General features: G+C 36.1%; 1 protein-coding gene and 1 pseudogene across 1 annotated transcript; one reads left to right on the top strand and one right to left on the bottom strand.

Annotated features, from left to right (window-relative positions):
• Window positions 1-20,677: 20,677 nt before the first annotated feature.
• LOC142639322 (putative disease resistance protein RGA1) lies at window positions 20,678-28,478 on the bottom strand (annotated as a pseudogene).
• Window positions 28,479-55,926: 27,448 nt separating this feature from the next.
• LOC142639320 (uncharacterized) lies at window positions 55,927-56,499 on the top strand. Its single transcript, XM_075813523.1, has one exon. The coding sequence runs from the start codon at window positions 55,927-55,929 to the stop codon at window positions 56,497-56,499; it is 573 nt and encodes a 190-aa protein (XP_075669638.1).
• Window positions 56,500-57,360: the final 861 nt, after the last annotated feature.

Here is a 57,360-nt window from a genome sequence, read left to right as displayed (position 1 = left end):
TTTTTTTTATACAGGATAGAAACTTTATTTTAGTCTAATATAAGTGTATATGTATGTGAAACTTCTTCTTAGAAACTTGAACATCAGCCTTTACCCCCACACCCCACACCCCGCAAGCACTCATACTTGTAGGGTGATCATCGCACTAAGGGTGTGTAGTGGTATGTTAACATTTTTAAGGTGGTGGATCATGGACCATGTTTAAAAATATCTACATAGATAAGAAGGTATTATATTTTGGACTTTGGATTTTTTAGTAAAAAAAAAAGTAGTTCAGATTTTGTACCAATAAGATGGATTTGGTGGTAGATTATGTCATTAAATAGGTTTTTTAAAAAAAAAGTAGATAGAAGTCATAGAACCGTTAAGATAAGATTTAGTGATAAAAATAAAATTGGCATCTTCTGACATTCTTAGAGCATTCACAATCTGCCTTGTATATCTTATATGTTGATATATTTTACCATCAAACCATTAAAATGATGCTCCAGCCCGACTTGCAAATTGTGCCAATTGTAAAAAATTTTACAATGTTGCTAAAGTACCATCATATTTCTAGGATGGTACTGTATAGGATGGTACTATAGCAAGATTGTATAATTAAAAATTATTATTATATTATCTCTGATTCTTCTCTCTCTTCCTTTCTCATTCTTTCATTTCCCTTTCTTGTCTTCTTCTCTCTTGTTTGCTCTCTCCTCTTCGGACCCAAAACCATGGTCGACATGAACACCATCACCAAGCCACCATGGGCAGACCCACTATCACAGGCCCCACCACAAGCCACCACCACAAGCCACCATCACAGGCCACCACAAGCCAGGCCAAGCCTCTCTCTTCTCTCTCACCCCTCTCTCTCTCGCCATCGCTGCCAATGCCAAGCTTCTCGTCTTCTCTGTGGATCATGGCTCTGTCACGGTTCATGGGTGCATCAAGTCTGGCATAAGTCATAGGTCGTGGCTCTCTCAAGTTTGGTGTAGGTCGTGGGTTATGGGTCTCTCAAGTCCGACGTGGGTTTGATGAGTTTGTGGATCTCTCAAGTCCGGTTACATTGGTTGGGTTTTGAATCGGTGTGGATTGTGGCGGGTCGTGGTGGGTTGTGGTGGCTCTAGGGCTAAGGATCGTGGTGGATCAGTGAGTTTAGAGTTCTGGGTTCTATGGTTTTTTTTTTTTTTTTGGCTACAATCGATGCTTAAAGGAAGAGATGGGTATGACTGAATTAAGTATGACATTTTTCTATTGGTTTGAACTGATTTTGGAATGGATTTTTTTTTTTTGTGGATTCATGGTGGTGGAGTTGGGGGTTGCCGTGGTTTGGTTTGATTTTGATTTTGTGGGTTGCCGTGGTTGCCGGAGTTGGGGGTTGCTATTGCTATTAGTTTGATTTGATTTTGAATTGATTTTGTTTTCTCTATAGGTTTTTGGGTTTTGTAATATATGGGTCTTTGGGTTTCGATGGCCATGAGTTTGTGGCTGGGGTTTCAAGAAAACAACAGTTTGGGTATGTTCTTCGTGGTGGTGGTGGTTGCAAGTGGTTGCAGAGGTGATTTGGGCTTTGGGTTTTGGGATATATTATTTTATTATGATATATTATTTTATTATGTAGAAATATTATTTTCATGTGTTGTATTATAAAATAAAAGTTAGGATACTGAAGTATTGTAAAATGGTATTGTATAATTGATAAAGTAATTTTTTGGAATGATAAAGTAGGATATGATGGCATTTTGGGCTATGGATACTCTTATGGGATTAAATGCACTTTTTCACTTACAATTATTTTTTTTATACAAAATAAAAATTCTACTCTAAGCCCTCTCTTATAGGCTTACAATTATTAGTAGGTAGTTTTATTTTTATTTTTTGGGAAACTAATTATTACTAGGTAGTTGAATGGATTGTATTCACGTTATACTTCCATGAAATTGTTCTGGTAAAGACATTAATGTTTGTCAATGTTTATCCAGAAAAAAGAAAAATGTCGGTCAATACCAGGAACAAACAGTGCAATTACTCTTTTTCATCTTTTTTTTTAATTTTAATTCCATTAAATGTTTTAAAGTCAAAAGAGAAAAGGACAATTTTTTTTTTTTTTATTAAGAGAAAAAGACAATTAATAGTAATAATTTGGGGGCCATTTGCCTTGGCGTTCACGCAGAGAATATAAAATAGTGCATGGCACAAGTTACACGATAAATTTAAAAAAGGAAAGGGTAAATATTAAAGGGTGTGGCATGTGTTCAGTATAAGTTTTCATTGAATACGTTAGATGGTGGACACATGTTCATTCTTAGATACGTTTTTAGATGGTGGACACATGTTCACTCTTAGATACGTTTTTAAATTCGGACGTGTCCAGTGAAAATTTTCACTGGACAGAAGACTTGAAAAGATTGGATCATTTATAGACGAAGATAATTGAAGATTACGGATTGGAGATTGTAAGGATTAAACACGTTTCACGACTAGGGACCACGAACGATTGATACGTATACGCAATTCACGTTGTTGACTTTCTTCCCTTAACGAGGAGGTGCCTAATATTCCTCCTAATCTAATAGATAAGATAAAATAAAATAGGAATTTTTAAAAAATATTGTTATATTTATAATATTTTTATAATATTTTTTTGATAAATTTTAAAATAGTAGATTGCTACTTGTTATTATTTGTGGGTAAAAAAGTAATTTTAATAATTAATTTAAATTAAAATGATTAATAACTTAACACCTGGAATTAGAATAAGTGGTAAAAATATATTCTTTCTTATTTCGTTTGGTTTGCACGTCTAAGTTCTCCGCGTTTGTGTTTTAAAACCAATGCTTATTACACTGTTTATGTACTGTTCGTGCAATCAAGCTTATAAACAGTGCCAATGTATAAACACTAATTTTTTTATTATTTTTAATTTTTAATTTTTAATAAAATAAGTGGTATCCAAGCATACTAAGAGGGCGTTTGGATAGCACAGTTGCGTCCATGTCTGGCCGTTTTTTTTTTCTACGCGCATGTGTCACTGTTCATTGGCCATGAACAGTGATTTTAGGCCAATGAACAGTACTTTTTGGGATGAACAGTAATTTTTACACATTAAAAATTTATTTTTGTACAGTGTTTTCAGTTTTCGGTTTTCAGCAATAAGTTATATCCAAACGGACTCTAAATGTCCGTTTGGATAGAACTTATTGCTGATTGCTGAAAACTGAAAACTGAAAACACTGTAGCAAAATAATTTTAAAATGTGTGAATAGTATCGCAGGACCCATTTTTAATGAAAAAGTTGCTGAAAAGTGAAATTTGTGAGTCCGTGAACAGTGCACGAATGCACTGTTCACAGAAAATTGGGTCAACACTTGCGGCTGGAGGAAAAAAAAACAAAAAACAAAAAACAAAAAACAAAACGCGGACACAGAAAACGCGCTATCCAAACTCCACCTAAGTATTTGTTACTATTGACTTTTGGTGGCTTATTTCTCCTCGTGCCTTGTGGCTTATTTCTCCTCGTGCCTTGTTTCACTTTTAGCTCTTGTAAAACATAGTAAACTTCGCTTTTGTTTCTTGGAAAAACCAAAACAAAAGAAAACAAAAACTTTCGTTTGTTTCCAGGATCCAAACGTGCGTTAAAAAATGTAACCACGAGGTGGTGGCTAGTGGGGTTTATTGGATTTTTTTTTTTGTTGGTACTGTCGGATGTAGAGTATGGCCGCTGATGACAGTCCGCGAAATCTTTCCAGTGACACCGCAGAGGCCGTTGGTGGTGGACTGGAGGTGAGGGTGGTTTGAATTTTTATTTTTTATTAGTTATTTTAGGAACCAAAAAAAAACTAAAAATAAGAATTTAATTAAAAGAGATGGTCATGTCTCTATTTTTATTGGTAGAGTATAAAGTAGATCAAGCATGAATCATTAGACAAGAGATTTAGACTTGGATTATGTTAACAGATATTCTTAGAATAATTGTTAATAAGCTATTTTAGGAAAATCTTAACATTACTTTCATGGGTAATATAAAAAGCTATCAAAAAAATTAATTGTTATTTTTTAAAAAAATATATAAATTTTACTCTAGCTTAACCCAACCAAGTATATATGTGTGTAAAACTCCCTCTTGAAAACTTGAACCATAACCTTTACTCCCTATACCCTACAAGCATTTATACTTGTAGAGTAGTGACCATCGCATCAAGAGTGTACGGTAATAATTAGTTTTTTTTCTTAAATTAGTGTCATTATGATATTCGTTAACTTTTTATTTTTAAAATATAACATTAAATTATTGACAAATATCATAAAATTATAAGTAATCATCTTGAGTTGACCCACATAATTTATTTTCCCTTTTAAATAGTTAGATGATTCACATCAGCTCATGTAAAAATGTTTGTCTATTTTAGTATGAAAACTTTTTTTTTAAATAGCTACTTTTCAAAATATCTTACATTAAATTATCAATTTTACATTACATTTCATTAAAGAATTATCTCTTTTACATTACATTTTATTAAAGAATTATCTCTTTTACACTACATTTCATTAAAATATTATTTCTTTATAATTTTTTTATAATTCTCCCAAATCATATCAGTCACTTATTTTTTTAGTATTTCTTTTATCAATTCACACAGCAATAGTAATCATGTAAACTATGGGTATTATGCTGTTTTACACAAATTTACCTAAACTAATATGGGTGGTTTTTGAGGTTAAATGTGCAAAAATAACCTCTTGTGCTATTTTGCATTTACTAATATATATATATATATATATATATATATATATATATATATATATATATATATTGAGAAACACACGCACACATATATAAAAGAAGTGGATGAGATAATGGAATACATTCACACGCCAACACCAAAACTGCATGCGGAAGTTAGTGTCACAGAGCAAGTGATAAATCCGTTCTCAACATCACACTTTACCGATGTGAGACAACTCAACAACACTGAGTATCTTTTCTTTTGAGAAACACACACACAATGGGTGAAGGGGATTCTCTATATTACGAAAAGCTTGTCAAATAAGTCTTATTTTGTACATACAACTTATTTCATAATTTTATTTACAATTTATTGTGATGATAAGTTGTGAGTGGTGGACAATCACTTTGTCTTGCATCTACTACTAACTCTACTTTTTTCTTTCACCCCTCGTAACCTACCACTTTAGCAAAGTAATGGGAGAATTTTTTTTTTAAAGTAATAGAACCATAATGAATATATAGAAAAACATAGATCATTTTCATTCAGTCGTTTTTTTCCCGTTTGGTATGACTTAAATTTCTCCTCGAGCAGACAATGAGATAGAGAAAAGCTCCTTCAAATACTTATTTTCAAAAGGATACAACTAGTAGCATCCAGAATTTCCGCTTTTCTAACTTTGAAAATTGAAAGTGATGGCACAGAAATAGACATCAAAATTTTAGCATAGAAATCCAGACTGTCTCACAAACTCACTCCACTAAGAGTAAAAACCACCACAGTGCAAAATGGTGTAAAAATTCAGTGTAAAAACTAAAAAGTCCAAGCCTACAAACTTTCTGGTAACTTAGTCCTAAATACAAATAGAGAATTTTCAGTTAAGTCAATATATGTAATAGAGGTATAAGACAAATTACCATGTAATTAGTTCTCTCTATACACTAAAAGAGAGAATTTTAGAAACTGTAATCATGAGAGGTTAGAATTTTATTGTAAGGAGAATTGCATGGGACTCTAAACCCTCCCCAAGCAACATTAACTAAATATTATTATAATTACTCTTTTATAGGTTATACCATATATGATCATAAATATTAAATATTGTCAAAAAGCCGGAACTCAACTTTTACTTTTTGGTATTGTATTTTTAATGAAAACATTTAGAATTCAAATGACAGTGCCCTTTATTGTAATTATTAAATTATAAAATAATAATATTTAATATCATATATTATTTAATTTGTAGTTTTAACTTTTAAGAATACATTAAGATGATTCATAGCATAATAAAATTGAAAATGCAAGGAAGGATGTGGCTAGAAAATGCAAGTTGAGTAATGAATATTTGGGTTGGACTCAATAACAAAAGTAAAATGTTCAAGTTTGGCTTGAACTCGAACCAAAACTAAGAACAATATTTGAGTTTGAGATTGTTACTTGGCTTAGATTGACTTGATCTATTAGTCAAGTCAAACTCAAGTTTATAATTAAGCCTTCGAGCTCAAGATTTAACGAAGTACATTATCAATCCTATATCAACTAACAACAGCTGCTGTGACGCATGAGATGACAACTGGGCTTTAAAATTGCTTGTCTTTCGGTTTGATTTGGGCTCCACAAATGGAAAAAAGAAAAAAGAAAAAAGAGAGATTTTGACCGTTCGACACCTTGACTCTAGGCGTCCTTTGGTCACCGTTACTTTTACTTCTATACTATTAAGGTTTCTGGTACAATGCCTTATGTAATCAATTACGTCAGTAGTGTAAAAAAACAACAACAACACTTGATGTGGGAATCAAGCCATCTTTAACTATTTGTAGCCTTTTAATCCTTTTTGTCTGTCAAAAAAAAAAAGTAATTAAATTGGTTAAATTATTAATTTGAAATCCTTTATCTACTTGACAAAATTCAATTTGATTCTCTCCATTATCAGTTTAAAAGGATTCTTTTCTGCCACATTATGTAACCAATTACATCAGGTGTGTAAAAACACACACATGATCTTGTAGGCCCTTTTAAAAAAATTGTAATAAAAAATTGGTTCAATTATTAATTTAATCCTTTTGCTATTTGACAAATTTCCATTTTGATTCCTCCATTATTTTGAGACTTTAAGGTAACATATTGTTTGTTTTATTCATTGAGCACAAGTCACTGTTCAACGTCCACTATTTTGAGACTTTAAGGTAACATATTGTTTGTTTTATTAATTTAGCTATTTGATAATTCAATAGTTCAATGTTGCTTTGGGTGAGCATCAACTCAATTTGGGTGTCTCGGTTCAATTTTTATCGACCTTATGTTATTAGATGCTGGTCTGAATCACCATTTTGGTGTCAATCTTGAGATAACATTTTGGTCTTGGTATCAAGTCAAAATTTTGCTTCTGTTTTTTTTTTTTTTGGGTGATATGAGATAATCAGCAATATCATCCATCATTGTCATCACTACTAGAACATCTTATAGCTCAATTAATTAAAACCTTTTGGTTTTCAAATTCTCTCTTCCCCTTAGAACTATTGAATTATTCAAATAGTTATTGTCACCATCGTTAACAATTTAACATCATCTAAAAAACAATGAGCACCAAAAAGTATTTAGGAAAACTATAAAATACTAAAAAGTATAAAATCCATCCACAAAAGTCAACATCACTTTTGGGGTTTTCCATAAACCAAAGAGCCCGGGAGCAGGAGGGTGGCTCTTCAAATGCTGAGGGGACTATAATATTTAGGAACTCCAATGTCCAAAATGAACTCTCTCTGTTTTCAGTTGACTCTTGTTGCTTGATTAAATTCAGATATGTTCACTAATTTCACCTTTTAACTTGGAATATAATTTAGCTACAAAATTAGTTGTAACATAAGACTATAACCTTACTCAATATTATTTACATTACTATATATTTTAAAAATTTAACCGTTGAGTTGCATGTTCTGTGTATTTTTAATACACATATCAAATTTTGTGCAAATTGGATATTATTTACTATATAATCTATAAGTTTACATTTTATGCATAATTTTAAACTACAAAAACTTGAAATTTAAACAATTTATTGATGGCATAGTTATCGATCTTTAATTTTATAGAAATTTTCCAAACATGAAGTATATAAGAAAAAAATGCAATCCAATAGTAGATTTGTCAATATTCACTCAATTTTGTAAGCTTGTAGCCTTATTCTACAATCAATTTTGTAGCTAAATTTTGTTCTTTAATTTTATGGTAATTGCTAATTTGTTTTTTGGATTTTCAATTTTGAACAAGTAACACCTTTGCACATTAAATTTAGGCTTATAACAAATTATTTATTAATAATTTTCGTATAATTACTATTCTCTCTGGAGGAAAAAAAAAAAAAAAACTCACAAAACAAACAAACTTCCACTCCTGCATTGACAATCGGAAAATTTGTGGAGCTTAGGTAGGGACAAAATTAATCATGACCTCGGCACGCAGATAATTCATGATTCATGCTGCCGTTAAAGCAACCAAAATATTAGTATTGTTCAAAGAAAGTAATTTTTTGGTAAGACAAAGAAAGTAATTATTATCATATTTTTGTCAAAAGTGTTAAAAAGTACAGCTACATTAATTGCATGCATGTTGATTAATTAAGTCAGATTGAGTACTCAATTATCTTTTTCGACAAAAAATTAGTGCTCCTCCTTTTTTGCTGAATAGTGCTCCTTCGGTCCTTACATTGTATATATAGTTGATTCGGTCATTTCTAGTTGCTCAAAGATTTGTACCATTCCTATCAAAAAAAGAAAAGAAAAAGATTTGTACCATTTGTTAAACAAGGACTAGAGAGAGGGGGTGCTTTATCTAAGTACATTTCGACCGTCCATTATTGCATGATTTTTTAGAGTCCCAATTGGAAAGCAATGATGGAGTCATAGATATCATGGGCACCAAAGGAATCAAGCAATGGCACATATTCAAAATTTCAAATGCCCATACTCCAATTGGAGATTTCACTTTTCAGATGTCCCATTATAAAAAAATGATAATAATAACCCACAAGCACACAAGGATTTCAATTTATGAAAGTATTTCATATAAGCAATCTTTTGTTTTAGTCTTCTGGATAATATAGTTATAGTTTCTCATATTGGTTGGTGGAAATACAAATGCTTTATAAAGCTGGTTGGAGGGACCCGTTAAAATATGGATTGAAGTTTCAAATCCGTAATATTATTCTATTAAAGTTGAAGTAATCTTATTTGAACAACGGCAGTGCTAATTATATTATGTGTAATAAGATACTATGAGGGCGTTTGGATAAATTTATTCCTGCGTCTGCGTTTAAGTTTTTTTTTTTTTTTTTTTTCCTCCAGCCGCAAGTGTTGACTAATTCTTCTGTGAACAGTGCATTCGTGCACTGTTCACGGACACACAAATTTCACTTTTCAGCAATTTTTTCATTAAAAATGGGTCCCGCGGTACTATTCATACATTTTAAAATTATTTTGCTACAGTGTTTTCAGTTTTCAGTTTTCGGTTTTCAGCAATAAGTTCTATCCAAACGGACCCTATATCATATCAGTTAATCATATGTATATACTAGCCTCTGAAAGTTAGTTATTGCTTTTTTTTTTGTCAAAATGTCCCTAAATTAATTAACCAACAAATTAGAAAATGAAGTTAAAATAGTAAATTCACAAAAGAAAGTTAGTTATTGCTTTTTTTACTGTAAAAAATACCTAGTTAAAACTTAAAAATGGGGTTAAAATAGTAAATTGACAAAAATAATAAATTTCTACTTCTACGTTAAAATGTCTTCTTGTCTCTAATAAATTCCTACTTTTATGTTGATTTAAATTCCTACATCTATTTACTAACTCCCTACAAAATAGGACCACTTTTTTGTTAGTTTTAAAACTTCTCCAATCTGCAAAACTCACCCTACGTATTCATACCCTTAGATTTTTTTTTTTTTTTTTTTGTGATTGAAAAAAGTAGAAATCTCAAATTATAATAAATGCAAAATTATTAATCTTTACCCAAAAAATAGAAGAGCCTCTATCAATTAAGCTGGTATCACGCGCGTGCTCAGAGGCTAGTATCAATTAAGCTAATTAAAATTCATTATTAATGAATTACTTAAGCAACAACCACTATCAATTAAGGAATAACTGTTTCTCAACAAAAAAAAAAGGAATAACTGGTTTCTCAAAAAAATTAAAGAATAATTGTATGTTTTATTATTATTATTATTATTATTATTATATGAGGAATAACTTTATCTATACTATTATTTAAGGAGCTTCTCCTATTTGGATTTCTCATTTTTTTTAGTTCAAAAATGCTCCTATACCCCTATATTTAAGTTGAAATAAAACTAAAAAACAATCTGGTAAAAATGTAACACTAACTTCCACTAAAACATTACCTAAAAATTAGGACTACTTTTCTATTAATTTTTAAATTACTTTATCTACTTACAAATTAGATTTTCAAAATAAAAATTATATATATAAAAAATAAATAAAACTATTTTATAAAAAATAAAACCACTAAAAAAAATAAAAAACTATCATTGCACGCGCTTTCTACCCGAAGTTTAGTATTAAATAGTGGAGTTAAGGGGGGCTTTTTCACCCTCCACCTAAGTTGGGCAGAAAAGGCCCAAAACCAATATTAAAGAATAGTGAGGTTTCATAAGATCTTTTTGTATATCTATTTCACTGAGTCTCTCTCTGAGACAGTGCCCAAATCTTTACACATTTTGTGTGGGTCGAAACTTACTTGACAAAGAATTTTGCTATTTTAAGACCGTTGTAGTTACGGTACGTGGAGTAGCTCATTCTTAAGCTAAAAACCTTTATTTTTGTGCTGATTATGATACTCTACTGTTTAAGGAAATTTCTTCCATTCTTTTGTATACTTTGTTGAATTATTTAAACTTAGCTTGTAAGTTTTTAAAAAGGATTTATGCGTACGAAAATTTTTAAATTTCCACTATCAATTGTGTCTTCGCTTGCTTGATTCGAATGGAGACCTATTGTTGGTACAATTGGGCATACATCATAAATCACTGCTTTATATATATTATTTGAAAGCTTTATACATAAGCTTGATTGGTCTTGTTTGGCTTGGCATGAGAAGAAAAGCTTGGAGAATCAAGCACTATTTCTTGGTTGCGCCTCATTCTCTGTTCCAGCACCAGCAGTTGACGAAGCAAGAAAGATAGCAAACAGGGTGACCATAATGTACCTTAATTACTAATATGACTGTCAATTTTCTTGCTTAAAGGATAATTTGAGATGTAATTGTGTGGGTTCTGAAGCTTATAATTGGGATTTTAGGCAAAGGTTAATGAGAGTTTGGATTGTGCCTCCTCAACCATGAACTTGCATTGACAAGAATAAGGTTACCTAAATAAGTAACTGAAATTTGTCAATGTCTCCCTATTAGAATTGAAAATTCTGGAGGAAGAAAAAAGAGCAACTATCTTTTGCACATTTAAGTATAGGTGTTGCTATTTGTCTATTTTTGCCTGCTACATGTACTCTTAATTAAGAACCCAGATTTCCCTTTCAAAATATGGTTAGCCTTTACCTAGAATCATTGGTAGCTGATTTTAATCGAGACGAATTTTGACAAATCCACCTTTAGATTACATTATCTTGGTATATTTGATCCCCATATTTGCAAAATTTCAAGACAATTAAAGATCAATAAATATATCATCAATCAAATGTTTAAAGTTTAAGTTTTTATAGTTTAAAATTATGCATCAAAATTGGTTTCTGGATTAAATAGCAAATAAAGTCCGATTGACACTGATAGGCCAAGAATGTATTGACTCATTTGAAAAATTAATCAATTAATTAGCCAAGTGAAATTTATTGTATTTAATTTCATGCGATAAGCGTGGTAGCACAAATAAATCACCAACTAAGTTAAATGCAACGGAAAATAAGTTTGACATAGGTGATTTGTTTACGAATGGGAAAAACCACCAAGGCAAAACCCCACCAGGTGAATTTAAAGTCACCACTCCCGAGAGTCCACTATTATCAAAACAAGTAGTTAAAAGTAAAAGGAATCCTAGTACCAAATACCAACCTACAATTGAACCCTTACTCCAATACCCAATCGAACTTGTAATATAGTGGCAATCTCTCCTTTCAATGCACGGCTCCTAGTACACAATTAACCAATGATGCACAGATTCCAATACGTGACTAACACACTAACTTTAGGAAGATGTTGGCTGCAAAGTTCTTCAGTTCATCCAATAATGAAGATCAAGAAGCTTCTTGGTTACAAAACCCTTGGCGCAAAGACTCAGTAACTTTTAGAAAGAATATGATAAACTAGAGCAAATTATCTCCAGTCACAATATGCATATATAATCACTTTGCATCAAGTTGCATCATCTTGTGACGACCCTTAAAATATTTCTTATATATGTTTAGGGTTGTGAGAAAAGAAACCTTACACAAATACACATAGATATGCGTGAAATTAGATCTGAAAATTCTAATTTCGTAATTTTCGACAGATGCAACTTCTGTCGAGCTATTGTCGAGTTGTTGTCAAGCTTTAACATTAATCCTTGATAGACATGATTCTATCAAGCTTCTTCACTTATTTATTGGATAAAATTGCATGGTTTCAATACTAAACTTGAACTCTTGTTCCTTAAAGTACTAAACTCATCCTAGATCTACCCAATTACAAGTAAATTGTATTTTGTCAAAAGATTAGCCAATTTACATCACGTATGTTTCTAGCACTTTCCACATATGTCCTAACAATCTCCCCTTTGACAATTCGTGACAAAACCACAACAAACAAATGAATCATGAGAGAAGTCTTAAATCACTAAACTTATAAACACTTGTTGAATCACAAGAAAATCTAACTCTAATACAAACTCTTAAAAAACTTTACAAGAAGAGAGTTTATGGCATGGTAGACTTTCACAACCTGTCTTTTTGAAACACTTTGAACAAAACTCATCAAGGCATCTTAGTGTGAAACAAAAATAAAGATTGCATACATAAAGAAACATGTATATAAAGAGAAGAAAAAAAACTACACATAGAGAGATAGGTAAAAAAACATACATCATTATATATATATATATATATATATATATATATATATATAAATAAATACAATGTATGTCATAAATAAATGGTCACAAGACCGGTGTACAAGAGGATAATGTAAAAGAAAAGAAAAGAAAAGTATACAAAATTCTCACTACATCCCTCAAAAATCTAACACTCCCCCTAACAAAAATATCCTATGCTAACACTTCCCCTAAATACAAGATGACTCTTATCATCTCAAAACTACTTCCCTTTTTTGTCACGAACGACAAATGGTAAGTCACTGAGAGGTTTTCATCTCATCATCATTGGCAAAGCTAGCATCCTCATCCACATCATCATCATCAGCACCATCAGCACCATCCTCATTTGTCAAAGCCTCCGGAGAAGGAGAGGGGAAGCGGAGAAACCACTGAGGCGAGCTTGTCGTCGTGCAATATGACCAACACAAGTGTTCACCTGACAAAATTTATCACTAAGAGTGTCAAGGCGAGCATCCATGCACTAAAGTTGTGCCATGATGGCCTCAAGAGTCACACCACCACCTAAGGAAGAAGGAGCGGAGGTGGAAGGAACAACAAGAGATGTGGGATCAGTCGTCGCCATCCATGGCTGTTTCAGTCGAAGTTGGGCCTCGCTCCGCCAAACAAAAGTTGCGCTGATGACACCCATAACGGTGAAGTAGGGAGAATTAGGAATAGGAATAGAAAAATGGCGAAGGATTCGCGTGATAGCCGAAGAAAAAATGAACTTATCACGAGTCGTCATATCCTGATAAACACAATAATAGAAGTAATGAAGTGAGTGAGGAAGTCAATAGAAAGATCCTCTAAAAAGGACTACAAAAATCGAGCACGAGGCTCTGTGATAGATTTATAGTAAGATAGTAGAGTAAGAACAAATTTCATCACCATATTAGGGAATCTCAGACCTTTTGCAAAGCCCAAGCATGGGGTGTTTTGATGCTTACCCCATACAGAAGGTGTCTCATAGAAATGAGATAAAAGCTCGTCTTTGGACACAGTCCTTAGATGCTGACAGATACGATACCCTCAGGACATGTAGTATCTCAGATATGAGATCTAGAGTGACTACGATACGTGTACCTCTGAATGTCGTGAAAAACTGAGGTACAGACGTATCGATACCGTGTATATTGAAGTAAAACTCTTGTATAAACATGATAGGGCACCTCAAGGGTATCTCACAAAAAGATTCCCATCCCTAAGTTTGAATGACACCAGGTAAAGGAGTGTCGAAAAAATTTGATAGAATGACATGGCGCTCCGGATGAACGCCACGTCTTTGAAATTTCTCAAGGAAATCCTGTTGGGCCTTCCCATCATGGAACCGAACATAAAGAGGGGGTGTATCAGAAGAAGAAAATCCCGAACCAATAGGGTTCTGAGCCAGAGCGGATTTGCGCTTAGGTACCATGCACAGTCTATAAGAGAGAGAGAGAACACATCACAAACAAAACAAAATAGAAAGAAAAGAAAGGATACGTATGCATGAACATGTGACGTGCAAAATTGAAAATGCATCATGGGAAAAAACCCAACCAAACCTACCAGCACATATCAACAATAATCAAGCACACATCTAAATGCATGAAACATTGTTATAATGCTAATGAAATGCAATGCATGATCATATATCATCAAATTCACAAAGCCTAACCCAAAAATTTCAAGAAAAACTCAAAAACCCCAAAAAGTTTGAAAAACCCCAAAACCTAGGTCTAAAATGCATGAATGCATGAAAAGTGAGAAGATTAGAACACTTACCAAGTGTTTTGATCTTGATCTAGGCCGAAAAAGTAGTGGGTAAGGAGATTTGAGAGTGAGAAAGAGTGGTAGTACAAAATTAATTAATTAGATTCAATTTTATGCAATAAGTGTGGTAGTACAAAAAAATCACCAACTAAGTTAAATGCAGCGGAAAATAAATTTAACACCGGTAATTTGTTTACGAATGGGGAAAACTATCGAGGCAAAACCCCACTGGGTGAATTTAAGGTCACCACTCTCAAAAATCTACTATTATCAAAACAAGTGGTTATAAGTAAAAGGAATTTCAGTACCTAATACCAACCTATAGTTGAACCTTTATCCCAATACCTAATCGGACTTGTAATGTAGCAACAATCTCTCATTTCAATGCACGACTCCTAGTATATGACTAACCAATGATGCACAAATCCCAATACGTGAATAACACACCAATTTGAAGAAGATGTTGGTTACAAAGTTCTTAAATTCATCCAACAATGAAGATCAAGAAGTTTCTTGGTTACAAAACTCTTGGCGTAAAGATGTAGTAACTTCTAGAGAGAATATGATAAACTAGGGCAAATTGTCTCCGGTCACAATATGCATGTATAATTACTTTGCATCAAGTTGCATCATCTTGTGACGGTCCTTAAAATAATTCTTATATATGTCTAGGGTTGTGAGAAAATAAACCCTACATAAATACACATGGATATGTGTGAAATCAGATCTAGAAATTCTAATTTCGTAATTCTCGACAAATACAGCTTCTGTCGAGCTATTGTCAAGCTTCAACATTAATCCTCGATAGATATGATTCTGTCGAGATATCTGTCGAGATTTAATAAACAGTACTTCTTCACTTGTTTCTTGGATAAATTTGCATGGCTTCAATAATAAACTTGAACTATTGTTCCTTGAAGTACTAAACCTATTCTAGATCTACCCAATTACAAGTAAAGTGCGTTTTGTCAAAAGATTAGCCAATTTGTATTACATATGTTTCTAACACTTTCCATATATGTCCTAACTGACACGAAATTTGGCATACATGTTAAGAACATAAAAAAAATGTAATCCAGCGGTGGGATTTTCAATTTATTAATACGATAGAAAGTTATTAGGTGATATAACATTCCTTAAAATTAAATTCGGTGTAATTCTAAACAATGTTACACCATCCAATAACTTGTTTTACATTCATATTTCAAAAATCCCACCGTTGAATTACATATCTTATATGTTTTTAACATACATACCAATCGGATGTCATTTACCTTTTGATTTATAAACTCATTTTTATGCATTATTTTAAATTATAAAAACTTGAATTTAAATAACTAATTAATGATATGACTATTAATCACTAAAAGCCTTGAAATTTTGCATATATGGAGATTATACGAAGATAATGTAATCTAATGTATTTGTCAAAATTTCTATCCAATTAAAAATATATAGATACTGATACTGCGTAAACTTTATTCATCATATGGACCAGATGCTTGGATCCCCAATTTAGTTTAAAGATTAATAATATAGTACCTACTATTATCAGAAATCAAATTGATTGACTCTCAAATCTTTGTTCACATCTCTAGCAGCAACTTCCAGGTTCTGTTAACTTTAGGCCAGGAGTCTCACACTTCATATGATATTCACATGCACAACAAAGACAAACCAAAATAATGAAAGTTACAATGCTTAGTATAAGAAACATTAAACAATTCTGAGAAAAGAAAATAACTATATATAAAAAAAAGAGGTGATATATGATGCATGAAGGGGTATAGGACTTTTTGTAGGTTGATTGGAATGGTGAATTAATATATAATTTGATTAATTTCATAAGGCAACAAATTAGTTTATAAATTGATTTGTTATGTTATTTTACTCTTTAGTTTTAATCTTATGTTATCAATTTACATGATTTGTATTTCATGTGATTACAAAGAACAATTATTTTTAAAAACATTAATAAGAAAATTAATAAGTGGTTGTCAATTCTATTCCAATCCATTTCGCTAAATTTGGACTGATATGATGATTTAGTCGACTCGATATGTAAACAAAGCATTTTTTTATAATAAGTCCATTTGCTTTTTTTTTCCCCCCCTAAGAGGGATACTTTACTCATTGTTTTTATTGCATTATGATTTTTTTTTTACTCACATATGACATGTTATGTAATAATGATGATATTAACTATTAAGAATTCATGTTATTGTGTATCAAAAAAAAAAAAATTCATGTTATTGGATTTTAAGTTGATATTTTAATATGGTATAACACTATATCATGAAATTTATTAGGTTTATGTATTTGTGTTATATAATATTAGTGGTAATCTTGAAACAGTATGTTGGAATTGACCAAAAATTTATTAGGTTTATTTATTTGTGTTATTAGGCATATGTATTTGATGACATTCTTCCTCATATTGCTTTGACAACAATTGGAACAAAAAAATCAAAATGCAAAAACAAATTTAATGATACACATGCAATCATATGTGTGTATATATATAATAAAAATTATAAAAATTATAATAAAAATTATAAGTTATATATTTAAATTAGTTATAATAATTAAATATTTGAAAATTTATTAAAGTAATATGTTCATATTTTGTAATTATATAAATCTTAAAATTTTACATTTCTCAAATCCTTTTAATGTCATGTGTGTGTGTGTGTAACCAACACTATACTAGTCTAAATTTGTGGTATATAATATTTTTTTTCATAGTTCGATAGTTGTGAATGGGGGATTTGTACCTGAATGTTTCTGTTGGAAACATTAGGAAAAGCCAACAAATTGAGCTACAAAGCTTTTTATTGCTATGTAACTTAAAGTTGTACTGATAGGTTATCTCCATATATTAATTAGGAGTATTTATAGGTGGCACACTAATTATTCATGTAAAATGAACTTTTATGATTATTTTTATAAATTTAAATAAATAAATAAATAAATAAAATATTTGGAATATGACATTCCCACTCAAATTGATTTGCTTTGGCAACAATTGAAATAAAGTACAACAAAAAATAAAAATGAATTTATTTAAACACATTCAAGAATAAAAAAAAAATTTGTAGGCTTAAATTAGTAGAAATAATTAAATATTTGTCAATTCAGGGAAAACAATCATATTCTTAATTACCTCTCTTATAAATGGCATATTATTGTCAACGCTGTATTTTGTCTGCCCCAAATTTTTTATGAAAATAGCTTAATTTTTTTATAGACGCTATTAAAGGAGTTACCTCAAATCTTCTTCTTTTTTTGATAAACAATTACCTCAAATCTAAATCACCACTAATTGGCTATGTAATTAAACACCACCCATACACTCCTCACACGCCGCCACATGCAGCCATGAGATTGTATTTCATCTTTTTCTTTGAAAGAAGTTGTTCATTTATTATTTTATCTCTACTCGTCGGAGCATGTGACACACACGTACGCCTCTTTTCCAAGCATTTTTGGCCGCGTAAATAGGCCGGTCTTGGAAAATGGAGAACGTTGGTGGCATTCACAAGGGGACAAATTTTCTGGAGGAGACTCCTCTCGCTGCACTTCAGTGGTGCAAGTGGGTCTAGACCCCATGAGATTGTCTTCAACCTCTAAACCCTAATTTTTGTGAAAAAATTTCCATTTTTTTTAAATCTAAACTATTATAATATTTTGTATCTGTCTCATTACTTATCCAAATCGAACAAACCATTACGTTGTTGAAAAGCTTATGAGATATTAGATATAGATTCAAGCCATTAGCCAAAAAAGAAAAGAAAAAGAAAAGAAAAAAAAAAGATATAGATTCAAGCCATAGAAATGAATACCTCAATATATAAAAAATATGGCTCAAAATTTCGACCCATTAAACTAGGATTTGGTTTTTCTCTCAAACCATAAAACCAATTGCCATGAAATTTTAGGTTATTGATCTTAACATAACTACGCGTAAAATTCTTAAATTTCATGGCCAGAGTCAAATAAATGGGGTGCACTCCACGTGAGACTTACCTTCAAACAAAAACAAAAATCAAGAAAAATTGAAAGAAAAAGTGTGGGGGGAGGGGGGTGGTTCTTTTCTTATCTTCCTCATCAAGAAAACATTTGGAGACATTAATGCAACAAGAAAGTGCTCAATCAAGGCCCTGATATTAGGGACGAAGCTAGAAGTTGGAGTTAGGAGGAGAAGTATAAACCAAAAAAAAATTATGAAACTCACAAATACACCAAATTATTGTTTTTTAATACATTACCATACAATTATTTTTGAAAAGAGAACTTCACTTTCTTTTAAGAATCTTCCAAATCATTTCGACCTTTTCTTTTTGAAAAAAAAAATCAAATATTATAGGTGACTTTCTCATAATCTACAAATAAAATATAATTTGAATTTATCATCTCATTAAATATTCAATAATCTACAAATCATTACATACAAGCACTCAACAACTAACCAATAAATTTCAAAGTTGCAAATAATCTCAAACTTTAATTTTTTTAAGACACTAATAGACAAGCACATTACAAACAAAATTTAACACTATCAAGTAACAAATACACAGATTCAGGCATGCATGATTGATGCGTTTGTCACTACTATAGTATTTTTTATAATAAAATATCACTTTAACTTTATTAAAGAGAGAGAGAGAGAGAGAGAGAGAGAGAGATGGAGAATTAGATGCTCTCTTTCTCTCTCTCTCCTATTTTCGGTGAGTGTAAATTGTGGAGAGAGTTCTCTCATCTCTACCTTTCTTTCTATTTTATTCACAACTCAGATAATCAAATCAAGCTAATCAACTAACAAAAGTTTAGTAATTTTTGGCACTAGAGATTTAGATATGAGAGATAAGATATTCTAATCCCAAAAAGAGGAGAGATTAGATATAATACCAAATTTGAGGGCGGTGGACTGGTGGTGGCATGGTGCTAGTCTATTTACTGTTATTGCTATGTTGTGCTACACAGCCTATGCTACTGTTGCCCACTTGCCCAAGCCTAGTGCCTCCCTCTCCCCACCTCCCAGTCCCAGGTCAGACTTAGGCCCCGTTTGGTAAAGCATCTTAAACACACATTTTTAGTTTTTAAATAACATTACATGCATTTTCACACGTATTTTCACACACTTTTTCACCCACACGTATTTCAAAAAACTACAAACAATATTACTCAAACTTTTCTACCAAACGGGCTCTTAGTGTTTAGGTTTTCTTTCTTTCTTTTTTTTATTTTTTTTTATTATTATTTATTATTATTATTTTTTTAACTTTCTTTTTAGTGTCTTGCGTACATGTTGGGTGTCTTTTTCTTTTTAAACCCTTTCTTTTTTCCTTTTTTCCTTTTTTTTTTTTTTTTGGACTTAAGCTAATTTTTGTGCTTGTTAAATTTTAGACTAATAATTTTTTATAGCCTTTAAAAATATCAATAATATTTTTGAGAGGAGGCAAAGCGCAATTTTATTGAAGCAAATTGCTAAAATTAATATATATATATATATATATATATATATATATATATATATATATATATATATATAGACACACACTAGTATTTTTTTTTTTTTGGGAAAAATTTAGGGGGGGCCACTGCCCCCGGTCCAATGTTAGAAAAAGTAGATGTGAATATAGAACACAAAAATTAATGATTCCTCTTATACCACTCTTTATTAACCTTAGCAACAATAGGATATCTTTTAAATGTTTTAAAATTACTCGAACGGTGATGCTTGTTATGCTTATTATGAGAAAGAAACACCTTAACATCCATAGCCCAAATGACTGAATAAAAAGGTGTGTCCGAGTGATATAACTCTTTAGTAAGGACACAAATTTTAATTATAAATTGGACTGGGCCCACTATTAATTAGGCACACTTAATTTGGATCTGGTTTGGCCCAAAATTTCTAACAAACAATATACAATATTTGACAAATTAAAATAGCAAGAATTTTGAATGTAACCAAGCAAAAAGGTGCATGTGTACAGTATATGTATAAGTATTTTATGAATATTGATCAATATATGAACCCAAACTAATCTCAGTCTTAGTTGAGCGCTTGTCAAAAGAGTAAATAAAAGAGAGAGGGAAAGAGATTACTCCATACCTAGTTATCAGCTTGTTTAATAAGCTTGTCGTCAATTTCAATTGTTGAGACACGAGCAATCTTGTGCCAATCCTCGCCGATTTCTGGTTGGCATCTTCTACTCAATTCAGGACATTCCCAAATTTTGAAAAATCTTAGAGTTGGCATAAAAAGCTTCCCCTCCAGCAAAGACGACAACTTGGGGCAGCCACCAATTTGAAGTAGTTTAAGAGATGCAAGATTTGGCAGCCACTCTGGCAATTCTGTCAAGCTGGGACTGTCTCGAATTATCATGTGCTGTAAAGTTCTTGTGGATTGTTTGAACCATTGCGGCACAGCCACCAACAGTGGCAATCTAGATATAACTAATACTCGAATGCGAGGTGTGAATTCTTCTTGATTGTCTTCCAATTTAGTCAGATCAAGTTTTTCACAATTATGAATACCCAAAGCCTCTAGAAGGGTTAGGCATTTTAGGAAAGGAAACAAAGAGATTAGACCCTCACAATTTTCAATATGCAACATTCGAAGGCCCATGTAACCTTGCTTCACTTCAGACAAATACTCCATGTTGCCACAATGCGATATTGACAAAAATTGTAGGGAATTCAAGGACTCAGGTAGAGACTTTTGTTTAGTTGTTATTTCCAACCATCTGAGACTGATCATGTATCTCATATTTTTTGGCAATTCTTCTAGTTTTTCACATTCGTCGAGGAGTAAACACTGCAAATTTTGAAGCTTGCAAATCGAATTTCGGAGTTTTGTAATTCTACGATTTCTGCTTAATTCCAGCCTCCTTAAATGCTTCATAGTACCAATGGATTTTGGTAACTCCTCAAAACATGAGTCACTTAAATCCAAGACTCGCAAGTATCTAAATCTTGAGATGTATGTATCAACAAAGGATTCAGAAAAGGGTCCAAATCCTTTGATTGGACAATAAATGGTCCGTATACTCTTTTGTCTTTGTAAACATTTTAAAACTTTTTCATTTTGCCAAGTTTTGTCAAAAATAGACAAATGCCTAACCTCTTTAGAGATATATTTGGTATGAGAATTTATTACTAAGCACTCACTTTGTACCGATAGTGCTAGATCATGCATGAGATCATGTATTTTGAATACTCGGAAGGAACCAAAATCATAATAATCTTCAAGGAAAGATCTTGAATAGAGCTCGTCTATGTATTGGTTGCCAATATCTTCTAGCTCTCGATTTTCATTTGGTGATTTTTGAATCGAGTCATGCGCCATCCAAAGCTGAATCAAATCCATATTAATGAATATATAATCTTTTGGATAAAGTGAACAATAAGCAAAACATTCTTTCAAGTAAGATGGCATTAGATTGTAACTCAATTGCAAGGCTGACAAAATATCACCTTCCTTTCTTTCCAATTTCCATATTTCATTATCTCGTACGAATTTCCAATCCTTTTCATCAAGCTTTGAATATAGTAGGCTTCCTAACGATTTCACTGCCAGTGGAACCCCTTTACATTTCTGCACAATCTTATCCCCAATTTTCACCAAGTTTGCATGTTGAGTACTCTCTTCTCTGTCTTCAAATGCCCATTTTACAAATAAAGACATACACTCTTCATGTGGAAGACCTTTCGAGTTGTACGGGGACATGGTGCCCATCATATAAGCAACACTTGGGCTGCGTGTAGTCACAAGGATCTTGCTTCCATTGGCACCCCCATCAACAAATTCCTCAACTCAATCCATTTATTTCTATCCGTGTTCCATACGTCATCCAAGACAAGCAAGAATTTTCTGCCATCCTGTTAACGTACACTCATATGTGGGCTTGGCCCATTTAGATCACTTACTTGTACTGCACACTGTACTACTTGTACTGCACTCATATTTACTTGTACAGCACTCATATGCCTCCTATATAAAGGCACTCATGTATATTATTTTACTTGAGAAATACAATTCTATTCAATTCAGTATTTCTAACATGGTATCAGAGCCACTGCTCTGACCTTTTCTTTGCAGTCTTGTCTTTATTGGTGTAACTCTATTCTTCATATTGCTTCTGCTATCACAACAACTGCCACAGTCTTTCGCCGTTGAACCTTCAAGTCTTCAAGACATCGTCCTCAGGTTCCGGACCTGTAGCAGCCGCTGTTGGGGAGTTCGAACACTGCAAAGACCACTGCCTTTTCCGTACCTCCGTGAATATTGCTCCGAAAAATTTTCTGAAGGTACCACGAAGATCGTCTTGCTCCAATCTGCCTGCTCGTGAAAACCTTACAGTCATCGGAGCTTCCACGCGCCCTCACGCGCCGCCCAAAGGTTCTGCCCTAAAGGTCACGCGCCCACGCGCCTCCACGCGCCGATCTGAGCCGCCACGCGCTGTCACGCGCCGTCACGCGCCAGGTCCGTCCTGCTGACGTCAGCCCTAGACACGTCATCCGCCACGTCATCCTGCCACGTCAGCTTGCCACGTCATCCTGCCACGTCATCTTGCCACGTCATCCTGCCACGTCAGCTTGCCACGTCACCGTTGACCGTTGACCGTTGACTTGGACCGTTGACCGTTGACTTTGACCGTTGACTTTTCTGGAGTTGACTTTTTCGGGCCAGGTTCTCCTTACTCAGTTTTTCGCGTAGATTTCATTTTTTGGTACCGTTTTTGCATATCAGTGTCTCTAAATGGATAAAAAGGATATTTTTCTTCCTCGTCCCATCAATACCGTATTCGAGTGGGACTAGGAATTACTTATCTGTCTCAAGCTATGCGCTTCCTTAAGGGTCGCATGCTTCGGCATTATTGCACCGGTGCAATCACTATTCCCGTGAAGGGGGCAAGTGAAGAAGATGCCGCTTTTCTCAATCGCATGATTGAATGGGATAGTCACAATCACATGATCCTCACATGGATTCGAAATACTTCCATTCCCTCCATCTCCAATTTGTCAAGTGCGCTTTGATGATGCGAAATCAAATGGGATATGTTGGCCAAAAGATACTCTACCACTCACGGATCCATGAAATATCGCTTAGCGGTTGAATTGCATCAACTCAGCAAGAACCTAGGGCACTCCATCAATGACTACTATGATCGCCTTCGCTCTTGGGACCAAATTAACCTTTCGATCCAACTTGGGCATGCTCAAAAGATGCCCAACAATATGCCGCTATTAGAGATGAATTTCGTCTCTATGAGTTCCCGATGTCACTCCACAAGGACTACGAGCCCATTCGAGGTCGCCTTCTCGAATCGTTGTCCTCCTCCCTCTCGATACCGCTCGTGAATGAGTTAGTCAAAGAAGAAGCTCGCCTTGCAACTCTTCGAGCCCAGATAAGTTTAATGTTCTCGGCCCTTACTCCTTCCATAGAGCAACCTCAACACTCGGTGATTCTTTCGGCTCCAGCGCAATCGTCGCAGACAGACCAATAAAGTTCCCGCAACTATTGCAAGCGCCCCCGGCCACACTATCGAGACTTGTTACCGTCGCAACAAATCTACTCGTCGTTAGCTGCTAACACTCGAGTCTACTCCGCCAATGCCTCCCATTTCACTCGAGTCCCGCCTTCGGATCCACTATCAACCTCTCACCTACCGACCTACAGGAGATCATAGCTCAAGCCGGTTCGTATGGCCGGTAATGCATCTCTTTCCACCGCTCTCGCCTTTACCCCGTAAGTCTCAAACTTGGCTTTTTGACTCTCGCCCGTTGCAATCACATGACACCTCACTCGTCCTTATTCTCCAAACTTAATCCTGCTCCACATCCTCTCAATATTCACATAGCCGATGGTTCCACCATGCATGGGAATAGTCTTGGTTTTGTTTCAACCTCCAACCTCTCTCGTTCCCCGGGGTCTACCATGTTCCCGACCTATCCTATAATTTGTGTTCGTGGGACAATTAGCCGAACTAGGTTATCGCCTTATTTTTTACTATTCTCGGGGTGTATCAGGCAGGATCCGAGGACAGGCAAGAGCTTGGGACCTGGCCCTAGAGTCGGGCGTATGTTTCCAAGGATAATCTTCATCTTCCACCCGTTGCTCGGCACCGTTGGCCGCTCGCCGGCCGCGGTGTCTTCCCTACCTTCTCTCTCACTTTGGCACTCTCGTCTTGGTCATGCACCCTCTTCTCGGGTACAACAATGTAGCTTCTAAGGGTCTCGTTAGGTTCTCGTGTCCAAAGACAATTTTGATTGTACTTCATGCCGTTTAGGAAAATGTACAAATTTTTACCTTTTAATAATAGTGATTCTATTTCTAATAGTATCTTTGAATTAATTCATTCTGATGTTTGGGGACCTTCTCCTGTTTCTAGTGGTGGTGGATCTCGATTTTGTGTTGTTTTCATTGATGATTGTTCTCGTTATAGTTGGATATTTCCTATGAAATCTCGTTCAAATTTTGCCAATATACGTAACTTTGCAAAAATGGTTGAAACCCAATTCTCCAAAAGAATTAAAATATTTCGTTCTCGATAATGCTCTTGAATACACTCAATATGCTTTTCAAGCTCGTTACACTCCTATGGCACCGTACATCATCTAACTTGTCCAGTACCTCTCGCAAATGGTCGAGCCGAACGTAAACTTCGTCATATTCTTGACACTCGTTCGTACTCTTCTTCTTCTCGCCAAGGTTCCTCCTCCATTCTCGGGGGTGAAGCCGCTCTTCATGCCGTTCACACCATTAACCGCATTCCAAGCACTCGTCATCCATAATCAAACTCCGTATGAGCGCCTCTTTGGGTCACCCCCGACTATCATCACCTTCGCTCTTTTGGATCCGCTTGTTTCGTTCTTCTTCGCCTCATGAGCACAACAAACTTCGAGCCTCGATCTAGACTTTGCCGTTTCTTGGTTATGGCGAAACACAAAAAGGGTATCGTTGTTATGATCCTGTCTCTCATCGCCTTCGTGTTTCTCGTAATGTTGTCTTCTCGGGAACACCGCTTGTTTGTTGAACTCTCTCATTTTCGTTCTTCCTCACTACCTCATCCGTACTTGAAGTCTTTCCGCAGGAGTCTCATGTTCCTTCTCCAACTCCTATTGATCCTCCTTTAGACTTTTCTATACAAACACCCGATCCTTTTAATGTCTCTTCTGGCCAGTCGAAGATGAGCAGATTGATGACGAGCTATCCCAACTCGAGCCTAGGTCCCCCGCTCCCCGCTCCGCCCGAAGATCCTCCACAAGACCTTCCACCTCCACAAGACATTCCACCTCGTCACTCAACCCGGTAAGATCCATTCCTACACATTTACTTGATTACCATTGTTACACCGCACTTGCTACACTCCACGAGCCTCAAACCTATCGTGAGGCCTCCACTCCGACCCTTTATGGCAGTTGCAATGAAAGAGGAAATTGATGCATTAACCAAAAACCATACTTGGGACTTAGTTCCTCTCCCTCCCCGGGACAATGTTCGTGGTTGGTTGTAAGTGGATCTACAAGATTAAGACTCGCTCGATGGGTCCATCGAGCGCTATAAGGCTCGCCTTGTTGCAAAAGGTTTTACACAAGGAGTATGGGATTGATTATGAAGAGACCTTTGCACCAGTTGCCCGCATCTCATCTCGTTCGTGCCCTCCCGGCCGTTGCCGCCGCTTAGAAAATGGGATCTTTTTCGATGGATGTTAAAAATGCATTCCTTAATGGGGACTTGAGTGAAGAAGTTTACATGCAACCTCCTCCGTGTCTCTCCATTAACTCCAACAAGGTTTGTCGCCTTCGCCGAGCATTGTATGGTCTTAAACAAGCTCCTCGAGCCTAGTTTGCAAAATTTAGCTCTACTATTTCTCGCTTGGGTTACACTCGCCATCCTTATGATGCCGCTCTTATTTATTCGTCGTACCGATAAAGGCACCATTCTACTTCTCCTCTATGTGGATGATATGATCATAACCGGTGATGACCTTAGTGGCATACAAGAACTCAAGGATTTTCTTAGTCAAGCAGCTTGAGATGAAAGATCTTGGACATCTTAGCTATTTCTTCGGGGCTTGAAATCACTCGTTCCTCGTATGGTCTTTATATTACTCAAGCCAAGTATGCTTCGATCTTTTGTCTCGTGCCGGACTCACCGAGCAAGAACCGTTGACACCCCGCCGAGCTTAATGCACATCCGACTCCCTCGGGGGGAAACCATTGTCTAATCCTTCTCTTTACGTACAATTAGTTGGGCCCTAGTTTATCTCATAGTTACTCGTCCACATTTCTTATGATGTTCATCAAATGTCAGCCGCATTTGTCCGCTCCACGGTCGACTCACTATGCTGCGTTCGCGCATTCTTCGTTACCCGAAGTGGCACTCTCTTCCATGGCCTTTTCTACTCACCAATCTCCTCTTGTACTTCGTGCATTCTCTGATGCTGATTGGGCAGGAGATCCCACTGATCGTAGGTCCACCACTGGCTATTGTTTTCTACTTGGCTCTTCCTTGATTTCTTGGCGAAGTAAGAAACAAACCTTTGTGGCCCGCTCCGCATCAGCGTAATATCGTGCTCTTGCCGATACCACATCCGAGCTTCTTTGGTTACGATGGCTTCTTACGTACTTAGGTGTGTCTACATCCTCTGCTACACCTCTTTATTGTGATAATCAGAGTGCCATTCACATTGCTCATAATGATGTCTTCCATGAACGGACTAAACATATTGAGATTGATTGTCACTTTATCCGTTATCATCTTGTTCATGGTGCTTTCAAGCTCTTCTCTGTCTCCTCCAAAGATCAACTTGCAGATATCTTCACCAAGTCCCATCCTAAGGGATGCCTTCGTGATTTGGTTGACAACCTCAAGTTGGTCTCACATCCACCTTGAGTTTGAGGGGGGCTGTTAACGTACACTCATATGTGGGCTTGGCCCATTTAGATCACTTACTTGTACTGCACACTGTACTACTTGTACTGCACTCATATTTACTTGTACAACACTCATATGCCTCCTATATAAAGGCACTCATGTATATTATTTTACTTGAGAAATACAATACTATTCAATTCAGTATTTCTAACACATCCAAAACATTTCGAAGATGATTTTGCAAATGCTCTTCGTCCAAATCATTCCAATTTTCATTACAACTTTCATCAGGTATTGATCTTAATATTTTTACCAGTAGCTGTTTTAAAATGAAATCATCTGAGACACAAACCCAAAATTTTAACTCAAAATGTTCCACCACTCTTGCATCATTGAACACTAGTTTTGCTAGCAGAGTCTTGCCAAGACCTCCAATGCCAACTATAGGAATAACGAGGACATTTTGACCATCAACAACATTCATTAGATGTTTAACAATGTTTTCCTTGTCATGTTCTCTTCCTATAACTTCTAAAGGATGGACAAAGGAGTGGGTCATCTCCCTCCCACGCACCACAAGCATATTTTCTGCTAGTTCGCTTAGATGAAACTTAGCCTTATCGGCTGCAATGTCATCTAACCGTGTTCTAATTTCTTTGATTTTATGACCCATATTGATTCGGAATAGCAGTGGATTTGAGCAAGAAAGGAAATGACGTACCTTCATGGCTATACTCCCTTGTATTTCCACAACTTGGCTCCGCAGTTCTTCACATTCGAATTCATCAAGGACATCTTGAGCGTCTAAAAAGACCTCTTTAAGCTTCCCAAGCCAGACAGTCAGCTCCTGGTTATGACCCTGCTTCTTTGCTGCATCGAAGAGCACAGCTTTGACGGTGGATAGACGGTCTTTTAGTCTTTCCCTTTCGCTTTTAACACCCCATAGCAGGCAAGCTTCTTCGGAAACCTGGGACTCTAGCTTCTTCAGGACTTTTTCTGCAATGTTAGCTGCAAATATCTCTGCAGCCATCTTACAGAGAGAGAGAGAGAGAGTTTCTATAGAGCGAGACTGAAAGAGGCGGCAGATTGAGAGTCTAGGAAGAAATGAGGAAAATGTGTTTGTATGCTCTAGTTTTCAATATAACTTTTATTAAAACATATCTTCCTAGAAAAGGTGTAGAAATAAGATAGACAAAGGAAGCATTTTATTAAAAACAAAGACTAGACGCATAATATTGTATCAAGACAAGAACCAATGCTTATATCTATCCTTTGCGTAAATATGCTCATCTCTTTACAGCATCCAACGAAGCTTGAGCTTGTGCCTTAAAGGTCCTTTGGCTTTTCCTATTTTCTTCCTTTTTCCTTTCTTTCTCTCTCACGGTTGTGCTTTTCTTTGTTTGGTGGCAAAGTTCTTCTAACAGTTATATGCCAATATACTGATGGACAATGTACCTATTTTCCTTTCCAAGAAGAGTGTCACAAGACACAAACTATGAGATGAGATAGATGGCTAACCAAAAGAAATATCAAAAAAATGCATCACATGACAAAAATTTATGCTCTACTCATGAAGTTCTTCCTTTTTATGTATATACTTTATTAGAAGGTCCTTTTGGGTTTTCCTCTTATTCTTTTCTTCCATTTTCTTTTTCTTTTTCTTTCCTACAATTTTTATTTTCGCATTTTCTTTTCTTTTCCTATTAAGTATTGTGCTTTTCTTTGTTTGGTGGCAAAGTTCCAACAGTTTTATATATACATCAACAAAATGTCACTACATAATTGCCTTTGATTATGTTTGTAAAGTTGTGATTTACAACTATATTTTATGTTGGCCTTATTCCATGACAAAAAGTGTTGTAATTGCTTTAATTTTGTCCCTTGTATTTTGTGGGATTTTATTGTATTGAGTTTAGTTTTAAGTTGGTGAAGAATCAAGCATAAAATGAAGAATCAGTGGATTTTGCGAGTGTCTCACTAGAAGCTAACCCGCGAAAGAGCCACGTGAGAAGCACATGCTAGAAGTTGAAAAGTCGTGCCAGTCTGGAGAATTTCGTGAGTGTCTCACAAGTAAGGTCTTCCCATGAGATGCCTGCGAAACTCTCTGCCTAGAGGATTTTTAAGTGTGACTTTTTTACCCTTCACTCATACTAAATATACCCTTATTACCCACAGAAATTGAAAGAAGACCATTCAGAGAGAAAAACCCTAGATAGGTTTTCTACAACACACACACCTTTTCAAAGTGTAGAGAGTGTTTTGGAATTTGGGAAGTTTTGGGGATTTGCTAAAAGAAGATGGTGAGGTTTGGTGGATGCAATCGGGCGTATTGCGGGATCCGGAAAGCTAGATAAAACACGGTTCCGAGAAGCCTTGTTGGAGTAGGAGCTTAGAGGGCTTAGGTGCATTGGATAGATTAAGCCCAGAGGGTCTCTTGCTATTTGTGTATCCCAACTTATTGTCCAGTGGATCGATTTACCACTTAGAGGGCGGCAGAGAGGTTTTTCGCCGAGTTCTTCGATTTCCTCTTCAATAATACATCGGCGTGTTATCTTGTGTTTGCATCTTTCTTCTCTTACTCTTATGCTTTACTTTCATGGTTTGTTGTTCATGTTTATGCACTAGAGTAGTTATTGGTTTTTTGTACCTTATTTACTCTTGTTTCGCACTTAGATAAGTTAGAGTAAAAGCAATCTAGCCGTAATCTAGCCGTAATCTTTTAATTGGGGGGTCTAAACAAACTCTTGTATTTTAACACAAATCAGAGCTATCAATGTTGATTGCCTGTGTGGGGTTCTTTAGCCCTTCCAGATCGTTATAAAAGCAGATAAGAAGAATATTAGTAGTGCCTTTCTATGTCTGTTTGGATAGAGATATTTAAAAAGATGGATTTATATTTTAAATTTTAGTTTAAATATTTAAATATAATTTATATAATTATAAACACAAAATTTTAAGTTTTGATATTTAAGAAATGAAAATCCTTCACAAATATAAATTTGTATTGATGAGTGAGTGGATAAAAAAAATTTTGTTTACATTCTATTATACAATAGAATAATCCTCTTCTTCGATCTATTTGCAAAAGTCTTCATATCGAGAATTGTGTCAATACAATCTTGATTCGAACATAAAATGTCATCTACCTTGATTGGAAGATGGATTGAAAGATCTTTTAACAAAATTGCAATTAATATCTAGTTATTTGCTTGTTAAAGGCTTCTCATTCTTCTCATTCTTTGTGTTATTCGTGCATTCTTTGAATGCTATTCATCTTCGAAAATTTGTGATAAAAGTTCTTTGGGGTTTTAGAGGTTTGAATCTTTTGAACTTCATTGATTTGGAGTCTTTTGAAGTTTCTAAAGGCCTTAGACCTTGCTTCCAGTAGAACTCTAAGACCTTGAAGGGTGATTTGAGTGAATGTACTATCTATTCAAAGTCTCCATGCAATAGTTTTTCAAGGATTTGGAGCTTGATTTGAAAGAGTTTTGAAGTTTGAAATTCTTGGAGATTTTGGAGTTTTTTTCCAATAGAATTTTAAGGCTCAAAGAGATGAATGTTCTTCAAATATTTTTTTATGAATGGTGACATGTCAAAATTCGTAGTATCTTTAGTATCACTCTTTTTTTTCTTTGACAATAATTTTTACTTATTGGCTAATATTTGAGACTCAATCAATACTCATATATAAGGAGGTATGCTTATTGTTTACAATTTGGGTGCCTTCTTCCACTTAGGGCTTTAGGTGATGGCCTAACTCGCCTAGTAATTGGGTTGGCTTGTTTTTAGTCAAATAACTTCTTTAATGAATTATATGACTTCTCTCTCTCTCTCTCTCTCTCTCTCTCTCTCTCTCTCTCTCTCTCTCTCTCTCTCTCTCTCTCTCTCTCTCTCTCTCTCTCTCTCTCTGAGTTAAGACTGAGAAAAACTTTAATTATGTTTCAAATTAGAATCTAATTTTGCGTCAAGTGCACCATCTAGAATCTTAAATTTTTGTGCTTGCATTTATACATAACACGGAAGTCAAGAAAAACACGATAATATAGGCTCATTCGCCTAAAGTAAGAATATCTCAACCTACACACTTTTATGGTGGACTCAATAGTTGTGTTTCACTTTCTAAGAGACATAAGGCATCTAATATCTCTAAACAGTATAAGCAAAAAATAATAATGATATTGAGAGCAGGTAGAGAGACAAATGTGGGAATCAATCTGTTTAGCATTTAGTGGCGATCACGAGTAACATTATTGGCAAAGTCCTTCAGAAAAAAAGGTTCCGTCATTCTTCTCCATCTCTTTCAAGTTCAATGTTCTTTTTTTTCTTACCCATTCTAAATTTCGTTTTAATACATCACGACCCTATTGATTTCTTGATTAAAACATATTTTACAACCAAATAACAAAGCTCAAGTTACTATATTACATCTCATAGAAGCCAAGAACAACAATACAATACAATACATAGACCATTTGTAATACCCCACATAATTTTTTTTTATTTTAGAGTTTTCTTTAAAATATAATTGTTGGGCTATAGGCTTTCTTTTAATTATTCAAGCCACTACCCACTGCCCCACATCTTATAATACAAGCTACGTATCAGAGTATAAGAGATAATGCGCTTTTATCTAAGAGTAAGAGTGTTTTCTCGAAGCAGATAACGTACAATCAAGAGTACAATCAGATTGTTCAAGGTAAGATTTCTCTCAATTAGAAACAAGAAAAAATTAGAATTTTATTAGGTTATTTAGAAATTTGATTTTGATCCTAAAATTTATATTCTAACGTTTAGATTTTCCGTTGGATTAGATATTAGATTTGAGCCAGTGGGATTTCACTAATCAATTTTTTTTTTGTTTAAGTCTTCCATTGGATCTGTACATATAATCCTAGATTGAAGTCAAACAATTCGGCCCTCCTTCTTTCATTGAATTGGTATATAAATATATATATATATATATATATATATATATATATATATATATATATATATATATATATATATATATATAATGGTTAAAGAAGGTTAAAGGAGAAGTCAAAGAAGGGGGCTACGTTGGATTTATGTATATATATATAAAGGTTAAAGAAGAAGTCAAAGAAAGTGGCTATTGTTCTTCTTGAATTTGTATATATATATTGGTTGAAGAAGAAGTCAAAGAAGGTGGCTATTGATCTTTAGTTGGATTTGTATATATATATATAATGAATAGAAGAAGTCAAATATTTCGGCGGTGGTTTCTTTGCCTCTGGACTTATGCTATGCCGTGTTGTGTATATATATACACATATTAGGATATTAGGATAGTTGTAAAGTTTTCTATGGTAGATATATATATAATATGGCTTGGTTGGGGTTATGTATATTAACTTAAACTCTAAAACTTTAGCTGCTGCCTCTGGGTTCTGATAAATTACTTTGCATTAGTGCTATCATTAGTTTAGCAAAGTATTTTACTAGTGAGTCAATTTTTATAGTTTAGTAAAATTTATATTTTGTAGAGGATATTGAGTAATTTTCATAATTGATTATAGGTCCGATTTAAGAGTGTCTTGAGGCTCTTTGGAAATTATTTTGGCTGGACTTTCGTAGAAAGTGATTTGAGTGCGGTAAGTAATTATGCATAATATGCACAAGTTTTGTTATTTAGGTTCTTAGAAGTTAAAGATTTTCAAAGTTATATTTTTAAGCTTACATTTTTTTAAAAGTTTATCAAAAAGCATTTTTTTACACTATTGAAAGAGAAATTTTAATTGGCTTTTAAATAATGTTTTAAAAGAAATTTCAAATTTTAAATAACGATTTGAATGTCCAAAACCCATTTAAAAGAAGATTTTTAACTAAACTATTTTATGAAAATAATTGAGTTTCAAAGTAAGTTTTCTAAAAAGATTTTTGTTCTTTAAATTGTTTCAAACCAACGATTTCGAAATCATATTCTTGTTTTTCAGATGGTATTTAAGACGTTCCTTTTGTAGCAACCGGATTTTCAAACTTATTCAAGAATTGTAAAAACATTTATATAAACTCTTCGCTCCTAGTCGTTCCCTAAGAGAGTCAAGCATCTTTTGATTTATGTTTCAATTTGATATTGTGATATTTAATATATCTTTATTGTTGGAACAATTGTTAATATTGAGAAAATTATTATATGTTGTATAAACTTTATTGTTTGAGATATGTGACTCAAAATGAGTGTTTTTAGAATTGATCGATATATATGTGTGTAAATCCGCTCAGGATCAGATGTGAGAATATGTGTTGATCCCTCACCAGGGTTAGATGTTGGTATCCGCTCACAAGATTGTATGTGAGAATATGTGATGTGTATATGTGACACTGTGCTCTGATCAATTATTTGTATGTGTTTCCAAAAGACTTTAAGATATGATTATATGTGTATTAAGTGATTCTTTACATGTTTTGAAAACTATATTGGATATTTTGAGTGAAATTGTGAAATCAAACTCGTGCTTTGTTTGACTCTATTCCGTTGTGTATTCTCAGTATAATTACTTACTGATGCGCGCTCACCCCATCAATTAATATTTTCAGATTAAAGTATAGTTGGGAATTAGAACCTTTGGACCGCTTGTGAGGTGTAAGGTAGAGCGTGGAAGTTGTAGGCGGCTTCAGTGTTACTTGAAGACTCATTAAATTTTAGTTACCTTTGTTTTGTAGTTCACATTTTATATAGTGGAGTTTATTTTCAATTTGTGGAGTTTTGAAAAGATTAGTAGTTATTTTTATTTTTATTTTCCGCTTAGACTTCACAATATTTTGGAGATTATTATAAATTGTGGATTTTGTTTATTATAAGAGGTTTATCAGAAGCATTGTTTATTTGGAGTTTTATTGAATTAAGTTTAAATAAATTATGTTTATTGAGCTAAGTAAGGTTAGCAAGATAATCAGGCATCTAAATTCATGTTTCATGGATTTGGGTTTGACACCATTTCTCACTCGGAACATTATTGAATACTCCAGGAGTACTATAAATGCGTACTCTCCCATCTCACATGAATTGTAGGTCTCATCATGAATTTAATTAGTAGAACTCATAATTATGTGAGAATGAGGAGTACACATATATAGAGTACTCAATAATTACTGTCTTCACTCACACTATTGACCATTAATCACCCATAATATGTGCACAATCAAGACCCAAAAACAAAATTCTCCCGCTAAGACCCCTATAATGAATAATCCCTAAGTGTAGCATCTTAGTTGTTCTTCTCCCTAAAGTTAAAAGAGTCCAAATTTGGTAAGAATATGGTATAAAACTTATATTTTACACCATTCAATAAGAAATTCTCACATCTTTTTTTTTATTATTATTTTTTTTTTTTATACTTAAAACTCAATGCATCCTACTACAACTAATAATATCTTAATAAACTCTCAATTTGGTTGGATTTTCATATGGGTATTAGAATTAATTGTCTGTGATTGTACGTATTCTTTTATATGTGATAAAATGATGTGGTATGTTGGGATTAAAGGGTATAAAACTTGAGTTTACATCACATTCGTATAAAATTTAATCTCATAGTTAAATATGCCTTACAATTTTTCTTTAATTGAACAATCACAAGATGTGCCTATGCTTTGGCATACGAAGTGGTGACACTTTCTTTGGGGGATTCTGAAGCCATTATTAGTATACGCAATGAGTAACTCTCACTGGCAGATATAAATTATATAATAGTTATAATAATTTATAGGTAGCACTTCAAATACTTGTGAATTATATATGTAGTTTAAGCATTTAGGGATTGAATCTGTTTATTTGATTGTTAATTCTTATTTAATTGGGATTCCCTACTTCCTAAGGTGCTGCAATCCAAGTGAAAAGGGCTTATGTTAACTGGCTGTTGTTCATATACAATTAGATTTTTCAAAATGGATTTTCAATGATGCCTTAAATCTCTGTGAACAAGCCCAAGGGAATGGCATTTGTGAGCATTAAAATTTTCATTGGAGACCAATTGAGTAGATAAACACACTCAGATTGGTCATTGTTCAATTAAAGAAAAATTGTTTTGTTTGGATGCTGAAGAAGCATAAATGCTAAGGGCTTACGATAATTGTTTGTTGCCATTATAATTAGATTCAAAGTGGAGTTTTGACGATGCCATTGATCTCCATGAACAAGCCCAATAGAGAGGAATTCAAGAGCATTACCATTTTCTTTGGAGACCAATTGGGAATGTAAATACTCTATCTCCATTAATTTTATTATGTAACAGTACAATAAAAAAAATGAAATTTATTTTGTAACAGTTCAATAAAAAACAATGTGTCCTCTTTCTCAAAAAAAAAAAAAAAAACAATGTGTCCTCTGTATTCTAAGTAACAACAAAATTAAGTTTTTTTTTCCCCCCAATAAGTTGAGAGAGTCTATGTATATTGATCGATGAGAAGGGTTATTGTAAGAATACCTAAGTAGCGAAACCAAATGATAATTTTTATTATTATTATTATTATTATAGATGTAAATATAAGTTTATTATATTTCCTAATTTCTTTCATTATTATATATTTAATAAGCCATGCTTAATATCATTAGTAATTTAGTACCACTATAATTGAACATTTCTGTGCGTAAGCATAAGTTACAAGCTAGTTTAAATAATATATATAAATAATCTTATAAATTGTCACCTAATTGATTAGAAATGATTCCTCCAAAGCAATTTAGAAGAAAACTTTGTCCATACTTTAATATTTCCAGCAAGAAACAAATATTAGACTAAAGCTATGATTTGCTTCACAAATTCTTAATCTCTCTCTCTCTCTCTCTTCATTGTAGCAAAGCTATGGATTATTATATTTTGACTTTTTCAAAATCTTTTAAATTTAGTAATATGTATTTTTTTTATTAGCAAAAATAAAATAAAAAGATGTGTTTTTTTTTTGAAGTCATTAATTGAGACTAAGTAGTGAATGAGATGCTTGATTGAAATCCAACTCATAGGAATACCATGCTTGCAAAGATAGCTTCTTCACATAAGAAACAAAGTCCTCACTTCTTAGCAATTCATAGGGATGAAAAAAATTTCCAGCAATACCCCGCTTTGTCCTGCGCAAATTTTGTCCACCCTATAATGGTAACAAAACAAAGAGGTATATGTTTAAATTATTTATATATTACACTTTAATCACCTACAATTTGGGCTGGTTTTACGCTGTTTACATGTAGTTCAAAAAGTGTCACTTTATCCACATGAATTTGGTTTTAATTATTGTACAACTTATGATTTAAAAAAAAAAAAAACATTTGAAGAGAAAACATAAAACAAAATGGATCTAAGAGACTATCAAGATAAACTTTGTCTTACTATTTAGAAATCAAAGATCCTAACCCCAAATTCGTTTGATGGAAGGAGGACATATTCCATAATGCAAGGGATGAGAGGAAGAGACCAGCTTTTTTCTTTTCTTTTTTTATTTTAATAGATACAATAGAATTTAAAATCTATGACACTTGCTTAATGATAATTATTTTTTATAATGATACTAATGGATTTATTTTTAATATAGGCATAATATAAATCCAGATCTCTTATTCTACAACAAAAAGTTCTACCAATTGAGCATTGAAACTAATTAGAACACACTAGAGATAAGCTTACAAGTATATAGATTAAGAATTCACTTCTTTAGAGTACTTCGAACCAACATTAATAATCCACATCCACTTATCTATGCCATACATTCAACTGCGCATATGGTGATGGGGTAGACCTAGAGCCTCTAAAATAGTATATAGAAATTTTCATATTTTAGAGTCTGGGCATAAAATATTTAACCGTCTCAATTTTTTTGATTGGTCCCAAGAACCCAATAATATCTGAATTGGTCCAAATAACCCAAATCAAATTAATAACTTGACCCAACCATTGGGCCCGTGGTCCCTCCAAAGTCCAAACACAATACAACAACAACAACACCCATCCCAGCCCAAATTACCTAATCCAAAAAAAAAAAAAACCATGACCTATATCATTACCAAAAAAATATCATTTAAAAGAAATCCTTTACTATATAGTGTATGTTACACTGGTAATTAATCTTGAAATCAATCTAAATTCATAGTAAATAATTTGTTAAAGTTGATTAATTCCGCTTTAAAATAAATCTAGGGTCTAAATTTGTCCCAATATTTACTGATGATGCGAAGAAAATCAGTAGGCTGGATGCTTCGGACTTGAAAGGACTACTGGTTCTTTCTGCGGCCTGAAAAAAGAAAGAAAAGCAAATCAAAGGCGACCGGGGCTGCTGGTCGAAAGCCCTCCGATGGTGAAGTTAGTTTTTCTCTCCATGTTATGAGTTCCAACTTTTTTGGTGTCAAAATGAACGTACCTTGGCCTTGTCTGAGACAGCCCCTTTTATAGTGTCCTTACAGGCGGTTATCAAGATTGGAACTTCTCCTAGATTCGAGGAGAGGTAGGAGTCAAGTGTAACTTGCATAACCGTTTGGGAGTTATGCTTCTGTTGCTCAACGGATACCTGACGGTTATGCGTGGGATAAGGGATTGTCACGCCATGCTCGAAGATTTTCCTAAGTATGGTACCCTCGTCCTGGCCGAAGTATAGTACCCTCGTCCTGGGACCCCTTGAATGTGTGCTGGTATGCGCAGGGGCAGTTCGTCCTAACCGACGAATTCCTTCAGGACGAGGTTATTGGCGTTCTGGACGAGTGTATCCTTCTGGTGATGCTTACCTCGTCCAGAACTCTTCTTACAAGGACGAGGTAATTCTGGGTAAGTTCCTGAGGGTGTTTACGATGGTAGCCGGGTTATGGACGACCTTTATGGACAACTTGGAGATAGGCTAAATCAGCACCCTATCAGTTGCCCCCTGTTCATAGGTCATCCAAAACGCTTTGGTTTCTGGACTCGCTTCAATATAGTACTCCACGTGTCTCAAGGTAAAGGGTACCCCAATTATGCCACGCGTCATTATTTACTCGGATCAACCGTTGTGTCGATTTGGGTTTTTGAGGAGGCTGCCACGCGGCTCTTCCTGATTGGATATTTCGTTTCAGGCCTTACTTTTCAACGCCTATAAATAGTGGATTTCCTCCCATACCCTCTCCATTTTTCAAATTTCCTTCATTGACATCTCTCGTCCGTTGCCTCGTCTAGGAGTATTCCAGCGTCCCTAGTTTCCGTCGTCTAGGAGCCTGTATTTTCTCTACGCTCGTCTTTAGGTTTCCCTTGCATTTCCACAATGTCCGAGATTTTTTCTTCGTCTAGCAATAGCGTTGATAGGGAGATAGACGAGTATTGCAATACAACCAGCTATAGTGGCTCTAGTAGTGATAGCAGTAGTAGCGGTCATACTTCAGACGAGTATGTTTCTGGGGTTCCTGGGGTTCCCTTAGAAGTTATCCAGGAAGAGTTTAGGACGAGAGTGTTGTCAGGGTCTAAGGCTGGCCCTTCTAGTGCCTCTTCGCCCACTAAGGGGGACGAAGTTGTTGAGACTGTTTATAGCTGTGCTGTAGGGACTCCGGCCAGGACGGACGAGAGAAAATTAGCATCCCTACGAAGCTGGTACCAAATTTCGGACGAGCTAAATCCCAGATTGGCCGTCCGTAATGAATGGTGTTGCCAACCTCATTTTGGTGTTGGGGTTTACGAAGCCTATCTTCTAGGGGGTCTTAGGCTTCCTCTCAATGCTTTCGCTAGGGAGTTACTTTTTAGGTTAGGTATAGGTTTGTGTCAACTAAATCCTAATGCATGGAGGCTAGTTGTTTCTATGCAAGTTTTGTGGAGAGAGGTTTTTGAAGGGGATCGTCCTCTCACCGTGGACGAGTTCCTTTTTTGCTATAAACCCTCTGAAATTAGTCAATCTCGTGGCTTTTATCCGTTCACAGGAGAAAAGACTGTAGGATAATAAAATCTTTGGTTACCTCAGATAGGAGTTGGAAGACGGAGTTTTTCTTCGTCTCAGGTCCTTGGGCAGGACGTCCTGCTGAGGTGGGCAGGGATTCGTTTCCCCCATATACAGGAGAATTAGGGAACCTTCGTCCTGAAGGTATGCTCACCACTACCGTAGCACTACCTTTATTATATATCTTTCTGAGCTAATATCCTCGTCCTTATTGCAGGTGTTAGGAGGCCGTCGTTGAGCAAATTCCATCTAGGACGCGTCCAGAAAGCTCGTCTTCATCCAGAGAGGGACTTCCACTCTTTGGTCACTTTGCAGCGTCTTGCGACTTGGGGACTTGGCCCCGAGCCCTCTCCTGAAGCCTTAGCCCACGAAATTACTGTCCGTCGACGTGAGTTCTCGTCTTGCACTTCTTTTTCCCTTCATTTTTTTTTTTTACTTATTATTATTATTATTTATTTTAGGGATGGCTACAATGAAGGAAAATAAAGGCAAGGGAGTCGCAGACAAGCGTCCTAAGCAAGACACCGAGATTAGGGCTCGTCTTGCTGCTGGCGACAAAAGGAGCCTGTCAAAAACCATCAATCTTGAAAACCTCCCCAGTCGAAGGGCCAAGCACAGGAAGTCGTCTAAGTCTGGGGTCGTCTCTCCTGCTGTCCCTGTTCCTCCTCCTCAACCACCGTCCGTCCAGATCTTCGACGTGGAGTCGTCTGAGCCTGCTCCCACTCCACCGTCCAAGATCGGCGTTCCTGCCTCGTCCCAACCTCCCGTTGATGTTGTGCCCAACCTCCTCGAGAGTGAGGGCTTGGCTTGGGAGAGGTTCCAACAGGCAGTGTCTGACGAGGACGTGGCTGCATGCTACAACATGTCCTTGAAAGATTTTGAGCACTCGGGTGTCCACGATCTTTTCAAGGTACCTGATAGAAATTTGTTCCCGTCGTTAGCTTTTTATGCTTGTTTACTTTGCTTGATACAAAAATTCTTATTTGTTTGTGCAGGCCATGTCCAAGTTTATAGCCGCGTCCAAGGCTGCACCGAGTTGGACAGACGAGGCCGCCGTTGGAGAGGAGGATCAAGGAAGTCAAGGATGAGTGCAAGAGCGGGCCGAGACGGCCGCCGAGGCTAAGGACGCGGCCAAGGATTTTCTAAACCTCGTCGAGGAATTAAAGGCCGATGTAGTGGGAAAAGGACTCTCGTCTTGACCACTTTCGAAGAAGACCGACGAGCTAAGCAATTCCCTTGCGCGAGGGCTAAGGACGAGGCCGTGGAGGAGTTCGTGGCTTCGAGCTTACGGACCTTCTGGACGCCAACTATGCGGCTGGATTTGAAGACTTTCGCATGGAGGCGAAAGAAAAGTTTTCGGAAGTTGATTTCAGTCCTATCGTCCTTCAACTTGGAGGTGCTGCAAGTTCTTTTCTTCAGACTAGCTCTGAAGATGTCAATGTTGAAGACGATGCCTCTACCCAGCCTGCTGAAGACGACCCTAATGCCTGATGCCTGTTGTTTGAAAATTTTCATCATTTGTTCAAGTGTTTTCTTCCTGTCTTTTTTTTTAAATGTATGAGTACATTTGTTTCGTCCTGAGTACTTTTGACGGCTTTATAAACAATGCCTTTCAAGGCTTACTTCTCAAGGGTTTTTGGACGATGGTCGTTCACCCTTTTATTGTTTAATGAATGTTTATTTTCAGTTATCATTATTGTTGTTCCATGGACGAGTGTGTGTATTTTATTCAATTGCCTTTTAAGCAATGTTCCCCAGTGTTGGGTGATTGTTCACACGATGCCCTTATGGACGATTAGCTTAGGACGATCATGACCGTCTCGACCATATGCTCGTCGTTAGAACGCAGGTGTTAATGCCTACTTCCCTTCTTAGACGAGTAAGCCCTGGCTAAGGAAAACTTGGACGAGCATGCCTTAGCATTGTTGCTTTATCCTCATTCTTCTCTAAGGAAAGCCTGGACGAGCATGCCTTTGCATTTTTTTTCTTTGCTTTATCCTCATTCTTTTCTAAGGAAAGCCTGGACGAGCATGCCTTAGCATTTTTTTTCTTTGCTTTATCCTCGTTTTAAAGGAAAGCTTGAACGAGGTAGTCTTCGTCCAGAGATTTTAATTGCCTAAGGCTTTTGCCTCGTCCGTGGGTATTATCAGGGAAACTGGAATTCAAACATATAAGAAAACCATATTATTACATGAACATTGTTCACAAACTTGGCACATGCTTATAAGCTAGTGCCTTATTAAGATAAGTACATAGCATCGTCTTTCATAAGCTAGTTTGTAGGTAGTGCAAAAGTTCGAGAACTAGTGCACTTTTATTCATAACACACCATAACGGTAGTAAAAGCAAAAGCAAATATAGGTAAACACGCAAATCACAACTGTAATTTTGCCACTGATTCGTCCTTGCTCATCACTGATAGTACCTTCGCAAATGTTCCACGTTCCGAGGATGTTCTAACTTCCGCCCATCCAGGCTTCCGTGTAGTAGGACCCTTCCGCCTTTTGCGCTTGATTACCCTGTAGGGTCCTTCCCAATTGGGTCCCAGTTTTCCATGAGCCGGGTTCCCGGTCGCCAAGGAGACCCTTTTAAGGACAAGGTCCCCGACACCGAACCGCTCGTTTTTACCATGGCGTCATGCCGGTCTCCGGCCATGAGATTTTGTACCTTGCCGTCCTTTGCTCCGCATCCATTCTTACCTCATCAACAAGATCGAGGTCAAGGCGAAGCCGTTCCCGTTGTCTTTCTCCTTCCCCGGTACTTCATCACTCGGTGACTCGCCATATGGACCTCCGCCGGTATAACAGCTTCACTCCCATAAGCTAGTTTAAAAGGGGTTTCTCCCGTCGGAGTTCGTGTGGAAGTCGTCCTATAGGCCTAAAAAAACACCTGGCAGCTCGTCCGGCCATATCCCTTTTGCCCCCTCAAGCCGAGTCTTGATGATTTTCAACGAGGGATCGGTTTGGCTACTTCGCTTGCCCATTTGCTCCGCGGATGGGAGGGTGAAGAATAGTGATTCTTGATGCCAAAATGATTGCGTAAGTCCCCGAAGGGTGCGTTGTCAAATTGACGTCCGTTGTCGTATACTAATACCCCGGTACTCCGAACCTTCGCATAGGATATTCTTCCATACAAAATTCTTCACGTTCTGTCGAGTGATTGCCGCAAGAGGCTCGCTTCTACCCACTTAGTAAAGTAATCTATCCCTACCACCAAAAACTTCATTTGTCGGACTCCTATGGGAAAAGGACCCAGATATCCAGTCCCACCGTGCGAAGGGCCATGGGGCCGTCATTGGGGTCCGATACTCCGACGGCTGCCTGGGCACATTGCTATAACGCCGGCATTGATCACATACCTTGACATAGGTTTTAGCGTCTCGCCCGCATTGTTGGCCAATAGTAGCCTAAGACTGACGATCTTATGGACAAGTGGACCTTGCCCTGAGTGATTTCCACACGATCCTTCATGAACTTCCCTCAGAACATAGTTTGACTCGTCAGGAGCCAAGCATCTTAAGTAGGGTTGGGAAAAGCCTCGCTTGTACAACACCTCATTTATGAAGACATACTTAGCCGACCTGACCCTTAACTTTCTCGCTTCATCCTTGTCTTCTGGAAGCCTCCCATCTTTGAGGTAGATTATTATCGGATTCATCCAATTTTCTCCTCCTATCTCCGCCGTATGTCGTGGATGTCTATGCTCGGCATGTACCGGATGTCGCGGAACTCGTCTACGACCCCCGCCGAGGCGGCTTTTGCCAAGGCGTTCGCTTCGCATTCTCTCCTCCCGAGACTGAATAAAACTTATGGCTGAAAATTTCCGGGCAAGGCGTTTCACTTTGTTGAGGTACTTCTTCATTCGATCCTCTTTGACATCACACATCCCATTTACTTGGTTAATGACTAGTTGAGAGTCTCCTCTGATTGTTAACGATTCCGCCCCTAAGGACTTGGCCAATTCCAACCCCTTGAGTAGAGCTTCGTATTCAGCCTCGTTGTTGGTAGTTGGATATTGCAGACGGACCGCATACTCCAACTTGTCGCCTTCAGGGGACTTCAGTACAATTCCAATCCCTCCTGCATACAATGTGGACGATCCGTCCACATTAACCACCCACATTTCATTTCCTTCGTCCTTGTTCAGGTCGTCCTGACTGGGGGTGAATTCTGCAATGAAATCTACCAACGCCTGCGCTTTTATCGCGCTCCTCGGGAGGTACCTGACATCAAACTCGCTAAGCTCAACGCCATCTGACCGCAGCCGTCCAAAGCTTCCATCTTTCTCATCTCCATTTTTATGGGATGGTCTGTCAGGACGTTGATGACATGTGCCCGAAAATAATGTCTTAGCTTCCGGAAGCCGTGATTAGTGCGAAGGCTAGTTTCTCCATCATCGGGTATCGTCCTTCGCCCTCTCATCGCGTGGCTTGTGTAATAGACCGGCTTCCGGATTCTCCCCTCTTCTCCGACTACCGAGCTTATCGTGTGTGGGGACACCGCCAAGTACAAGTACAACTCTTCCCCGTGTACGTACTCGGACTCAACAAATGGTGCGGTCATCGATATGTCTTCAAGTCTGGAAGGCCTTCTCGACACTCGTCCGTCCATTCAAAAGTCTTCCTAAGGATTTTAAAGAATGGTAAGCATTTGTCGGCAGCTTTCGATACGAACCCGTTGAGGGCGGCGACTCGTCCGGTAAGAAGATTTGGACTTCCTTGATATTTTTCGGTGGCTCCATTATCGCATCGCCCCGGATTTTATCCGGATTCGCCTCAATTCCTCTGTGCGACACCATAAACCCCAAGAATTTACCCGATGAAACCCCGAAAGCACACTTGCTCGGATTTAGTTTCATGTGGTACCGTCGCAATGTATCAAAAGTTTCTTGAAGGTCGTCAAGATGTTTATCCTCGTCCCGGCTCTTCACCCATGTCGTCCACATAAACTTCCACATTTCGTCCGATTTGAGGACGGAACATATGGTTGACCAGCCTTTGGTAGGTCACCCCCGCGTTCTTCAGACCGAAGGGCATAACCTTGTAGCAATACAACCCTTGGGTCGTGACGAATGAGGTCTTCTCCTGATCCGCTTCATTCATCTGAATCTGGTTATACCCTGAGAAAGCGTCCATAAAGCTAAGTATTCGTGACCCGCCGTCGAGTCCACTAACCGGTCAATGCGCGCAACAATGGGTAGCTATCCTTGGGCAAGCTTTGTTTAGATCGCTGAAGTCCACGCACATCCGCCACTTGCCATTGGCTTTCTTAACCATGACTACGTTCGCCAACCGACCTTCCGGGTAATGAACTTCTCGGATAAACTTCGCGGCGACCAACTTCGCACCTCTTCCTTAATGGCATTGTCTCGCTCGCAGCAAAAACTCTTCTCTTCGACGCACTTGGTTTCAAATAGGGGCACACGTTCGTGCTATGGGTAATGACGCTCGGATCGATGCCGTGCATGTCCTCATGACTCCATGCAAAGACATCGAGGTTTTTCTTCGAAACCGAATCAAAGCGTGCTTTGCCCCCTCTTCCATGCTCGCCCCAACTCGAGACTTCTCGGGCTGGTTATCGTCCAAAGGACGTCCTCCAATGCTTCAAAGGCTCGGCCACAACCCTCCTTCCGTCTATACTCATCGCCCGCATGTGCTCGTCCATGGCCGCGATAGCTAAGTAGCATTCCCCGGCAGCCAACCTGGTCTCCTTGTACCTAGCCTACTCCGTGCTCGGCCGGGAATTTGATGGACGGTGGTAGGTAGAGGTTACCGCTTTCCAAACTGCGTTCAAAGTTGGCCTTCCAATAATCGCATTGTATGACGACGCACAATCAACAACAAGGAAATTCACCTCCTTGGCTATCTGCTGCGGATATGTTCCGACGACCACTGGCAACGTGATGGTGCCTACAGGTTGCACCTTCATTCCTTCGAATCCTACCAACGGCGAGTTCACTGGTCGAAGCTGATCTCGTCCTAGTCTCATTTGTTGGAATGCGGGGTAGTAAAGAATGTCTGCAGAGCTGCCATTGTCTATCGCACCTCTCACGGTCGTGTAGTCAGAGATGAGTAGGGTGATGACTATCGCGTCATCGTGTGGGTGGTGAATTCGTCCTGCCTCCTCGTCCGTGAAAGTAACAGCCTGCTGGTCCACTTCCCTCGTCCTTGAAGGTCGTCCAGACTGTTGGATGTTCTACACCACCTTCAGGTATGTCTTTCTTGACCTGGACAACTGCGCCGTCGAGCTTTCTCCTATAATTACCCTTATTTCTCCTAGTGGGGGGCGTGATGATTCTTCCACCTTGGCCTTCATTTTCTCATCTCTCTGGTCTCGTCTAAGGAAGTTCCTCAATTTCCCCTGTCTAATAAGATTTTCTATCTGCTGCTTCAAGTCAAAGCACTCATCCGTATCATGTCCATGGTCCCTGTGAAAACGGCAGTACTTGCTCCTATTACGCTTGTTGGGGTCCCCCTTCAATTTGTCTGGCCACTTCAAGGACGGATCATCCTTGATCTGCATAAGAACCTGCTCTAACGGCATAGTCAAGGGCGTATATTGCTGATTCCTCGTGGAGGAACTGGCCTTCTTACCATCCTTATCTTTTCTCTCGTCTACTCGAACTTTCTTTGGACGAGGTCCCTGGTCCGGATAGCGATGGTGGCCCATTTCCGAGCGCTCTGCCCTTTTTCTTTTCTTGGCTATGATAGCGTCTTCAGCATTCATAAAATTCTGGCTGAATGGACAAGCTCGCCCATAGTTCTGTGGTTCCCGCTCGTAGAGCTTATGAATGAACAAGTCGAATTAACCCCATTGTGGAAAGCGGCCAGCAATAACTTGTCATCCATCTCGTCCACTCGTTAAGGCTTCTCTGTTAAACCGGTGATAAAAGACCGCAAACTCTCATTGTCCCCTTGCTCTATGGTCAGCAGGCTAGAGGATGAACGCTTGTGACGCTGTCCTCCAATGAAATTGTTGACAAACAGTTTACTTAGTTCTTCAAATGATTCCACTGAGTTTGGGGGAATCTTGCTGAACCACACTCGCGCTGGTCCCTTGAGTGTGGTGGGAAAAGCTCTGCACATGATCTCATCTGGGACCCCCTGTAGGTGCATGGTCGTCTTGAAAGTTGCAATGTGATCGCAAGGGTCGCGATTTCCATCGTACGAGTCTAGAGAAGGCATTTTGAACTTCGGGGGTAGAGGGTGACTGTTGATGGAAGCTGTGAAAGGGGAGTCCGTTCGGTGGACCATATCATCTACTGGGTTTGCTCGCCTCATATTTTCCCTCATTTCCTCCATGGCTTTTCTCATCTGGTCCATTTCTTTTTCCAAGTGTGGCACCCTTCTTGAAGCGGCACCCCTTGTTTGATCTTCGGACTCTACATTTTCCCCTCCTCCTTCCTGACTTGGGGCCCTTCCCTCCGTATGTCCTTGACGCCTCCTAAGGTTGATCTCCTTATTCAACTCTTGGTTCTGACGCGTCAGTTCTGCCATAGCGGCAGCCATGGATTGTATGTGCTGAATAGAAGGCGGTTGCATCACAGGTGCCGATCTACGATCGCGAAGGGGATTGCTGGAAGCATCCCTACTCTCCTGGTGGCCTGGGCTGGTAGCCTTTGATCTTGTTTGAACCATTCAGCATTTTGTCTGGGATAAAATAACTCATTTTCCCACAGACGGCGCCAACTGATGATGCAAAGAAGATCAGTAGACTGGATGCTTCGGACTTGAAAGGACTACTGGTTCGTTCTGCGGCCTGAAAAAAGAAAAGCGAATCAAAGGCGACCGGGCCGCCTGCCGAAAGCCCTCCGATGGTGAAGTTAGTTTTTCTCTCCATATTATGAGTTCCAACTTTTTTGGTGTCAAAATGAACGTACCTTGGCCTTGTCGAGACAAACCCCTTTTATAGTGTCCTTACAAAAAGCGGTTATCAAGATTGGAACTTCTCCTAGATTCGAGGAGAGGTAGGAGTCAAGTGTAACTTGCATAACCGTTCGGGAGTTATGCTTCGTTGCTCAACGGATACACGGCGGTTATGCGTGGGATAAGGGATTGTCACGCCATGCCGGGAGATTTTCCCTAAGTATGGTACCTCGTCCCTGGCCGAAGTATAGTACCCTCGTCACCCGGGACCCCTTGAATGTGTCGGTATGCGCAGAGGGGCAGTTTCGTCTAACCGACGAATTCCTTCAGGACGAGGTTATTGGCGTTCTGGACGAGTGTATCCTTCTGGTGATGCTTACCTCGTCCAGAACTCTTCTTACAAGGACGAGGTAATTCTGGGTAAGTTCCTGAGGGTGTTTACGATGGTAACCGGGTTATGGACGACCTTATGGACGACTTGGAGATAGGCTAAATCAGCACCCTATCATTTACCATTCACAATGCAATCTAGCCGAAACAATATGTATATATAGGTGCCAGATTTGACAAAATAGGCCGCAAATTTTATTTAAATTCCGAAACTGCACTTTCTTATAATCTCGCCCGGAATGGAACAAATATTAGGTTGTAGGCTTGTAGCTAGCCGAATAGGCTTAATTCAAGCCACATTTTCACACTTACAACATCATGTGTGAATAGTACCATTTATTGCTAAAAATTAAAAACTGAAAATACTATAGTAAAATAATTTTTAAATGAATAAATAGAGCCATGTGACTCAATTTTAATGAAAATTTTATTGAAAAAAGTATTTGTGAGTCTTGTGAACAGTACACGAAATCCATTGAGTTGGACGTAGACACAACTGAAAGTGAGTTTCAACTCTATCCAAATCCAACCGTAGTTCATCCTAGAATACGTTAATTGAATCCTCTTTCTTTTGTTAGGTAGCTAAGTACTTGGAGTCTTTATAAAGACTATATATATAAGAGCATCCACAGCAGATGTTGCAAAAAAAAAAAAAATGCCATTTTGCAATACCAAAACCCTACTTTATTATTTTACCACATCATTTTACAACATCTCATTTATCAGATATTGTAAAATTCAATTCTATATATTAAATTAATATTTACTACACAATAAAATAATATATTATCTCTACCTATTATCATCAATGACAACGACAACAACAACATCAACGCCGATCAACAGCAGCAACAACATCAACAGCAACAACAGCAACAAACCAACACCAACACCAACAAACCAACAACATCAACAACAATAACACCAACAACACTAGCAAATTCCAAATCCAAAAACCTCAAAAAAAGAGGGAAAAAAAAAACTCGATTGATCAACAAACCAGAGATGAAAAAACGCCGACCCAAACTCAACCAACAATCAACCTAAAACCCTAGCCCAACTGACCCACAACGCCAACCCAAAACCCACATCGAAACCCATCCCAAATCTCACACCCACAACCCGATTAAGAGAGATCTGAAGGTAGGCGGTGAGGGCTGTGGATGTCGGTGGCGAGGGCTAGAGCATGAGGCGGCGAGCTGTGGAGAATGAGATCGGCGGCAAGGACTGGAAAGTGAGGTGGCGAGATTGGTGCCAACTTTCTTAAGAGTGATCTTGATCAACCTTCTTGAGTAGGGAGGAGAGGGAAGAGATAGAGAGTGATAGAGAGAGAAGAAATGAGATAAAGTCACAGAGAGAGAGATATCAGTGGAAGAGGAGAGAGAAAAATGTAATAAAATAATAATATTTCATTTTGCCATTGTTGTCTGTACCGTGGCATTTTTGCCACGGTACTGTTGCAATATGGCATAATTTTTGTGATTTGCAACATCTGATAAAACTCCATTTTTGTGTTTGGTGTGTCAAATGTGCCAAATATTTGGCATTTGACACATTTAGCACATCTGCTACGGATGCTCTAAGTGACGTGTAATGGTATATGACTTTTTGTAGGTTGAGTGTTATGGTGCATATATTTTTAAAAACAATAATGAGAAAATTATTAAGTGGTTGCCAATTCTATTCCAATTCATTTTGCTAAATTTCAACTGATATGATGATATTAGTCAATATGTAAACAAAGCTTTTCTTTTCTTTTCTTTTTTTTTTGATAAACGCATTTGCTTTTTTTTTTTTTTTTGGCCACTTTACTCACCTTTTTTTTTTCATTAAAAATGTTTTTTTTATTCACTTTACTCGTGACATGTTATGTAACAATGATATTAAGATTATACATTATTTGATCATGAATTGAAAATTTAATATGGTATAACAAAATGTCATGAAAATCTATTAGGTTTATGTATTTGTGTTATATAATATTAGAGGTAGCCTTGAAATAGTAAGTCAGTATAGACCGACACCAAAATATTTCATTCTAATAGACAATGGATTAGAATTGGAAACTATGTTGTACACTTAATTGTCAACACATGATTCGTATCATGAATCAATTTTTTTATTTTTCAGTATCGTCTATTATATCATATCGTATTGTATATCATAAGATACACAAACATTAAATAAAATTATAAAAGATTATAGATTTTCATTATAAACTCGGAATATACTCAACTAATGACCAATTTAATCATTACTTATGTAATAATATTAGATAAATGCTATCTAAATAAGTCAAATTAACATATATTTATAACATACACATTCAAATTGATTAAACTCAAAACTAAAAATATATGATATATGAGCTAAAATAATAATTGAGTATTGCTACAGTCACAAACTATTTTACAATATTTTTACAAAATGTTGATGTGACCAACCTCTTATTGGTTTTCATGTAGGCCTACCATTAATATCACATTTTCATTTACCAATAATTACTCATCACATCAACAATTTGTAAAATAGTTTGTATCTCTAGCATTATTCATAATAATTTATCTTCATCATCTTGTCTAATCAACTTCATCTAAGTCAATAATATCATCATAGTCATCATCTTGTAAAATTATTTTTTTTTCATTGACATTTTCTTCATCATCATTAGCACTTACTGTATCTTTTCTTATTCTTTTATTCTAATAATTTTTTCTCTATATTTCTTCTTGGCATTATAACTTCTTAGACTTATAACAATGATAACAAAAATAAATAAAAAATTGTTATATTTTCATTTAATACATTATTCATAGCATACAAAACAAATTTGTAAATATTAAAGTAAAGTGTCAAGTGTACATGTAGTCCAAATTTTGTAGAAGAAAGAGAATACTAGCAAGAAAAACCCATGGATATGTTATTTTATTGGACTCAATTAAGTGTCCCAATAATTTTATGTTAAAAAAAAGTCTAATAAGTTGTTTAAATTAAATAGAACCACAAATTTGAACAAAAAACTCATTTTAAGCCCCTATGTTTATGTATTGTATGATACGTATGATTCAATGATACAATACTGTGAGGATACTTCCCCAATTAATCGGATTTATCCGCTTTGGGGAGCCAGTCCCTCACGGTTTATCGGCTCGTCCCCGAGTGCAGGCAGGATTTTCACCTGGACCAAGGGCTAGACCTTGTAATCGCAGGCTTGACACCAAGTCCCACATCGGTTAGAGTTCCCTCCCACACATGGTTTATAAGCTTCTGGAGCGACCATGTGTGTACCACCACTTGGTGTCAAGCCTGCGATTACAAGGTCTACCCTTGGTCCAGGTGAAAATCCTGCCTGCACTCGGGAACGAGCCGATAAACCGTGAGGGACTGGCTCCCCAAAGCGGATAAATCCGATTAATTGGGGAAGTATCCTCACAAATACGATTTATAAGATATGTACATATGTATTGTATAATTCTTGAACACTTACAATACAAAACTTTTTTGTGCACAATACATAATGCATATCGTACAATACTGACAACTATTTTAAAATTTTCACCATTGGATTATAAATTCTATATGTTCTTAACATATATGCCAAATTTCATTCCAATCGTATGTTATTTATCATTTGATTCGTAAGCTTATCTTTTATGAATTATTTTAAATTATAAAAACTTGAATTTTAATAATTGATTGATGACACATTTCTACTGATATTTGATTATCTTGAGATTTTACAAGCATGGAGAATATACAAAGATAATGTAAATCCAGCCATGAATTTGTCAAAATTCACATTCAATTAAAAAAATATTGAGTGGTATAATATTGCTTAAAGTTATATCAGGTATAACTTTAACCTAACCCATATTGAGTGATGTAATATTACAAAGGATACCACATTACTACTAGATTATCACTCAACCCCTTATAGTCTAGTTTCTATAAAAGCAAGAAACTTAATTATAGTGGTTAAAGATTATACTAAGTTGTACATTCCTCGATAATGAATGAGAAATCTTTTCATTTATCAGAAGTGGACGCTGTAGGTTGAAATTATTTCAAAACAAAAAATTTCAATCCATCAAAATAAAAATTTTGCATTTATGTTAGTGTATTAATTAATTTTTTATGTATTAAATGAGATAAATTCATTTTCATGTGTTAATTATATATCTATACATATTGCACTAATTACTTATATGGTTTGTAGATCTTTATTAGGGTTTAGGATGGTTTGTAGATCTTTATTAGGGTTTAGGATAGTTTGTTGATTTTTTTTTTTTATTAAGGTTTAGGGTTTAGGATTTAGGGTGGTTTTTTAATTTTATTTTACTATGGTTTAGGGTTTAGGATGGTTTGTAAATTTTTTATTAGGGTTTAGGATTATTTTTAATTAAATCTTTCAATAGTTCCAACCTTTTACTCTCAGTTTGGCAACTCCAATACCAAATAATCCCCCTCTCTCTCTCTCTTTTTGTTGTTCTCTTTAGAAAATTTACACATATCATAAAGTGATGATAAACTTTCATCTCAACAAAATTCTGCCAAATGACTCAAGTATAAATATATAACAATTTTTACAACTACCGAAATACATATTTTGATTTGTGATAATAAAAGTATATCACTGACATATATAAAAATAATATTACTCCAATCACAATTTACTATATTGGTTGAATAAAGGATTTGAGGTTCAATTTTCGTTTATACAAAAAATCGATAGGTGTCTTGGTCTGATAATAATGAGCACAATTATTAGAAGCGGACGTCATAAGTTGAAACTTTATAATAATAAAAAATACAGGCAAAAAACAATTTTGGTCCCTACATTTTAGAGTTACAATCAATTTAGTCTATATATTTTGATAGTAGTTAATCTAGTCCCTGTTATTGTCAACTTACAATCAATTTGGTTCTTACAGTTAACTCATTAATGAAAAATTCTTATATGACTAACGGTGTGCACTATTAGCATGCCTAATGCTGACAAGTCAAAATCTTGAACCATCAAACAACCCAAACCCTTACACCATCACAGATCAAAGAAAAAACCTAGTGGGTAGTCCAAGCAAAGTAGAGATAGAGCAAGAGAGCAAGGAGACCATCTCAATGGTGTCTCATGGCGGTGAATGGTGAGGGATGAGAGTGACTGGCCATGGTGTATTCGTTGCCATCAATGGTGCCGCTGTTGATGATTGAAAGCAATTGTCCGATTTGGTCCTTCTTTGCTTGGGCTTCATTGACAATGATGGTGTGAGTATGTAGTATTGTGATGGAAGACAGACAAAAATGCAGGGATTTGAATATGCGGTGTGAGAGTTTGAATGTGCGTTGATATTTTTTTATGCATGAATATGAATGTTTGATGATATTCTTTTAGTAATGAGTGGCTTCGGTTTTAGCAGTTCCATAGGAGGAATTCTTTTTTTTTTTTACATTTTTTATTTTGTTTTTAATTTTTTAAATTAAAATATTAATGTGGTACCGTTTAACATTAATTAGTATTTTTTTATTATTATATAAGTAACCACATCAACATTAAGCATACTAATAATGCATACCGTTAGTCATGTAGGCGTTTTCCGTTAGTGAGTTAACGGTAGAAACCAAATTGATTGTAAGTTGAAAATAATAAGGATAAAACTGACTGCTACCAAAATGTGAAGATTAAAATGCTGTTTTTGCCAAAAAAATATTAACAATTGTGGAAAAAAAAATTGAGAATTTTTTTTTTTTAATGTAAAACTCTAGGACCGGAGTGTCTTATTTATTGCATATTCACATGCGTGATGAGATCACGGTGATCTTACAACCACATTAGTTTATATATTTAGCCCCAAAAAAGTCACAAAAGTTTGCTCGGGCAATTTATCTCTTAAATTTTAACATAAATGTTGAACTATATAATCATGACTGGTTAGCTACTTACTTTATAGTTGTATTGTGAAGAAAAATATGCCACGTATGTAGTTCAGTTCTATATCTTTTCAAATGAAATTAGTATAGGAGGCACTGTCTTTTGGAGGCTATGCAATAAATATGTGAAATCTAGATGCTATTTGGTACCTACTTTTAAATAATGGTTTTCAGTGTTTAAACAATAATAACACTTCTGACGCGTATTTTTATAACACTCAAACACATATTTCTACAACATTGAAAACTGAACAACAATACTTAAAAACTACTACTAGACAGGCTTATAGTAACAATGAACAGGAAATGAAAGATAATTACTGCCTTTTTTAGGTAGAAATTATTGCTTCAACTCTTTTTTTTTTTGGAGAGGGTTCCTTCTCTTTTGGAAATAAAAAAGTGACATTAATAATTAGCCTAAATAAAAATTACTAATACATTATCATCTACAATTTGTTAATGAATATTTTATGAAAACATTGCAGATATAGCATTACTCTTTTCTTTTTCTTTTTTTTTCTTTCCTTTTTTTGGATGAAAGTTGTGGGTTGCCTCTTGAAATATGTGACAGGACATAAGGGTATCTCCAAATTGTGTCGCATCTAGTGGAAGAAGGAGGATGTATACATCCGAAACATAATATACTTTTGCATCAAGAAGAGGAATTGAAGCCAAAATGTCTCAAGTAACTCTACACAAATAAATTTTTTTAACAAAATGTTTCAAAATTATCAAGATAAAGATTTTTTAATGGTAAATAATAAAATAATGTTGGTGATAAGAATGCATAAATAAAAATAAATAAAATCGTGTCAACTAAACTATTTTGAAAACTGAAAAATATTATTTGTAACATTATTCAAATCTCCATGTTTTTGTTTGTGCTGATTTCAAATGGAATTAATAAACCATTAAACCTGTTAAGGATATGGGTATATTATGTGTTAATGCAATGGTCTAAGCGATCCAAATATATTGTAAATCCATGTAAGGCTAACGCTAACTCCTATAGTCTTTTTAAATACCCTACTTGGGGTTTGTAACATACAATACAAATAGTAAGATGTAGTCGCTAAAGATTTTATCTCATGAATATAGGTTGTTATGCTAAACCATGTAATCTTTGTGTTCTTTTTCTCTCATACTTCTGCATCTCAACATCAATTTTATTTTTCACTTTAATTCAACAAAAACATCCACGTTGAGCCACTTTTGGGGTATGCTCCCTTTTATTAAGAATCCTCTAATTCTCTTCCGATCTTTATCCATATGGACGACACGTGACGGAGAAATAATCTTATCGTAAAAAACATGCCACATCCAACATAATTTTTTTTTTTTAAAATTCTCTCATTCACACATTTCAACAACCTCCCTTAGAAAACCCATGTTAATTATTATTATTATTATTATTATTATTATTATACTTGAATCCAATTAGTTCAATTTATAACTCATATTTATTATAAGAAAAACACTAACACTACTACAAAAAATTTACAAACTAATATGACAAAAATATGATTGGTGCCACATCAACACACAATAAAAAATTAATTTTTGAATTATATTTTTGTGATTTGTGAAATGTGAATTTGTGATGTTTGTATAGTAAAGTCTATAGCATCCCTACCATCACTCTTACTACAAACAGAGGAGAAAGTACTTTTAAACAAATTGTTTGAAGGGTGACAAATTTTGATAAACAAGTTTTAAACTCTATTAAGAGCAATTATATTAGTGGATGTATAATAGAATAATGTGTACAATTTATTCAGTTTTGTCTATAAATATCTCACATCAATCAGTGTATAATTATGTAAATTTTCATATTTGCTACCAGTACTATATAAATTACACGGATACCATTCATTTTCCATTTAATTTTTTAATATTTTTTTAAGTAATTTTTTTTTTTTTAGAGAAAATTTTAATCTATGGTGCCTGTTCTTGATGATAGGTCTTTATCATCAGATATTTCTTTAAGTATTCTAATGATGAAGAACATGAATGGATAAAAAAAAGTAGAATTTAATGCTAAAATAAACATGAATTTTTGGATGCCCTGATTGAAATGGTCTACGAAACTTTTTTTTCCCCTCCCAGTGCATTTTCAGAGACCAACAAGATGTCAAACCATCACTTTTTACCAGGCCGACGTATCTAAAAAATTAGATGCTTTCTAATTTTCCATATGCATGGCAAGCGAACGTGATTACGTGAACAGGAAAAAATCCCTCAAGGCACTAGCTAGAGCAAAGGCAGTTTCTCGAGCTCAGAAATTAAAACATTGTAAGGATGGTACCTCTACTTCTTCTTGCTTCTTTTCTTCTTCTTCTCCATGCGTATCTTCGATGGCCGAGGAGGCGGGCCTTATCATGCCCCCCACCTCGCCATGAGGACTATTGCATGGAACTGTCAGGGTGCTGGTAAAGCCTCGACAGTTAGAGCTCTTAAGGAGCTAATCCGAGAATCAAATCCGGATATTGTTTTCCTCTCTGAAACAAAGATAAAATCTCCAAAGATAAATAAGATTTGTGATAGGTTAAAGTTTGTAGACTCGTGGTGTGTTGATTCTAATGGGAAATCTGGTGGTCTGGCCCTCTTTTGGAGACTTGGTGTTGAGTTAGAAGTAGTTTTCTCTGATAAGAATATGATAGTTGCTTTAGTTTTTTCGGACCCCCCTGAAGCCCCATGGCTTCTTTTTGTCATCTATGGTCCATACCAAAGGTCCAAAAGGAAAAAATTCTGGGAGTTGCTAGAGAATATGGTATCCTCCTTCTCGGGGCCTTGGGTTGTGATTGGGGATTTTAACTGTATTAAGCGGGCAAAAGAGAAATGTGGTGGCAGAGTAGTGGCAGAAAGCTCAGTGAATTGCCTTAAGGATTTTATGATGAATACAGGTTCTATTGATCTTGGATTTATTGGTCCATCCTTCACATGGTCTAATAGAGGTGGAAGGCTTTGACAATATAAAAGAAAGAATGGACCAATGTTTGTGTGATCAAGAGTGGCAGACCTTATTCCCCATAGCTGGGGTCAGACACCTGTGAAATTCCAACTCGGACCACAATCCAATCATGCTTGATACTCATTTAGATACTCAGGTATTATCGCGCCCATTTCGTTTTGAAGCTATGTGGACTAAGGAGATGGAAAGTTGTGCAGTGGTGGAAAATGCTTGGCAAACTTGGGTGGAGGGTTCTCAAGGCTTTAAGCTAGCTAAAAAGCTTTCAGTGACCTCTCGTGATCTCTTACGGTGGAATAAGGAAAATTTTGGGAATACAAAAGAAAAATCAAATCTCTCCAAGACGAAATTAAGAAGATTCAACAAGTCGCTCCTTCGAGAGAGAACTTGAACCTTGAAGCCTCTCTAAATTTAGAGCTAGATGATTGGTTAACTAGAGAAGACTCCGCGATTACGGCGAAGTCTAGAGAGTTGTGGGTTAAAGAGGGGATCGTAATTCCAAATTTTTCCATCTCTCAACCATCATTAGAAGGCGAGAGGAATTGCATTTCGTAGATTAAGTTGGATGATGGGTCGTGGATTAGAGACCGAGAGGATATCCAAAGATATTTTTAGAAAATTTCTCCACTCGTACAATTCTAGCCATCCTCAATTCCCCGAGAATCTTGAGAATCTCATTCAACCTTGTGTTTCGAATGAAGAAAATCGAGCTGTAGAGTCCCCTCTAGAGATGAGATCAAAAAAGTAGTGTTTGGGATGAAAGCCCTTAAAGCTCCAGGTCCAGATGGATTTCCAGCCCTTTTTTATAAGCATTACTGGGATATTGTGGGTGATCAACTAGTTCTTGCTGTTCAGAGCTTC

Source organism: Castanea sativa, chromosome 6 (genome assembly GCF_040712315.1).
Source record: "Castanea sativa cultivar Marrone di Chiusa Pesio chromosome 6, ASM4071231v1".
In the NCBI taxonomy this organism is placed as follows: Eukaryota; Viridiplantae; Streptophyta; class Magnoliopsida; order Fagales; family Fagaceae; genus Castanea; species Castanea sativa.
The sequence above is the reverse complement of the archived record's forward strand: the minus strand, read 5'-3'. Positions and strand labels throughout refer to the sequence as shown.

Coding starts and splice junctions, on each gene's coding strand:
- LOC142639320 (XM_075813523.1), top strand. CDS start 55,927: ATGAGGACTATTGCATGGAACTGTCAGGGTGCTGGTAAAGCCTCGACA.